Source organism: Myxocyprinus asiaticus, chromosome 46, assembly GCF_019703515.2.
Source record: "Myxocyprinus asiaticus isolate MX2 ecotype Aquarium Trade chromosome 46, UBuf_Myxa_2, whole genome shotgun sequence".
NCBI lineage: Eukaryota > Metazoa > Chordata > Actinopteri > Cypriniformes > Catostomidae > Myxocyprinus > Myxocyprinus asiaticus.
In genome coordinates, this window is record NC_059389.1 from 23,625,541 (window position 1) to 23,697,629 (window position 72,089).

A 72,089-nucleotide genomic window follows, 5' to 3' on the forward strand; every position below is an offset into this window, starting at 1 on the left:
TTCACTATCTATCTTTCATTCTTTCTAACACACATCCACACACGTAACCTTGCATTACGCAAGCGAAAAGACTAGCTGGACTGGCTGAAGTATATTGTTTTTTTTTTGTTTTTGTTTTTAAATAATTTGGCTTCACCCCATTTGGAACAGATGAAGCTTTCCATTGACAGCACTGCGCATGCGCGGCACTCATTTACAGTCGCTGAATTCTCCAGCATCTGTTGTCTGTTCGTCACTACCAACAAAAGCGTTACAATACTAAAGACATGTCCAAGTTAGTTATTAAACAGGTTAAATTGAATAAACTTGCAATGATAAAGCTTTCAGTAAATGGTAAAGTACATCTTTCCTTGACGTAGTAGCCAAATTTGTTAAGAAAAAAAAAGCATAAATAAAAATCTCTCGTGAAGCTTTCCTAACAACTTCAGGAAAGCAATCGTCGAAAAATAAACAAACAAAAAAAAAAAAAAACGAAACAGACACACTAAAATATGACACTGAATGCTTTGAGGTTCGTTACCAGTGTGTTTGTGATAAAGAAGTTTCAACTACATTACTTACAGCGACCATTGTAATGCCTATAAATCAAAAGATGAATTTGCATACCGGTCTGTAGCGCGTGATCATCATCCCGAAATTCCAGTTCTTCCCAAAACCGCCACCTCATGTGATGATCCTAAATCCACTCCAGGTACCTTGGCGTCCAAAATAAGCTTCTTCCTCACACGAAAATAGGTTCATAACCAAAAATAACTGATATTTGTCCGCGGTTTTGACAGGTTCTGAAAGGTGTTGAAATTCCCGAACATCGATCTGAAAGATGCTCGTGGAATCCAGTTCATTCAGTCGTCACGTAGACAACACACCGATCAACCATAACAATGCGACTACCTGTCTGTCAATTACACAATACGAGAATGTAATGCTATTGATTTATGCAGCGTAAAACTCCATTTAACGGGAAACAAAGAGCGTACATTGGTAATAGCATTTCAAATACATGTAGCCTAATCAGATTGGGTGAAATACAGATTTTTGATAGGTTTAGATTAATAGAACCTTAGATACTGCATTCGAATAACACAAATCCAGCAAGTGACCTACTAATCATTCTTTACTGGTCTGGTGGTACATGGACCAGATTCGACAGGTGTGGAATTGTTACTAGTGAAAACTGGCCAATCAGAATGGCAGTTGAGGATGTCGTCACAACAGCATAATACTACCTCCTACTTATGACCCAAAACCAAGGGTTTATTTGATATCAGAACCTTACAAGTACATCATGTAGACTTAAAAAACAACAACAACAACAACACATTTTTCTTATTACACTTTTATTGTTTTGAAATCAACAACAATATATAGCCTAAAGAGTTTTTCTGTGAATCACTGTGTATTTCTAAAACTCGCTTTTGCATATGCTTGGTTTATTAGGCTAAATAATTGTATTTGTTTCATAAGTAAAGTGAATCATGTGTTTTGCAAAATTATAAACACTGCTAAGGAATGTTTTTTGATTTCCATGCATGCATCTTCTATCCAGTGCAATCCTGGTCCTTAAAAGAACGTCCTATAAAAAGAGAGACAGAATTATAAAAGTCAGTATGATTGGAAGGAATCTTATATATTAAATCATACATTAAAAGATGAAGAACACATAGGAAAAGGAAAAAGAATGATACAATAAAGCAATGTATTAATTAGCAGGTTGCTATATATAAAACCTATAAACAAACATGAAACAGGAATATGGCACTGCATTGGTTCACATGTGAAAAAAACACATTAGTAACTGCTGCGACCAGCAGGCCATTACAGGTAGTGCAGAATAAAGTGCCTTCAAGCAATAATGATGCTCAAATGTACCAATCCCTCCATATACGCTTTCAAGCGCAAAGCTTTGTTTTAGTCTCAGAGTTTGAACCAGTGGCAGACCCTTTCATGAATTCAGACCAAAACTGTTTACATGCTGTAGCAGAAGGACAGATCAAAGGAGCAATAATCAATGCACAAATCATGACATGTAACAGTCCCTTTGAACAACATCAATCAGAACAACTGCACAGGCTTTTGAACACAGAATGCAATAGCACTTTTTGAGCACTACCTTTCAACAATGGAACACTGAATACTTTTTGTAACTAAAATCAAGTGGGAACCATTTCTTTTATTACAACACCAAATTCCAATTATTTTGGATGGCACAGGTAGTTCTCCACAGAGATGGGTGGGATTAACAAAGAGAGTGTCACATGTACATGATGCAAACGTTCACTGCAGAACTATACGGGAGGTTTGGGAAGTTTTCTTTGGGGGGGGGGGGGTTTACCACTGGGGTAGTCGCCGATCAGGGCGGCGGATGGGGGGACCTCATCTGTAGGACGTAGCCCTGTCTGTACACAGAGGCACTGCCCTGGAAAACCTTTTTCTTTGCAGTGGGTCTGACTGATGCTGCTTTAGGGCTGAAGGCATACAGCAGATGATAGGTTCACCATGGAGAGCCTTTAACACTATAGATTGCTTATTTCACTGAGCACAATGGAGATAGACCACATAATAGAGCTGGGTTCAAGTGAATTGACATTATTGGAGCTGTCATTGTGTGTGGTGTTTTTTACCCCCCCTTAGGGATAAAGAAAATGTAACAATACGTACACTTCATCTTCATATTCCTTCGGTGGAGAAACTGCAATCACCAGGTCGATCCAATCCTGCACACACATATAAACAGACAAAAATCAATCAATCAAGACTTTCACGTGTGGGGGTGATTGATTCTAACGAAACCTGTCAAGACCTTTTCCTGGTCCTACTCCAAAATCAAAAGAAACATAAGAAATTATATTTTGCACATTAAAAATTAAGCCTATTTTCAGAGCCTTTAAAATTGTTTAAATTGTGATATTATTTTGATAGCATTTACGCATATTGTATCCCACAATTCTCATTACCGCAATGTTAAAAAAATTGCATAGTGGTACTTCCTTGGTACTGCCCTTTATTTACACTGATTTTAATTTTAAAAAATGATTGTACAACAGCATATTTTTATTGTAATACCATACAAAAATGACGGTGTTACAGTAATGAGTAATCATCATTGAAAACAATGGGAATAGTCATAATTAATAGTATACAGTCATAATTCTAATTTTTATTTTAATATTTTATATTATTTAATATTATATTATAATATAAAATTAAAATATGTTATATAATAATATAACCATAAATATATTACCTATAAATAACTATAGTATGTGGTTATCATTATAAATATACTAATAATATAATATCATAATTTGATATAATATAATGTAATATATAATTATTATATTATAATATTTAACATTTTAATTATTATTATAATAGTTAAATGTGGTCAAATGTGCTTAAAAGTCCTGAAAATAATGTCAGAATATTTAATAAAATATTATATTTACATTTTAAAATTATATTACAACTTTATATATTAACTATAGTATGTCATTTCAATTATTATATTCATATTCTATTCTATTATAATATATAACATGTTAAATATTGTATTAATTATCATATTCACATTAGCTATAATTAATTGTAAAAATAGTCAAACTGATTGGTAAAATGTGCATTGGTGTCCTACCTGAAAATAATGTCACATATAAAAAATCTCTAAATACTAAATTTAGGCTTGATTTTCTTTAAAACTTTAAGCTGTGAACATGTTTTTAAAGATTTCCTGTTTCAGTGGCATGCCCAAAATTAAACAAAAATTAAAATTAAACGGTCAATTTTTTATATATAATTTTAAAGAAAACTTTTCACATTTATATGATATAGATTATGATAAATTATGAGACTTTCAGCCTAAGAAACTGCTGAAAAAAAATCACAAAAAAATTTGAACCAAAAATTTACTTTTTTCTTATTTTTCTGATTTGACATTATATATCTCAGGTTGTAAATAAGGCTGCTTCGAAAAGCTTTTGTTTTGTTCCCAATCATGTCACCTGTAACTGTGTAAAATGTTGTGTTGATAAAGCAATCAATAGTTATAGCATTACAGAAATGAGAAATGTCCAAAAACGTCTCTGAGTGTCCAAAAGCCTCTCCAAACAAATAAAACATTATAAATGTACATAAGAACTAATTATACATGCAAATAAAACAATGACTAAAGGTATGCTCTCTCTCTAAAGCATGCAGGCATGAGTAACGAGATCTCATTCAGTTCCATTCTTATTCATTTGAGCCATCATTAGCCGCTTTTCCACCATCGGGCCGAACGGTTCTGAGCACGGTCTGGAACGGTTACAGTAGCATCCCCATTTGTGCATGGTTCGGCACAGCATGATTATAAGCCATTCTCAGCCCGAAATTCTATGCATAGTTAGCTAACCATACTCAACCATGCTGGTGGAATGGCTTGAGTACGTGGCGACTTGTTTAGTGTATCTTCTTGATTTTATTATGATGGTTTAACTAGTATTGTAGCCTACATTTATTTTTCTACACACCTTTTTCGTCAGGGAAGTAGGTCACTAGCTCATTTAAACTCACAATACATCAATATATCCTCATATACTACTTTCACATAATATTTATCTAATATTTTGACAATAAATATCTTTTTTAGCTAGTCTGGGGATGTTTACCTTTCTGCATGTTCATGTCCAGTTGCAAACACAAGCCCTCAGTAGCAAATGATGGTAAACCTCTTGCCTTTTTCACTTTACTTTCCTTTTTGCTGGTTGTTAGCAGAGTAAATCCAGAGGGGAAAAGCAGTCCTTAAAACTGGAATATGCAATCATCCTCCATAACACACTGCACTCGCTCCACTGTTTACCTCTCACACCATCGCCAACAGACGGATCTGTTACGTACATTCTCCTGATTTCGCAGCACCACAATGGAAAAAGAAACCGGATCAGCAGTTTTGTGATGAGAACTGTTTGGCCGATGGTGGAAAAGTAGCTATTGAGTCGATGTCATGTACTTGGGCACCATGTTTATTTTTTGTGAAGTTATAAGCCAAAACACAGCTTATAAGCAAAGCCTGGTTACATGTAACATGTATGTCAAAGACATGTACTTAGCTATTACTCGCAATATATTTGTCTGTGAGTAAAAAAAAAAAAGGCTGGTTGTATTCTACTCTTTGAGAGATTTTTCAAGCACATGACATGTGGCTATTTGATCAATTTTATGTTTTTACCAATTACAATAATATGTACAGTGCAAAATCTTTAATAAATTATCAAAACGGAACCTCAGTTTTGGTCACAATTCTTACATGCATTGTAAAGTACAGCTTCTCAGCTTTAAAATTTATACCTATTTTGTGTTGGTCAAGAATGTAGTTATTCATATTTTGCTAATTACTCTTTTCTCGACAGGCCTGTATCAGAGCTTAAAGGGTTGAGCAACATATATTATTTATAATTGATTTGGGGTTAAATATTACCAGGTTTCATGAAAATCATCCACGAACACACACACACCAGCACTTACACAAAGGATGGAGGCAGTTTGTACAAATGAAAATAAATACTAGCACACAATAGAAGACGTGGTCAGCAATTTTACCTCCCGCATACTTAATATCCATTAATAAAGTGCACTTTGAATCTCATTACCCTACTAAAACTCCACCTCTAAGATCACGTAATGTGTCTCATGGACATTTCAACTTGACTTAAGAAGCACAATGCACCCTGGCACAATTTGTTGCTACAGTTTCTCTTTTGCTTCACTCTTCATCTATATTTCATGTTGCTTGCTGCTGTAATCATCACAGCATCACACTATGTGCACTCTATTTTTCTTTTTCTTCAGTTTCTGTCCATAAATGAACACAGTCCATCAAACCTACAGAACTAAACATCAACCACTGAAAGTTAGTGTCTATAATCATTTGCAATTGTTTGGGTTATTATTTCAACCAAAAGGTCAGTAAAAACTCAAAATGAATGCATAATTATAATATAGTTACACAGAATCCACACAATTTTTTCCACATGATCTGTGCTGATTGTGGGGGGAAATCTGTGGAATGGGTAAAATGTGAGCTGAGATTACAACAAACTAATTGGCAGCTGAATGATGAGCACTCGAATTCTGCAAACGTCTAAAAAAGATAATCGAGTGCAACACTGCACGCCTACTTTACAGTTTTATGAGTTATCATTAAAAATCAATTGGGAAAATGAATGGGATTTTTACCTATGGGACCCAACCGTCCATAGGTAAAACCGTCCATAGGTTTTTTTTTTGTTTTGTTTTTTAAATATGTGCATATGCAATCTGTTTGACCCAAATTAATTGTTTTTACTGGCACAAAACCAGGTCATTTGCTTTTAACTGATTGGTTGTGTTGATTGGCCGTACCCCTCCACTGTGCCAAGCCTGAGTCAGAGAGGTCTGTCCTTCAGCCAGAGTCACATCTGTCAGGATCTTTCCATTCACAGCCATGATCTCATCACCTTCCACAACCCCACCTGAGATAACAGACAAAAACATTTAAGATTAGTTATAAATTTCGTTTGACACCAAAGACAATAAAGACACAAAAAACACATTTAAACATTATAAAATGCATAAAAGTGAATGTATATACAGTATATATATATATATATATATATATATATATATATATATATATATATATATATATATATATGTGTGTGTGTGTGTGTGTGTGTATAGAATTTAAAAAAATGTAACATTTAACATAGATATAACATACATATTCATAGACTTGTAATTTGGCTTTGCTATACGCAACGCATAACTTAAATTCATTTAAACCGACTCTGTGCTGTCAGTAAAGGGTTAAACTTTTGACGTACAGAGTCATGTGACAAAACAACATGGCGGCAATCACAGCAGAGTTTGTCTTTGGGAGAAACACTAACAAAACTACATCTAGTAAGAAACTCAATTAAGTTTTTTACATTGAAACTGAAGTGAAAAGTTTAGTCTCTAGTTTCATCTGATATGCCATTTTTTAAATTTGAAAGATTTATTGCGAAACGCCATGCTGATGAACACAATGTACACTAATGTGTACTTCAGCGCCTTTTTCCTTAGAAATCCTATATTTACTGTGCATTCAATGGGTTCAACCAAAAGCTCAAATGTCGCTATCAGCGGCTTTATATGGAGTTAGGATGAAAATAAGGTGCATTTCAAACTGTTCTGAGACCAGTGCAGACAGACAGCACACTGGAGGCTAAGTCATTCACTAAATAGGGAAGGAAGTATACTATAGCTTTCTATGCAGCTAAGCACATTCACTCCTAAAATCCGACCAAATGTTCAGTTTCAGGCTGCAGATGATGTTTGGACCTCTCAATATGTTTGGCAGACATGGGACAATGGTAATCAGTACATAGATTCAGAATTTATAATGTATAATTTTATTTTAACATGGTTGGCATTGATTGGATGATGCTGGCCATTGCTTTGAATCAGAATAAAATTAAGCTAATTTCTGATGTAATGTCTGTAACGTCTCAAAAACATGAATAACCAACACTCATGGAAACATAATAAACAATTTGATTTTAAAAAATCAGACTTTCTACAGCTTGGTATTATTTAACATTTCACAACTTAGTCTCACTGTCCACATATGTGGACATCAATTTTTAGGAAAACTATTTCCTCTAGATTTTTTTTTGGCATGTTTTTAGGTGCTACTTGTTACAAATCATAAAGAGAAATGGAAAATGCACACAGCAGTCATGCTCGGGTCTCAAAAGTTTACAGAAAAGTAATTGCTCTCTACTCAACAAGCCACATGATTTGAGGTATTATTCCTGTTCGTATTCAAACCACAATTTAGCCAGTCATCCAAAATTTAGAACAAACTCCAAACCCTAAATATGAGCAATAATGAAAGTTATGCTTGCCTAGGCAAGTTTACAACATGTTCATTTTGTAAGGCTTACCATGTTTATCTGCAGCACCTCCCTCATAGATGGACGACACCACAATCTTTCCCAGAGGGGAATCTATCCCTCCCTCAATTGCCAGATCAAGCTTTCCTTCCTACAGAATATCAAATACATCAGATTGCGGTTTTCTCCAATTCAAATTTTTTATAAGACATTCATCACACATTTGTTCCTTTAAATTTTTACATTACCTTCTTAATTCTTAAAAGTCGCACGTCTTTCCCAGCCATCTGCTCAGCCGTGAACTGTTAACACAGACAAACACATAATTTGAGCACAGGTGCCAAAAAGATTCCACAGAGGACCACTGTGGTAGTGTCAGATCTGAGTTATAGAAACTACAAATGGTAAAAGGTAAGAGAAAACTGATGATACGGACCAATAACTGTTATGTTATTGTGATCATTTACAACCATGCCTATGTTAAACAAAGGCCAAATCATTTTAAAACGAGTTTTATTTATACAGTGTGTGAAACTGTGCAGCATATAATTTATGCTTATGATAAAAATAAGCACAAGGGTTACAGTACCATGGAATATGGATCAAATTCATCCACATATTTCTGAAATCCCTGCAAAACAAATTTGAAAATTGAAGATGATGTTAATAGTTTGCCAAAAGGTGAGGTAGAAATCAGATGTCTTATGTCGGGCTAAAACAACCCCACCCCCCAAAAAAGGAATAAACACAATACATCTAATTGACACATCTAATGCAATCAATGCCAGTTTCTTCTTACTCACTATTCAAGGAATAGCCAGGTCGGTGTTTAAAAAACATGCCTCATTAGTCTGACATGACCTCTAAATCAATCTTTAAAGAGCATCTTATCAATAAAGGTGCACTCAGTATTTTTTCCTCATTATAAAGTGTTGCACCTAAAGAAAGTAAAATGAATTTTCCTATTACACAGTAACCCTTATATAATTGGACATTTTCGTTCTTGGAAAAAATGTATTATGGCTGCGAGAAGTGAATTTCTACAATGGAATCAGAAACCAAAAACTGTTGCTTTAGCATGGTGCTCTATCCACACCAACAGGTGTCAGTATACAGCCCTAAACTACTGCTGTATCAGCCAGCGCAACAGAAACAAAATATTACTGAGTGCACTTCTAACCAAAAATCTGTTATTTCACTATTAACATTTTAAAAATAGTGAACATGGTTAATGCACAGCAAATTTGGGCTGAGATTTGTTTTAAATACAGACATTTAACCCTTTAAGCTCTTACGGTGTTTTTAAAGATTTCCTATTTCAGCGTCATACCCAAAATTAAAGGCTTATAAATCGACAAAAAATAAATACAAAATAAAACAGGAGGGTCAAGTGTTTGGTATCATTAAAAAAAAAAAAAAAAAAAAAAAAAACTAAGAATTTTTTTTAATGATATATACTATAAAACATTCTAAGACTCAGACTAAATCTCAGACTAAGAAAAACATTTAGCCAAATATGAATATTTTTCTTATTTGACAAGATTACAGAATCTCTTGCTGTAAATAAGGTGGCTCCGAATAACTGCTTTTGTTTTGTTCCCAGTCAGGTCAATTGTAATTTGTGTTGATACGACAAAGCAATCAAAAGTTATAACATTACAAAAATAATGTATCAGTGTCCAAAAATGTCTCCATGTGTCAAAAAGCCTCTCCAAACAAATAACAATGACTAAAGGTATGCAAAGCATGGAGACATGATTTTAGTAATGAGATTTCACAGAATGAGTGCCTTTTGACTCATAGTCTGCATCGAGTTTGTGTCATTTACTTGGCTCCATCTCCTGGTGGCCATATGTTACACTGTGCTTTGTGTGGATTATCTAATTATCTTCACATCCAATTACCTTTTGTGTGGGCTCATTTGAAAGATAATCACCACCTCTAAATAATGGTATGTGATATTTTATGTTCCATTTATTTCTCATGAAATTATAAGCGAAAACGAGGCATATAAGCAACACCAAAATAACTGTCAAAGACATATACTTCGCTATTACTCGATATATTTTGTCTGTGAGTAAAACAAATCAAAAACTTTTTTATCAGTTTAATGTTTTTACTGATTGCAATAATACTATGTACAGTGCAATTTTTTTATATAAATGATCAAAACGGAACACTTCTGATTTGTCTGCAAAATTCAAAGCACTTGTTCAGTTTTGGTAATAATGTCTGCATGCATTGGAAAGTAGAGCTTCTAAGCTTTCAAACAATACTTATTTTTTGCTGGTCAAGGCTGTAGTTATTAATATTTTGACGATTGTTTTTTCTTTCTTTCTTGCGGGCCCATCTGAGCTTAAAGGGTTAAACACTAAAATATGTTAAAAGCACAATTGTAGAATCTCATATATCTCATATATAACATCATAGCAAATGTCAATAAATGGAATGTATAACCATAATATAAGAACCAGTATACAATGCTGCATAACATAGTATTACTATATAGTGTGGTACATGTAGAAATGGTGAGAATGAATTTGTTTTGTTGGATCATTGGTAGCTTTCTAGTTAGATGGTGTCAAAAGACATTCATCAAATTCAGTCCTATTTTAATTTGCAATGATAATTAAGGTTTATATAACTAAAACATCTATACTATCACACTTAAAACCACTGGCTTTCAATCAAGACAAAAAATAATCAATCGAGGCTTCACATTATGAACAAACAAAACAGAAACACAGACTGTACACGCTCTTCCTCATACAAAATGAACATGCGCACACGCGCGCACACACACACACACCCTTATATTATATATCTTCAGTTTGAACCTTCTGTTTGTACAGTGCATATCAGATCTACTCAAGGGCTCTTTTCAAAGCAAGCAAAATAGTTGGGAATAACAGCGTGTGACTGAGCACTAAGGCAGGATTTTGTTGTATTGCAAAATAAAATTCCATAAAAGTTCATCCATAAGCCCTGTTCAATGTCATCTAAAGATTAATCTGAATGTAAATATAACCTGTCTTGCCAGAAAAATGGCTCTTTAAAATATTTGATTGTGAATCACAATCAGATCTTTTAAAGAGCCATTTACAACATACAGTGTAGATGTTAAACACGCTAGAAGTGGATACAGTACACTACAAGCATAAAATGTATTCTGTACTGCTGATTTGGGATCAGTTTCCACAACAAAAATTCAGACTTTAAAGGGGTCATATCATTCATTTATAATTTATATTTTTCTGGCATCATGATCATGTGCAAGTGACAATTTTTTGCAGCTTAGTTTCAGTAAATGCTCTTTTCGGACTGGAAATGATGCTTTGAATTCTAAAAGTTACAGTATGTTTACATAGCACACGCGGTATCTCAAAAGATCAAGGAAAAATTGATTGCACATGATATGACCCCTTTAATTATTGTCAAAGAAAACAAATAAAACTACTTTTAAATCAGCTCAGATGGATACATTTTACCAATATCCCCCAGGGAAATATTGTAAGAGAAGTAATATACACTTCACAAGCAGAATGTATACATTCAAAGAGAAAGAGACGTCATTTAGGGACTGAGTCTCAAGAGATGGGGGTGAAAAGCAAAGCAATGACAGTTACTTGTTTCTTGCCCGATCTGAAGGACGTGTTGTACGTGACCATCCGTTTGAGCATCTCTGGGGGCTGAAACACACAATCATGACTGACTCTTGAAAGCACCACACAATAACACACACAACCTGCTTGTACCATATAATTTTATGCCATAAAAGGTTTCCTCAACATTGCAAATGGGTCAATTAACTATCTATACATTCAGGTGTCCCGTGAGCTTTACAAATAGACTCATTGCTTGACCGCATTTTTTCAGAGGGAATTATGTTCAATATATGCTATTGATATGTGTGGTTATTGAGTAATAGATTATTTGAGAGAAAAGCCATCTGGTTCTTCAGATGAGAGTGAACAAATGAGACCATAGCACATAGCACATTCATGTCCATAGCACAATGATGCAGGATGAGTTGCATGCCTTAAAAATGTAGGGTTAGTGATTTGTTCAAACCACAACCCCTAAATATGAGCACTAGTAATTGTACTTGGTAATAGTGCCTTAGCAAGCACCACTAACAATAATAAATAAAGACTGAAGAGACACCTCAAAGCACCAAGGTCTTGTCTTCTCTTGCCCTTCTTGTTCCTGAAATAGCCACCAAATTGGTAAGCACCCATTCATTTAATTAAGGAGGCACAAGGACAGGGCAAAGCGATTGGCTTCCTCTGTGATCTGATAGAGCCAGACTGGTTGTCTGGTGGAGGGCCCAACAACTAAGTTTTTCAGGCTCATCAATCAAATGCATTTTTATTCTAGAAGTCTCATGTAAGTATGTACAAAGAGGGAAAATGCACCTCTCTTTTCCACTTCTTCAATCTCTCCCTATCTTTTTTCCTCACAAGGAAACTTTCATTCTAAGGAGCCTGCATTCTTAATCAGTACAATCAGGAAAAAAAACAAAACAACAACAACAGGTCCACCTGTTCCCTCTTGAGTCTCAAAAACTCAAATTATAATCAGTATGTCAAGCGCCAATTGGCACAACAATCAAACCAATGAGCAATTAAGAGGCCTTAAGGTCCAGGAGCTTATACATTAATCAGCATGACGTGTACACATGCATGCATAGTTTGTGTCTTACCATGGTCTCAGAGCGAAGTGTGGGTCTGTGAGTGGTCTGAGTCTGTAGCATGACAGGTTTAGACATGACAGGGTTGACCTGTCGCCGCTGGTTTGGAGGGCTGGGGGCTATTTGCTATGCAGAGGTCAGCAGTAAGAGACATTCACTTAAGGTCAGAGTATGATATACCTTCGTCATTACGTGATCCAAACCATACAACATGAAAAATACAAGGAACCTTTTATATAACACAAATTCAGCAAAAGAACTTGATTCTCTACAGCTATACTGTAAACCCTATCTGACTGATAGAGAAATGTTAACTCAAAAATAAAACTTCTACTGAAATTCTATCATTATTTAATCTACATTAGAGTGTATCATTGTATGACTTTCTTCCATGAAACACAAAAGGGGGACCAATTACGTTTGATTTAATTGACAAGAAATCTGGCGTGGCTTGTATAGAGCACAAAAGTGCCTGCCCACATTTTCAGCCGCCTGGGTTCCGGAAGTATTTTCCCCATTCATTTCGTCCACATATACTTTTAATAAAACCCTTCATAAAAGAGTTGTGAGCCATGAACCAAACCAACCAGATCCAAGGAGAATCACAACAACACAAACTTTGTTTTGAGGCAAAAAAGTATTTGAAAATTGGACATAAGGGCAAAAGTACAAGGCTGTGTACTTACCGTCTTTCATAAGGGCTCAAACTACAATCCCATGAAGCATTGCGAATGATGTCGTTGAATAACAAATTATGGGAATATATAAAACTATTGATTTTAGGTTGTTGATTATAAGTATAGAAACAATATATTTAACGTTTATTGCAAAGTATCACGATATGTACAAATACAGTATATAAGTAGGTTAAGGGTGAAGGGAAACCAACTCGATTACATCATTAACAGTGCATCATGGGAGCGTGGTCGCTCCGAGGCACATTTCGGCCATTTCGTTGGATGCGGTTCTATGATTGGTGGATTTTTCTCTGCTGTGCCATGGGTAATGTAGTTGTTTACCATGAATTCCGCTATCAAACACAATTTCAAAACAATTAAGTTGAGATAACACAGACGGATGGCTTCAATGGAAGCATATACCATCGATAAACAACCTCGTAGCTCATGGTAGGTCTGTCTTTAAAGGTTTTTAAAGGTGTTTTTTAAAGGATTTTTACTTCCGGAACCAGACTGTTGTGCTCTATTGAGGTGCTATATGAGATTTCAAAGCTACATCAAAGTCTAGCTATTCTGTGTTGCTTTCTGTACTGGTGTTTCAAGATGGAAAGAAAGTCATGTTTGGAACGTCATGAATGTGAGTAAGTGATGCCAGTATTTTCATTTTTGGATTAACAATTCCATTAAATTCTGATTTGTGTAAAGACGTACAAGATACAAAAGCTAATTGTTTTAAGAATACTGTGCTGTTTATGGCATGCAAAAAAATTTCTAGTAATAATAATTATTATTTTCTAATATGGCGTCTTAAATTTCATAACCTACAAAATAAATCCTATGTGTAATATAGGTATGCATACTTATGACACTGTGAAAAGAGATACAGTTTCAGGGGGAGAAAAAAAAACAACATACATATAGGATTTGTGCCAGCTACATTCAATACGAAATGCACTTCCTGTGGCATGTTGTTACATGCAGTGTGAGAAAATGGAGTAGGCTCTCCAAAAATGTGTGGAGAGCTGCTGCAAGGATAAGACATTTGCTCTGCAAAGAGCTGCCAGTTTGCATTAATCTAAAACTACATCTGTTACTCAAGCATAGCAAGTCTGATTTCCTCTAAAACTGATAAGGAAGGCCCAGTGCAGCATGTTTCGTTTACAAACTGAGGACTCACCAGTGGATTATTAGAGGTTGATATCCTGCTAGCATGAGATGTGTTTCTCATCACCTGTGCCACAAGGATAAAGTTAGCAATGGTCTAGCCACAGTAGAAATCACTGGCAAAATCACAAGACGCTATATTTTCAAATAAGTTGCTAACCTAAATGACCTTCTTCAATCTGAGGTTAAAGGGACAGTTCATCCAAGAATTACAATTGTCATCATTTAGTCACCCTCTTCCATGGAACACAAAAGGCAGAAAGGTAGCAGCCTAGAACCTCTGTCATCATTCACTTTCACTGTGTGGAAAAAAGATGCAGCCAGTCTCTACCATTCTGCCTAAGATCTCCTTTTGTGTTTGACAGATGAAGAAAAATCATACAGGTTGGAACAACATTAGAGTGGGTAAATGATGACAGAATTAAAATTTTTGGGTTAACTATCCCTTTAATAATCGCAAACTAATCTGGACAACAACATACTCAATGCATGCTTACAAATTATCCTAAGTTCAGTCATGAAACATGCCCTTTGACATGTAATCTGTTGAGCCAGCCAGCTCCCATAGTGCAGCTGATGGGTCTGTTGACATGTAATACGTAAACCAATCAACTTTTGTACTATCTCTTTGAACATTTAAATTGAACATATAAATTGCCTCAGTTGTTTGTAGGTAAGTGTGTTCACTGCAGCGCGCTGAGATTTTACTCTGAAAACCTCCTCCTCCCCAGCACCACTTGTCTAGATCTGCTTCAAAGGGATTATATGTATGTCTAATTGTGCAGCAGCACCGTGGTCTTACATACTCAACACAGCATGTATGTGTATATTCTAGCAGGAGCAAGTCTTTGTACTTGCTCTGCAGCAGCATTAGCAGAAGCGTTAACAGATTTAGTCTGCCATGACCAAATCTACACCAACTGTCATTTCCACTATAACACCGTAAATTTATTCCAAGAGATGTCATGACTGAACTTACATTATATTATAATCTCTCTCACTTATAAACACACTAGCTATGCTAACCATCAAGTCGCGGCCAATCTTCGGGCTGGGTGGGCGTGAGAGATCACTGGTGCTGGTGGGGTGGAAGCCCCCTCTCTGCCGGTAACCATTCTCCCCAAACCTACTTCCTTGTTCTAATAGGCTTGGAGAGTGGGGATAATTTGAGGACCCTCCATGGTAATTGTCCTTCATGTGTTGGGGTGGTGGAGGTGGTGGGGGAGGAGGTGGAGGTGGTGGGGGAGGGGGGGGAGGGGGCGGAGGGTGAGATGAAAATGGAGCCCTAGAGAAGAACATTGGGGCAGCAGGGGATGGCTGTGCACGACCTATTAAGGATGAAGGTACCCTAGAGGCTGGTGGAGAAGGTGGGCTTTGAGGGGGTGGTCTAGTGGGTTGTTTTGGGTGTAGTGTTCTTGGAGATGGAGGGCGGTGGTTGGATGTGTAGTGGAGGCGGGGTGAGGGTGGAGGGAGTGGTAAAGGAGGCGGGGCCTGGTTGGATGTGGGTGAAGATGGGGCTAGTCTTTTCAAAGGCTGCCTCAGACTCTGGTCCACCTCATCTAAGTTGATGTCATCCAGGTCAGTGGTGGCCAGTGTTATGCCACCGGGGAACTTCCAGTTGGTGGGGCTGGTCGATGCAGGGGAACGGGTTGGAGACATCTGGAGATACACTTTAATTGCTTAAAACTCTGAACCAACCAACTCACTCAATCTGGAATAGAAGCAAAGATCAACACACAACAGTGCTTTTCCACCATCAGGCCAAACAGTTCAGAGCATGGTGAGTAACGGTTCCAGTAGCATTTCCACTTGAGGATGGTTTGGCATGGTACAATTACAAATCGTTCCCAAACAAGATTTCTCAGCAGGTTAGCTAGCCATACTTAGAACAGAGAACCATACTGGGCTAACTGTTTTAGTGACATGGCGATGGCACGATTCCGCAACAATTACCGCTCAGCTTGATGGTGGAAAAGCACCTTTTGATAACATCAACACAATGCAGGATTCCTTGAGTGGAACTTGGTGTTTACCTCCGGAGACTCATTTTCCACTGAGGAGATCTGCTCTAGTCTGGTTTGACAGAGCCTCTCCACCCAATGCTGCACCTTCTCTGACTCTTCTAGATCTTCTCTCTCTGTCTCTGACACCTATATGAATTAGTAAAGCCACACCTTGACATGGAAGCTATTAAAAACCAATGGGAGCCTGTTGGAGCAACTTTGCACAACTGCAGCTGCCATTGGAAAGGGGACAACAGTATAGTTATGCTCTTCAATATCCACAAATGGGAACATTAGGCCAATCAAGTTTAATGAATGTTACAGTCCCAGGGAGACTGAAGCTATTACACAAATAACCCACAATCTGAGTTAGGAAACCCAACTGTAACCTCTTTGGAAGACATGGTACCTCTTGCAGAAGTCTGCTGATTTTCATCTGTTTCTCACGCTCATGAATCTCTTCCTTTTCCTTTGCAAGCTTCAACTCAAACTCCATCTCTTTTTTATTCTTTTTCTCTGCTGGGAGAGTGTCAGTCTTGGATGCCTTCTTCTTCTTTTTTGTCTCTTTTCCTTTCTAAACAATCCAAAGTGATGGTTTGAGAACAAGTGGTGGAATTTACACCCATGCCAAACCAACAACCATGCTTAAACCTAAGAAATTTCTCCAAGAAGAACGACATATCACATAGTAGTTCCATCACACCAAAACAGCACAACATGCTTGTAGCACACAATGTACCTTTTTGAGTGTAGGCAACTTCCCTTCGTAACGGTAGAACCAACCGAATGCTATGAGAGCAAAAGTGATAACATAAGTCTTACATGAACACAAAACTGTGATGTGGTGCCAATTCTGTTGATTCATCTATCAAAAAGCTACCAGGAAATGATCCAACCAAACAAAATGACAAGAAGGATGGTCTTAATGCAGTTACACATACTGCATGAAGTGTCTTGAGAAAGGGTCTTGAGAAAGTTTGTCAGAGGAAGTCTTTGTCAGTGCATATCTGTGATGACATAATCTGGATTTTTTTTTTTTTCTTACCTCTTCTTCTTCTTCATCTGAGTGTTCACTGGCCTCATCGGCTGATGGAGCCAGGAAGTGACAGACACGGCACACCAGAAAAGCAAAGAGATAGAGAAACAACGAACACAAAAAAAGAGATGATGCATTCTCAAAATAAATGCACATCTGTTCATGCAGAGGAGAAAGTAGAAACATCCTGGCTATGTGCAAAATGGTTAAGTTTTTTAGACTTGGTAACGGTTGTTTTATAATCTTTAAAGAATGGACACTTTTCACAGACTGTGATATGCATTATGCCGTAATTTAGTTTTTTTTTAATGATTTAATTTATATTTATTTCACTACACTTTATTTTGTTTAAATACTTTATTTTTATTACCCTGGCACTTTTTAAATAAATTTAATATTTTTCATTAACAAATTAATAATAATAAAAAAATGCTAGTCAGCATAGCTGTGCAACTAGTCAACACTGTGATAGTAAGGGGCCATTCACACCCAAAACATTTTTGTGTCCTTCTGCACTGTTTTTAAAATGTTTTTCCATGTGAAACAACTGACAGATTTTTTTGACCATTGTGCCACATCTGGCTGTTTTTTCAGCATCTTCAGCATTTTTTAGATGCTGTAACAATTAAAAAAAAAAACTTCAACTTTTATAAATGCATCACAAGATGTCAGAATGTTCCATTAATTGTGCTGCATCATCATGTTTCTTTCTTCCGACTGCCATAATCCCTCTCTCTTTTGTACCTCTTTTGAAGTCGCGGAAACATAATAGTGTATTTTTTCTTATGCTGTTATAACAAATGGGACCACAAAAATAATATTTGCTGTGGTTTCTCATTTACTCCTATATGCCAGAGGCAAAGTTTACCCTTCTATATACTGTACCTCAGTGTTCTAAACACAGAAATGTGAAAAGGGTCCATTGTGTAGCTCTATTGAGAGCATTGAAAGTTCATGTACTGAAGAGGTTTTATGTGCGTTTCGTGAACTTACTGGAGTTTTTGGGTTTAGGTGAAGGTGCGAGGCGTGCGGGTGGTGTAGGGGAGGGAGATGGAGAGGGGGAGGGGGAAGGAGTTTTGGATTTTTCCTTGGAGCCCCAATCTTCTTCCCACTCTTTGTGGTGCTTCCTCTCTGCAGCTTCAATTCTGCATTGACAATACACACATACAGGCTGTGAAACATTTATAACATAGACAGTCATCTATTCTGCGAGGCTTGCATAATAATATCAGAGTACATATTTATTTAGCCATAGCAACGCATACCAGTATCATGTTCAGTGTGGACAGACATCGATTTGAGTCTTTGCTTATTGTCGCTTATTGCTTATTCATTGCTTCTTATTAGGACAAGGTGTTAAATGCTTCATTTGACCAATTTCTTTCCCACAATGAGATATTTATTATCAACAGACCTTAGTCAGGGTAAAAAGCATATTTCATTTGACGAGAATGGCTTTGAGGAATTAAAATAGTTTCATCTGATGAAACATTGCAAATGCTTTATGACTTTCAACAAAGAAAAAGAAAACATGGTTTGTGAATATTAGACATGACCTAAGATGTTAAACTGTCCTTCCATCCCTCTACTAAGGTCTATTTACTCAGGAGACATTTTTGCTTTTGCTTGGTGAACAGCATTTTAAGATGATGAGAACCTCTCCATTTCTTTACGATAGCGTTCTTCTTCTTCTGCAGCCTTCTGTGATATCTCCATATTCCTCCTGCAAAATATTGTACATGTGAAACAATAAAATTAAAAACACTTCATGCAGACTGTTTCGAGATTGCAATTATGTGGATACAATTTTTCAGTTGTTAAGCTTATGTAAATTCATTTTTGCTGTTAATATACTTGTACTGAAGACAGAAAGAAACAGATGGCAGATTAATTTATCATACATATGGTTATTCAAATGAATTACGAAATAAATAAAATATTTATTCCAAGACATATCTCATGAAGGCTCTGTGGTTATATAACACTTTCTTTCAGAAGTCATTAAGATACACAGATCAAACATTCATGTACATTCAAATATGAATATTATATTTGATATAACATATCGAAGCATAATATATAATACTATGTTTAATGACATGAGTAGCCTTTTTTTTGCCTTATGTTTTATTAGCCTTATGTTTGGTAATGTCATTGATAAAAAGGTGTTTCAAAGTATTAGCAGATATTTACTTCATAAATTGAATTTATTGGTATAGTATTACCACAAAGGAATAATATCCAGAATGTTTCAAATGTTATAGTTCCAGAATATATCCAAATTGCTTTCAGAATTGCTTTCAGAGTGCTGAATCACTTAAATGTGTGTTTTTCTGTTGTTTAGCGATTGTTTTGGAGGATCTTAGATGTTTTTGTGCATTGCTATGTCTATTTTGTGTAGTGTTGGGTTGTATGTGTTTTCTTTACTAACTGTCGCTCTTTCTCCTGTTGCTCTTTGATGATTTTGTTGGACTCTAAAGCAGCTCTCTTCTGATGCATTAACTCCTGTCTATCCAGCTCACGTCGAGATTCAAGTGCAAGCTGTTCCTCATCCGTCATAAAAAATTCCCTTCCCTGAGACAGACAAATCAGCACTATTAAGCAAATGTACATACAACCACCCACATATAATCCGTTATAGAGTATACTGTACATCTATGTTATGAAACACATAAAATTAGCATAATTTATCATACATTTACCATCTAAAGTCTAGTTTTTGTATTCAGTTAGCATCACCAAAAAGAACTGCAAAATAATGACAGTTAAAAAATAATTCGCCAAAAAATATTGAGTTTTAAGGCACAATATAAACAACACATATCCACAGTTTACTACCCTTGTTTATTGCTGTCAATTAGAAAAGCTTTATTTATTTTATAGGGCTCTATATGTTCCTGTAGAAACCTCAGACATGAGTTATATGCTTGTTGGCCTGACAAGGTTATAAATTTCCCTCCCTGTCCTCAAATTAAGACTGAGCAAATGGCTTTCTTTGACACACATCCCCTATGAGAGAGATAAAAGCCTTGTGGTGAGTTTTTGAGATGTTCTAATGGCAGAGATGTGCAAAGTGTGCTCTCAGGAAACGTACAGCTCCGGTGAGAACAGTGATGGTCAGACTCCTGCTGCTCTTTAACACTCGCACTGCCTGTGAACAAACACAATAGGTTAACATTGAAATATGTGCATCATATTTATTAGTCTGGCATTTTCAGCTAAATGATGCTCACATCTTGATGGCTTAAGTTGGTGAATTCCACCCCATTGACTTCCACAATCTGGTCGCCAACCTACAGTACAAGCCGAAGACACACACATTAGTGTATTACTACAAATTATTAGACAGTACATTCTTTACTTTAGTTCAGAGGAAATTAAGAAAGTGGGTTATACAATTTGAGGTATGAAATGTTGGTCACCTGTAAGCCCACTTCTGCTGAAAGTGACCCTGGCTTCACGTTGCTCACATAGATGCCTGGTTTCTGTGTTGGTCCACTTGATATGCTACAAAACAGAGGTTAATTAAAATAAAAATTTAGGATCTTTGATGTAAATCTTTTTTTGCCACTATATGTTTTATATAACTTGTTAAGTCTTTTATTAATCTTTAAATAAATCTTTAAACAAACATGTTATGGATTAAACTATGTGTCAGCCTGAATATATTAACATCAGCAAGGACACCAACATTTGCTCCAATGTAAATAAATTAGTGCTGTCAGTTGATAAAAAATGTTTTGTAGTTAATTGCGATTACCAGTAATTGCAGATTTTGAAAGTGCTGAAATTTGACTCTAAATATATTTCTTTTCCCATTAAAATGCATTTATTTCCCTCTTAGGAAAGAAAACAAAACAATATGTAACAATATAATGCTTTATGAACATTTTCCAAACAAAGCCTTCCACAGTATAAAGATAGAAATGCACTAAAATAGCACCAATACAAGTAACATTAAACGTTTCCCAAAGTCTAAGTGGGAGTTTGACAAATGGAAAGAACTAGTCCCCACATAGGTTGCATATTCATTGAAATGGGCATTAAATCCCTCAACTCTCATCACCAACAATATTAATCATCCAGCAGATTGTGGCTATCAGCTTTGTTACAGCAATTTTGAAGCCATGTTCATGATTCGTGTCAGGGCATCAACGCCAGTGTCAAGCGTCACTTTGAACTCCACATGAAAAGCGCTTGCAGACAAAAACGTCTCATTCTGTGTTTTGTTTATAGTTAAGAATTACCATGCTTCTGTGGTAATTAAAATGTGCCTTACATAGGCTTGATTTGTACAACAAATAGTGTTAAGAGCTCCGATCCCCATCATTTGATTACTGCCCCAGCTGTTGTATGTGTTTGTGGTGTGTGTGTCAGTGTCATGACTCCGGGTGGACACATCACAAAGGTTCCGCCCTTACAACCAGTGTTTATGGTGGTTTATGCTGTGCTAATGATAAATGCGTTAATCGCGATTAAGAATAATTAACGCTTTAAACTTTTTTAATTAACCACATGCATTAGCGCGTACATTTTGACAGCTCTAAAATAAATATTAATAACTAAACACTAATTAATTTGCATACTGATTCAGGTCATAATAAAGGTGATAGTAAATAAAGAGTTCACAGCATAATAGTGAGTGTGTTATGAGACATTATAAGAAGTCTGTTCTCTTCTTCCTCAGGTGTGTAATTGCTATCAAATGACAATTTTCTTTTCTACTGACCGTGATATTTGTTTGCCTCAATTCTGATCCTGATTACACAGTCTCCACAATTACAGTGTAATTTAACAATTTCTTTGAAAAATGAAGTCAGATAAAAATACTTTGCAATGTCACTCTTCATTTCAGCCCAAGTAAGAAAAACATCCATTCAGTTTTTGAGAATATTTGGTCAAAAACCACACCATTCATGGCAATCTTTCATTCATTCCTATGGGAAGTTCTGCAAAGCCTGTCAGAGTGAGCAACGATAACCAAGGGGGGCTGAGCTTAGTGAAGGGTCAATTGTGGTGTAAGACTACAGACCATAGTAACCACAGGCAAAACAATGGATTCCTCATCATTAATTTGTTTGGATCAATGCAGCTATAGCTTCTTAAAAACAAACTATGGTACAGTAATTGTGGTGGGGAAATTGTGGCTTTAAGTATCTACAACTACAATTGCTATAGTTGTCATCAAATTAAGTTCCTTATAGATTGTTTAGAATGAATCTATAACAATGCAATAGTTACTATAGCTAGTGTTAATGTAGTAAAACCATGATAATACTTTTATATATATTATATATACTATTTTTATTGTATAATGTGTATTCTATATTGTGTATATGTGTATTCTATATTGTGTGTATTGTATACTGTACATTGTAGATTATTATTTGTATATTGTGTTGTAATTATGTGTATATTAGGTATGTAAATTGTGATGTGTAAATCTGATGTTTATTGTAAATTGGTGTATGTCTCATCACTGTCATGACTGCTATGTTGCTCGGAACTGCACCCAAGACTTTCAGAATCAGAATCAGAATCAGCTTTCACACACTATTGCACTTGTGTATATGGTTGTGTGACAATAAAAGTGATTTGATTTAATTTGATAATAGATTGTTAACCAGGGCTTAAATGGTAACCTGCAATTGCTACCTTAAGGAGCTATTTCTACAGTCTCTAGGCCTTATAATTAGTTTTATTTGGGTAACCTAGTGAATTCAGGTTGATTTCGTGATGTTAAATAATATTTTTGACTTTGATAAAATAAAAAAAAAATAAAAAAAAAATAAAAAACAGCTACTTTAGATGATACCATATGAAGCACATTTGTAAAAACATTTCCCCAGTGTAGCTTGCTGTTACTAATGTGATTAAACAAGACAATGCGAAAACCTGAAACTTTATCTTTGCTATAATAAAGATTAACATAACAGAAAGATGTATTTATATTCATAATTACAGTAAACATATTAATATTTTCTTTCCATTACCTGATTCCCATGCCTTTTGTGCCCACTAAACTCAGGAATACTTTCTTTTCCTTGATCTCTTTCCCTCCTATTGAAGCCAAACCAGCCACACTGCTCTTCCTCTCCTAAGAGGAAATCATAAAAGGAGGGCTAGTTTTACAAAACACCTACAGCTAGTTAAAAATAGGATTTCATATGCTTGTGCAAAGATGTTCTATCTTACCCTTGACTCAGACACAAACTGATCCACAAACTGCCACTTCAGAGGGTCATCAGTAGAGCTGAGTTTTATAAATAATTTAAATACCATATCATTATGGGAAAAGACAATAAGAATTATAGCAGTTAGTGTCTATAAATGCCTGAAAATGCTGTTTAATTGAAGCTTTGATACAATTACCTCTTGGCCGGAATCATTCCTACATCTGTGAAGAAATGTCACAGTGGGAATGATCAATAATCCACTCAATAAATCAATTCATAATGAATAAATAATACATTTTGACAAGGACAATCCCAAAACTATACAACCTTTAAGGAAGACATAATGCATGTTTCCTAATTACTTGCTCAACTGTTAAATCAATCACAAATTAGCTCTAATTGAATTACTTTAACTTAAAATCAATTAATGTACCCCTGTAGAATCAGGGGCAATTCACTTTTGCTCAATGTAATAAAGTTAGCTCTCTATGACGATTTAAAACTGGAAATGCAGTCTGAACTTGACAGGGGTCTTACGGCGGACTTTTAGAGACACAATCTTCTTGGTCTTGATGAGGTTGATGACCTCCTCATGAATACAGGAGGAGATGGAGTAGCCGTTAATACGCACGATCTCATCGCCAACCTGAAGATGACACAGCAAATCAGCAAACATGACATTTATATGACTTTAGCAACTCTCATTTAATATTAATAGTACTAGTAACACTTTATACTGGCTTTTGGATATAAATCTAAATCCACATATGGATTTTATTCACTTCAGGTATATCTATCTAAGGTCATTATGATTTGTTAAATATCATGCCAGCAATTTCTCTTTTTTTCTTTTTGTTAAATGAAAATTAAAGCTGACTTATAAACTTTTTACCAGACCTACATCATATTTTTGGTACTTTTTTAAACCATTATAAAAACACAAATTATCACATTTGAAACTATGATAATTCATAAAATGTTAGCTATGAAATTAGTCTTAGCAAAACAAAGGAGCTGGCCATTTTATTTCAAAAATGTTATTTCCATTGCCACAGGGAGAAACAGTACACAAAAATATGCTGTTTTATACCATAAACAAGAAGAGTGTGTCTTTGAATCAGAGGAAGTTTTTAAAAAGGCTTATTACTCCCCCCTAGTGGAGAGAACATGCATTAATTAGGACATTTTGGCTTGTCCTTGTACATACCAAATGTGGCACTATACTTGCTGAGACATAGTATATTATTTGCTGAAATATAGAGATGTTAGCTAAGTAGTTGGACTTTTATTACATGTAATACCATAGTTATAACAATGCAATTACAATATGACACTATATTAAAGCTGTTTATTCTCTTACCTGCAGGCCGACATTTCCTGCCTGTCCATCCTTGACTATCTGTGAGATAAAGAGCCCACAGCCGAACTCCAGACCCCCGCGAACACTCAAACCCAGACCCTCAGGGTGTGTACGGTCCAAACGCACTTCCTTCAACTTCCTGTGAAAATTGTAATTGAAAAATCAATATGAACTTAAGAGTTTCTTGATATTTGATATGGATGTCCCCATTTTGCTTTCATAACATGATCATGTTTTTCAGCATGATTTGAGAATGTTCCAAAGATCTTCTTGTGTGCTTCAATGGAATCAAAGAAATGGAATATAAGAAACCTATTGAGTTAAAATGGTCAGTGTCACAAATTTGCTTACATCTGATTAGTGATCTAGAAATAATGCAGAATTTTAAAGATTTCCTCTTCATTTTATGTCATTGAGTTTATTCGTTTTACATAGTTTTTTTAAATTTTATTTTTTATGTTCTGTTTATTTCAAAGTTTAAAAGAAAAAAAAAAAATCCCAGATATTCAATGTGGTCTTAAGACTTCTGTATGACTTTTTTGATAACATAATCAGCAGTAATCTGATTACACTTTTAAAGTAGTAATTATTAAATTGTTGTGGATTACTTTTTTTGAATAACTTACCCAACAATGTCTCTAAGTAATATTTTCCATGTTCCACAAATGACAACGTGTTTCAATAATAGGCTATCATAAGGGGAAGGGATTTCCTCAAAGTGGAAAGCAGCTATTTTGAATGAATTTTCAAGCTTTAAAAGACTTCATTCTGAAACAATCAACTCTCTATGACTGGTGGAACAGCGAGAGAAACAGAATCCAGTTCACAGTGCCCCTATTAGCACCATCAGACGTGGTTGAATAAACCTCCTCTCTCTGCCTGCTCATAACAACGTCCCTTTACCACGACTGACCGAGCATGAGAGAAAACAATTATTCTCTCTGGAGATGAGAGGGGTGGCTGTCACTCTACCTCATCCTCTCGCATTCTCTCTTTTCAATGTTCTTTACGTCTTTATTCCTTCCTATGTTATTCATGCACGGAAAGATTTCCAGACTTCTGAGAACCACCACACACCCATCAACTCTTCATTTACACTTCATTATTCTCTGTCTCTCTAATTCTTTCTCTCTCACCTGGATCTCTTGGGCGTGAGCTGGTCGTACTGCACCTGATGTTTGAGAGGAATCAGTGGTCTGATAGCATCGAACAGTGGAAGGCGTTTGGGCTCATTGATTACCAGCTTCAGGTCACCAACCAGGACAGGCAGGTCCATTGACCTAAAGGGCAGAGCAATTTAAAGAGGATCTGATTGAAAGCATGTCATGAGGAGGACAGAATAATTCAAAGCTGCATTAGAAGAACAGTGTTTCCATCAAGAAATCCAGACAACACGTATTATGTATAATTGCCAACACTATTGGAAGTAAAGCACTGAAACAGAAGTTTTGGTGTATGTGTGTATGTGTGATATATATATATATATATATATATATATATATATATATATATATATATATATATATATATATATATATTGTATATAACTGATATATTATGCATCCCATACTATTATACTGTACATTGCAAATATTAGTGCTGGAAACGGAATGTATGCTATAACAGAAATACGTGCATGTGCATGTGATACAATATAATGGATTTTGATTAGGTCAGAGGAACCAAAATCAAATCAAATCAGATGTTAATAAAAAAAATTATATTATTATTTTTTACATATAAATCAGTCTCTGGGACCTCAAACATAAAAATAGTGAATCTCAGTAGAATATGCAGTTAATTATACATATAAAGTCATAAAAACAGGTTATGAATTTCAAGTCAGCTGCTTTATGAATCATTGATATTCCACTCCTGACTCAGATATCACAGACAATGGTAACTGGGAGAATGGCTGCCTTTGAATGCAAAGAAGAAATTATCTGATCCAAGTCCGACTGAGAAGCACTGTGTAACTTTTCCATTGAATTAGGGCTCTTATTCCTGTTCAATGGAGCAACACTGCCCTACCTGTCCAGGCGAGCAATGACGTGTTGACCTGCACAAATAAAGACCTAATGGATTGTTTCCCTTGTATTTTGCATTTCATATTATTGCACACAGTTAAACATACACTGAATACTGTGGTTCTTTTGAATGGGTGATGTTTTTCATTTAATCAATTAATTACCACAATATAAAAAGTAGTTACCTGCAATTGTTACGTTAAGGAGCTATTTCAACCTGATATAACCCTTAAAATTGTTTTTGATGATGTAACCATATGCATTCAGGTTGATTCAGTGATGTTAAATAATATTTTTGACTTGAATATAACCAGATAATTTAGTTGTTACCACATCAAGCACATATTTGTATTTTTTATTTTATTTTATAGTGTTTGAAAAATTATGGAAAATTACTCTACATTATTTTTTCGAAATACATGCTATTGCTTAGATATTCTTCCCAGGATTTCTTTAAAATCTTAATTTAATGATGCAGTATTAACAAAGTAAATTTACACATTTTTTTGTGGAAAATTTGAGAGCAAAAGTTAAAGTAATGCCACAATGTCAGTGTTTGAGAGTGGTTGCCAGGTTGTTACTATGTGGTTGCCAAGGGGTTCCAAGTGGTTTTTAGTGTTGTTGCGTGTTGTTGAAGTCAAAGGCTGTGAATCCAATCAAAGTCTATATTATTTTGGTGCAAATTCATCAGTCACTTGGTAATATATACAGATACAGTAAGTCTATAATCAAGTTCAATGTTTAATTTCAAGGACATGTTTGTTGACAGTTTGTAAGATAAAAAAAAAAAAAAATTGTTGGTACTGTTTTGGCCCAACTGATGCATTGATGTCCAATGTAAAATCTGGGTTGTGAAGCAAAACCTGTTGAGAATCACTGCAGTAGCCTATCTTCAAAAAAATAGGAATATATTGTATTTGAGAGTGGACTCACTGATGGTACATGCGCAGAACATCATACAGATAGTCCTTTTCTGCTTCATTATCAATCAACAACTCCACCTGCACAACACAAACACAAAAATCTCAAATCAGATAATCATAATAATAGTCACAAAGTCAATGATAGTCACATTTTTACCTGGTGGTGGCTAATCTGTTGAAGAAATATTTTGAGGAAGCGTTTTGGCCAGTCAATGATGTAACACATCCCTCTCTCATTGAGCAAGAGACCAAGACGGAAGGTAGGAAGACGGTAGAGTGAGGAAGAGAGGTCAAAAGAGAGAAAAAGAGGAGGTGGAGTAACTATTGTGAGTCTTTAGGCGTCTCTCAGATTGGCTTATGCTGTCTTTGTTGGTTGGAGGGGTCAGGTGGATCTTTTCCTGTTTTGTGAGCAGCATAACTTCAGTTCTGCTCCATTGGACCTGTTAATGTACCTGGGCTCAGGTAAAGAGGTTTATCATGCTAACAGTGTCCCCTTACGAGTTGGTGCCATTACCAAAAGAATTGAAATGTTAACATGTTAAAATGAAAATCATGTTTCATTATTTAAAAGCAAATTATATTATTATTATTTTTATAATAACAATAATATAAAGTAGATAATGAATAAAATAATTCAAAGTACTCTTATAATGTATAATTAAAAAAAATATGTATATTAACTAACTGTAAATGTTAATTATTATTACTATTTTATTAAATATGTTATACGGTTTTGTTGTTTATATTTATAAATATTAAGTATTACCGTATAATATACTGTACATATACTGTATATATAAGTATATATATATATATATATATGTATGTGTGTGTGTGTGTGTGTGTGTGTGTGTGTGTGTGTGTGTCAATATGGTTATACTGTATCTCTCAATATATTTTTAATCTAACTTCAGCAGAAGCTCTCTCTCTTTCAACCTAGATAACAATATAATGCATTAATAATATTAAAATGTATTCATATTTGAACTAAAAAGACTATTTTAAGTTAAAATACTAAAAAACTGAATAGTTTCTCATTACCGAAACAATTATACAAATGTTGCGGTAATGATAAAGTGTAATGAAAAATCCATTGTCTAACAAATTTAACATCCGTTGTGGGAATGAGAATGCAAAGTGTCTGAAATCTGTATTTAAGTATCCATGTTTGAACTTCTACTCTTGCTGATGCATCGTAGCACAATAAGTCTTTACATTATTGAAATTTATTTTTTAAAATAGTTTATTTTGTTTATACTACATTTAATAGTCCTAATTGTGAAGCTGGACATGGTGTAGTAATGAGAATTTAACCAAAGAATTCTTTAAAAATCTAAAATAAAACATAATCTTTATTTCCAAAATGGAGCACATGTATATCTATTGTGTTCAGTTATCAAAATATCACTGTTGTGGTTCAAGCTCAGTTTTGTGATATATAGCGATTATTATTTTAAAAATAAATAAATAAATAAATAAATACATTATTATTAATGATACAATTGCAAAAAAAAATAAAAAAAGCATAACATGAAACTTATTGGGGCAAAAATTTCCAATTTCTACAAATGAACACAACTGCCAGTTTAATGCCAAGCACAAAATATACAGTGCATCCAGAAAGTATTCACAGCGCTTCACTTTTTCCACATTTTGTTATGTTACAGCCTTATTCCAAAATGGATTAAATTCATTATTTTCCTCAAAATTCTACAAACAATACCCCATAATGACAATGTGAAAGAAGTTTCTTTGAAATCTTTGCAAATTTATTAAAATAAAAAACAAAAAAAATCACATGTACATAAGTATTCACAGCCTTTGCCATGACACTCAAAATTGAGCTCAGGTGCATCCTGTTTCCACTGATCATCCTTGAGATGTTTCTACAATTTGATTGGAGCCCACCTGTGGTAAATTCAGTTGATTGGACATGATTTGGAAAGGCACACACCTGTCTATATAAGGTCCCACAGTTAACAGTGCATGTCAGAGCACAAACCAAGCCATGAAGTCCAAGGAATTGTCTGTAGACCTCGAGACAGGATTGTATCGAGACACAGATCTGGGGAAGGGTACAGAACAATTTCTGCAACATTGAAGGTTCAAATGAGCACAGTGGCCTCCATCATCCGTAAATGGAAGAAGTTTGGAACCACCAGGACTCTTCCTAGAGCTGGCCGCCTAGCCAAACTGAGCGATCGGGGGTGAAGGGCCTTAGTCAGGGAGGTGACCAAGAACCCGATGGTCACTCTGACAGAGCTCCAGCATTTCTCTGTGGAGAGAGGAGAACATCCAGAAGAACAACCATCTCTGCAGCACTCCACCAATCAGGCCTGTATGGTAGAGTGGCCAGGCCACTCCTCAGTAAAAGGCACATGACAGCCTGCCTGGAGTTTGCCAAAAGGCACCTGAAGGACTCTCAGACCATGAGAAACAAAGATTGAACTCTTTGGCCTGAATGGCAAGCGTCATGTCTGGAGGAAACCAGGCACCGCTCATCACCTGGCCAATACCATCCCTACAGTGAAGCATGGTGGTGGCAGCATCATGCTGTGGGGATGTTTTTCAGCGGCAGGAACTGGGAGACTAGTCAGGATCGAGGGAAAGATGAATGCAGCAATGTACAGAGACATCCTTGATGAAAACCTGCTCCAGAGCGCTCTGGACCTCAGACTGGGGCGAAGGTTCATCTTCCAACAGGACAATGACCCTAAGCACACAGCTAAGATAACAAAGGATTGGCTCTGGGACAACTCTGTGAATGTCCTTGAGTGGCCCAGCCAGAGCCCAGACTTGAACCCGATTGAACATCTCTGGAGAGATCTAAAAATGGCTGTGCACCGATGCTCCCCATCCAACCTGATGGAGCTTGAGAGGTCCTGCAAAGAAGAATGGGAGAAACTGCCCCAAAATAGGTGTGCCAAGCTTGTAGCATCATACTCAAAAAGATTTGAGGCTGAAATTGGTGCCAAAGGTGCTTCAACAAAGTACTAAGCAAAGGCTGTGAATACTTATGTACATGTAATTTGTTTCATTTTTTATTTTTAATAAATTTGCAAAGATTTCAAACAAACTTCTTTCACATTGTCATTATGGGGTATTGTCTGTAGAATTTTGAGGAAAATAATGAATTTAATCCATTTTGGAATAAGGCTGTAACATAACAAAATGTGGAAAAAGTGAAACGCTGTGAATACTTTCCGGATGCACTGTAGGCTACATGTAATAAAAATAGATGTTGCATGCTCAAAGGGCATTTATGGTGTCATAAACATTTTTTGACAAGTCCAAATGTCAGTCTACCTTTGGACTTCAACATCATAAACTTATTAAGACATCCACAACTAAAATCGGTTTCGTATTCTCTGCAGTTAATCTCTATGTGAATGGGATAAATCCAGTGGACATTGCAACAGATTTGTTGAAGAGAAGGAATAGAAAATGAAATCCAAAGATGTTTATTTTTTGTGTGGCTATGGCAAGCCTGTTTAGCTTTTAATGCATCCAGTGTTACTTGTTGTAATTTTATTTGTACTACTATTTCAATCAGAGAGATCTACAAATATTTTCTACTAGTAAGAATTCCAATTACAGAACTCTCTATTTGCATTTCTACTAGTAAGAATGACATTGCAATGGCATTTTACTAGTAAAAACTCCAATTAAAGAGATCTACAATTGATTTTTTAGTAGTAAGAATTATAATTACAAAGCTCTACAATTGCCTTTTTACTGGTAAAAATTCCAAATAAAGAGCAATTACACCGATTTCGCTTTCCAAATCCCGCCTGATGTAAGCTACATTTGAGCAATTCCAGCATTATGGATGTGACATTTGCAGTGAAAATGTCAAATGTAACTTCTCATAGAAAGTATAAATTACCATTATATGAAACCAATCACATGTATAATCCTAAAGCCCTGCTGATAGAGTCCAGACATCAGAAAAAAGTCAGTCTATACTATATTTTTTCCAGTTCAGATTGGGAAATACACTTGCGTTATGTATGTGACAAGTATGGATATGACTTTTTAAGAGACTACATACTTTGTAGGATCTCTGTGAATTGAAATTGAATTGAAACAATTCTGGAACAACAATAGCCACAGAATGTAGAAGGGCTGGCACTTCAAAAAACATGTAATATTATTATTTATTTAATTGTCGTTCTCACATTAATGAGAAAAAACTGTGTTATGGATGTGACATCTCTCTGTTATGGATGTGACAGTTCTGAAAGCAGCACTTAGCATACCCGACTATGTAAAAGCATATAAAATGCTTTGAAAACTGTAACAGAAACCTCTAGTGGGTATTTAAACCACCAAACACTGACATATGAGTCATCAGTATGGTAAGGCCGCACAATTAATCGACTTTAAACTGAAAAATTATACTTTGTGTCAAAATGGTCATACTGTTTTCAACAAGTTTGTCGCAGTTCAATGCGCATTACGTTTTGTCAAAATGATCGCAATACTATGATTTGTGTCAAAATGATCGCTAGTACTAATGATTGCAAAAGTTATGTTTTAACCAAGTCTAAAAATGGCTGGAATTTGTTTTATTTATTAAGAGGAAAACAGCAGAAGCAACACGATCTGTGTGAAACAAATGTCCAAAAAAGGTGTGGATACAGCACATACACTTGTAACAGAAAATATAATTGAATATTGTAAAACATTGAAATTATGATATGTATTAAGCAATTAAAACATCAAGTGCTGATTGTCGTTCTTATCGGAGGTTGTAAACAAACAAGGTGAATAAATATCAAATAAATATAAACATGAATATGATTAATTAGATTACATTTAATCTAGATTCCTTTCGTATTATTTTTCCTTTCTCTATTCTGCCAAGACTGTCTCTGCAAAGTGATACCTCCCCCTGTTGTCTACTTGTGGATTGAAAGTCTGAACCACTTGGTCAGGTGTCACCCAAGCTTTATCTTCCACCATTGGTAAGATGTACACAAATGCAGCATTTTCATTCTTTCTCAAGAACCGTATTTCAAATGCCTTGTGGTCTTGATTATTCACAAGTCCAACAAACTGTCTAAATGATTTGTTTACCTTGAACTGGATCAAGACACAATCTCCAGTTTTAATGTTCTTTGCAGCAGTTAACGGGGACTCAGAGGACTGGTGTTCATGAGTTTCAGTAGATGTGGCTTCTGAGAGCAAAAATGTGTGGACACCTGACTTTTCAGCATCAGAGTAGATTTTGTGACAAATTTTTCCCCAGGAAACTGGCTCAATATGATGGATGGACTGAGTGCCTGGAACAGCTGTGATAATGGCCAACCTATCATTCAGCTTGTGCTGCTCTGTAAAATCTGTGATTGCGATGGATGTAATCAATTTGATTTCAGTGTTTGGGCAACTCTTCCTTGCAGAATCTACAAATGATGCAGCATCTGTAACAAGGATTGCCTGTCTGCTGAGGACATCTGTATTAACAAATGCTTTACTGTTGCTCCCACACCATCCACAGCACCTTTATCATGACTTGTGGCAAAGAAGTGCCACTGCACCCTTATATTTGGGAACAGCTCCTTGAAAGTGGTTGACAGGAAACACCAGATTAACTTGTTTTTAAATTGAGAAGCTGCTCCATCGCTGAATGTGTGAATCTCTCTCATCTTCTTCATCATTCTTCTTTTGAATGTGCTACAAATTCTTGGTGAGGAAAATTGCCACAGACCTCTTGTCATGTTCCAAGCTGTCACTCACAATGACATATGACTCTGCATCTCCATCAGATCACACAACAGATGGAAACACTGTGATCTGTCTCTGAAGCCAGTGTGCTGACTGGATCTGATCTTGGTAGGCAGCGGTGTAGTTTTCAGCAAAATCTACCTGCAGCACCACGATTTCCTTGTCTGTCTTGTCTTGCATTTTTTTGGCCTGGAAAGATGCACTTTGTTGTCTCTTCACAAAACAGTGATGCAAAAATGTTGTAGCAGCTGTCTTGAGAACATGAAGTACATCGCCCAGTGTGCCACTCTTCTGGACCTTATTTGGCAGCCCTCCTGAGCTTCCCATGTGTACCAGGTTACCTTAATTAGCTTGCCTTCCTCTGGGATGTGACTAAAGATACACATTTCCCACAGCTTGCCATATCTGCACTCATCACACTGACTTAACATGCATTTGGGACAGTCTGGACTGCAGATCACAGCTTCAACACAATCCTGTATGCTCTGAAATGCTTGGCTTGTGATAACACGTTGCGCACAGTCCAGAGCTAGTTTTATATTTTTAAGGTATCGGCAAAGGCACACATTTCTTGGAGTGTCTGAACACCGGAATACATGAGATGGTCAGAGCTTACTGCCTTGCCTAGAGACTGTCTTGATTTAAATCGTGATCTCTTTGATGACTCCTGGAGTAAAACAGGAACCTGTGACTTCTTGAGCAAATGCCTTTTCTTCTGCCTTTGTCTTGCATCTCTGCCTCTAGTTTTGATCGTGTTTCCTTCTTTCATAGTCTCTCCGCTTGTTCTCTCTCTCTTTCCTTTTTCTTGAAATTGTCATCATTCCTCTTCCTCTCTCTCAATGCCTTTTGTCTTTCAGCATTAGTTTTTGCCATCGCACTATAAGATGTATATATCTTTGTATAAATAAATGTTATTGTTCCTTTATTTGTGATATTATTTGCGATTGTACATAGTTTTGTTGTTTGTTTTATTAAACTGATTATTATTGTTGTTGTTGTTAGCATTGATATTTGGTAATAAATTTGTTTAATAAATAAAACTGACGAGATTGATCCTTTCATAGTGGCAATTCACTTCATGGCTACAGTGTATTTCTATGGTTTTTAAATTATACTGTAATTTATCCACTTTTCTCAAAATTAAAATGTACATATATGTAAATGATAAAATAACTTACGAATTAGTGCAAATAAAGTGGAGATTCCATCTGAAAATTGAAGATTTATAATCACCTCAGAAATGACTCTTCTTTTAGGGTACGTTTACACGACAACGATGTACTGAAAACGGAAATGTTTTTCATTTGCATTTTTGAAAAGTTTTGTGTACAGACGTCAATGTTGTCAAAACGATCCCCGTTCACACGGATCTGCGAAAACGACTAAAAATGCTGTATTATGCATGCCAGGCCAGTAGTTGGCGATGTCACTTCATAAAGAAATACTACGCGCCTGCGCACATAAGCATTCTTCCACAGAGCGGTGAATACAAACAATGAAGATGGCGAAAGCATCGAGCAATTTTGTCTGGACGGACGATGAGTTTGCATAATTACTACAATTACTTTGCTGGAGAAGTGTCAATAAACTCAAAATCTTGAGCAGCACAAACACAGTCCTGTAGTCCACCATTGTAGTTTTGAATGTCTCACGCGTTGTTTTGAAGTACTCGCACGCATGCCTATAGACTGAACTCTCAAGATTGTTCAATAAACTATGCTCATTTTTACCATCACTTCATCTCCTGCCTTCTTCTGTATTCCCCTTGCTGACTCTTGGGCTGGTAAGAGAGTAAGTTAACATAAAAAGCTGTTGATGTTGACTGGTTTTGGATATCAGACAGAACTCTGATTTGCACAGACACCAGTATTCATATTATACATCTCAAATTGATGCCTATCAATCCATCATTCTTTATATAACACGTAAAACGTGTGTGCATGACGTCATCATTTTCACAAATTTGCACTTTCAAACCCGTTTTCAAAAGTTTGCGTTTTCAGGCCCCAAAACGCTGTTGTTGTGTAAACAAACAGCCAAAACGCATAAAAAGTTTTCCGTTTTTAGTTGAAAATGTTGTCGTGTAAACGGCCCCTTAACCACCAGAGGGCACGCGCGAGAGAGAGGGAAAAACACGTCATCTAGAGGTGTGTCCTTTAAGGTAAGATAAGGTAAACAGTCGGCTGAGTGAACATTTGCATTGCAAATGTCATTCCAGTATTGGTGCACACTTCATATGTGGTGGATGAACAAGGCCATTTCATTTAGGCAACAAGGCAACAGCACTTTAATACAGTAAAATACAGACCTATGGACAACTTAAAAAGGGTTTTGTTCTTTTGGTAAAAACTTTCTTTTTTCATGGTAAGGCATAAATTAGATCACAGTGGGACAAGTCATTTTGTTTACACAATGGCAAACAAATCCTTGTCGGAGCTCGGAGATCTGTGACTCTCCCATTGATATAATGATTTGACTTGAAGCATCCGTAACTGTAACGGAATTTTTTTTTTTGGTCATATAAAGTAAAGAAGGGAGACCATTTGTTCATCATACTTAACATCAACATAAATTTGCTTTGCACAGCAAGATTCAGCTTATTTGTATTAATTTTGTATTAATATTGTTTGAATGATTTAAACTTAACCTCTAAAACGTTACAGACGTGACACAGCTCTGCAATGCAGTGACCTCATAAATGTGGCTCTTAAAATAAGAAATAAAAAAAACACTGTGATGACGAATTGAGTGTTTATGTTTCTCAGACATTTCCTTTTCTTTCTGGAAAATTATTATTTTTAACATAGAGTGAAAATACTGTGTTCTTTGATCCCTCTTTTGCAACTATGAAATATGGCTAGATGAAAATGTTGTTTTAGAAATGGTGCACACCTCATGTGAGGTGGATGAACAATGCAATTTCCTCAAAAAATCTATTATAGGACTATAATACGGTAAAATATAGACCTAAATGAACAATTTAAAAGGGGTTTTGTTCCTTTGCTTGAAACTAAATTTTTTCATGGTATGGTTGACATTTCCGTGGAATTGCTCATTTCAAAATAAAGGCCATGTGTGACATGGTAAGATATTAGCATGAAATATTTTTACAAGCTTATTTAGCAAACATATTGACTGAATTCACGTAGTGTCAGAATTATAGAGAATATCGAGATGAAAACACAAATATGTTTTGTTATTGAATGATAATATTTTATATTAATTAACTATATTAATTCACCAATGTATACTCTTGAAAAAAGGTTCAAAACGTTTTTCAAATGTCAGAAACGTATACGGCCCACTGTGGTCTGCAGCATCTACAGTATAGTTTTTAGAAACCTGGCAGTCAGACACTTATGGATTTTGTCCCGAAAATGATATAAAAAATCTTTTTTTTAATCAAAAAGTTTTGAATGTGTAGATTGTGTGAAAGTTTGCAAAGTGTACAGAGGTGTACATGCAAAACAGTAGAAAGACAAGTAGTTTTAATGTTTTTTTGTTTTTTTTTACATTTTTTATTAATCATAAATGAGGATAGCAATTTTTTTTATTTTTAAAGAAAATTGAATAAAACGTTTGTCTGTGTATTATTTTTTAATTTACCCTTGCATTGTTTTTCCTTCATTCACAAGTTGTGTCTTATGTATGAAAAACTGGACCTTAATATTTTTTTTAACAGAATTTTTTATGATTTTAATATTTTTATATATATATATATATATATGTATAATAATATATGATATAATATAATAAATACATATTTATATATATCTTCCCACCTGCCAATTTATACAAGCCAGATGAATATGAATGTGCATGAGGCTCCATTACCATAATGAGATGGCACTGAATAGAGAGCTATATTATGCATTTCTTACTAGTAAGAATCACTATTGTAGAGCTCTAAAATTACATTCATACTAGTAAACAATCCATTACGCAGCTCTACAATTACATTCATACTAGTAAACAATCCATTACGCAGCTCTACAATTACATTCATACTAGTAAACAATCCATTACGCAGCTCTACAATTACATTCATACTAGTAGGAATTCCAATTACAGAGCTCTGCAATTAAACATATTTTTAATGCTAGTTTTTATTAGTAGAAATTCAATTAAAGAGCTCTCTTATTAGAATTCTTACTGATAATAATTCAATTGTAGAGCTCTGTAATTAAAAATGAATGGGAGTCAATGGAAACATATCATAAGTAAATATTCAATTGTGGAGCTCTTTAATTGAAATTCTCACTAGTAAAAAAATAAAAATAAAAATAAATAATCAGTTAGAGAGCTCTGTAATTGAAATTCGTACTAGTAAGAAAATAGATTAGAGTGCTCTCTAATTGGAAATCTTATTAGTAAATATTCAATTAGAGAGCTCTGTCATTTGAATTCTTGCTAGTAAAAATGCAACTATGACAAGTAACGCTGGGAACATTAAAGGATAATTTGGCCTTCCATAGTGTGGCACAGCCACCCCCATCTACAGGCAATAAGAGATGCCCAGCAATAAATTTTGCAATCCATTCTGCCTGACTACACATCTCTGTCACTGCATCTAACACAGTGGAAAAACTGTCCATTGTGTCTCTCACACAACAGATGGCACAATTCTAATATTACACATTTGGGAATCCTCTGTATCTCTGTATGGCGCTTCAAAATATTAAGAGCACAGACATAGGAATGACAAATCAATATATATGTATAGTATAAAGTCACAAAAGGACAGCCGTTTAGTGAGGTAAAATCGAATGAACACCTTTTGCCGAACTAGCCCATTTCCAGCAGTACGCCTGTCACCTGTTCAGCGAATCATAAGCACGTCCATGCGGTGACGTCATTCCTCCCTTTCTACCTGAAACTGTACCTTTAACCTCATCTTTGTCTTACGTAAAGCAATGAAATTGGACTAAATTCCTCATTCAAGCTAAATATGAAACTAGTTACATGTTCCAGGTGTTCACTATATTGATAAAAAAAAAGAAAAAAAAAAAAAAAGTCAAAATAAGCACAAAGGTTGGGACTTTAGGAAGCGTTTTCAGCGCAAAACGGACGTTATCAACCGAATAATGACGGTTTATGTGTAAACAATAACTGTCGGAAGCTTTACGAATGTTAATGTTACACTTTCCGAAACATTTCATACCGTAAAGAGGGGGCGCGTGCTCTTCCGGTATATCTTCCGAAAAATAGACCAGTAACAATAGTCTACTAATAATACAGTAAACCGGTCCTTTAAATTAAAATAGCAGTTTAAAAGTTCACCTTATGTCGAAATTCCCTCGCCACTTTGCGCTCCATTCTGTACAGCGGTAGTTTTCAGCGGTGACGGTAGGTTTGTTTGAGTCTCTCAGCCCCGTTAAACACACGACGATCTCTGAACGGATGGTGGAGTATCGTCGCCGGTCAGAGGTCGATACTTGCTGCTGTTGGGTTTATTACACATGCTGTCATAAAATTTGGCCATGCCAAATGAAATTATACAAGCATCTACCCATCCTCATAACATTAAAATAGTATGTTATTGTTAATTTGAGATTATTTCCATTATTGTAATTGAGGCTTGTAATGCCTTTAGGGGAAAAAAAAAAGGTTCAACCCTTGATATCTCTTTGTAATGTACCATTTACAAAGTGCATTAACAGTTATTGGGTAGACAAAACAGGACACCAAGTGCTTACAGCTTCTATAATTTCCTATATTGCTCCTTTTATTTCACAGTTTGTTTTTGTGCCGTGTGATTGTAAGTCACAGTATTTTACCCAGATTCTGTGTGTGTTCTACATCCCTGCTGTTTAGGGGGGCTTAGTAATTATCATTATTTATCACCATGACAAAACATTAGGTCTAAGACCACACACACTCATAGGATAATGTGTATGCTTGTATGCGTCCTTTGGTTAGTGATGGCATGTTCTTTTGTGTGAGCGAGTGTGTGTGTGTGTGTTGCAGAGAGATTGCATATGGGTGTGTGTATATATATATACGTGTATGTGTCTGTGTCTGTGCATGTGAGTGTGTGTGGAGTGCTCATTTTCAGGGGAAGCAACTAGGTTGGCCCCTGCTGGTTCAGCTGTTGGCAGGGTGGTGCTCTTGGGGGGCTCGAGTCCCTGCACTGACCCAAATGCTTACAGAGAGGGATTACAGCCTGTAATACTATCTCATCACCCACCATCAAAACACACAAAGTACAAAACTTTAGAGGGACAGATCAGATTTGTGATTCCAAGACTCAATTATGCACAAAAATCAAGATTTTAAACATACAAATTAATGCGAGAGTTACATAGAAGAATGTTAAACCTTGCTTTGATGTTCTGAGAAAATCGACTACATTTGAACTACATTTCTTAAAATATATTAAATTGAACAGGAAATATTTAAGATGCTGCACTAATCTAGTCACTAATCAAATGAAAGCCAATTTGTGACATTGACCACGTTAACTTAAAAGGTCAGATTTCCTTGTTTCCTTTAAAGCACACAAGACCAAGATCCTCTTTGGAACATTTTTAAAATCATGCTGGGTAACATGGATCTTCAGGTTTTGCATAAACTGGAGAGTCCTAATCAGCTCAAGTGCATGCTTTCAATAAAACAAATGGGGGTCATAACAATACTGAGAAATTCTCAAATTTGTAAAAAATTTTAAATTAAGCTTTTCACTCAAATTGTTATGCTGATAATATAATTTGTAATGGAAAAAAATAGAAAGAAAGAAAAAAAGCATTTTCACTTATGGTTACAGATTTGGATCCCACTGTATCTATATAGACTATGAATTTGATCATAATGTCTCTACACTACAAAGTTTATTCAAGTGGTAATATGGTCATTAACCTTTAGGTGGCAGTATGGGAAAGCAGGTCTTGCTGACCCAGGCATGCCTTAGTCCACCTGTCCAGTAAGCTTTCACACCCATGCATCATAGATAGTAATGACAAGACAGATTTGTACAGAGTAACGTCTGCATATTCTGTTTAATTTCCACCTTTTATTATCAATTAATGGAATATTGTTCACCACAAAATGAAAATTCTGTCATTATTAACTCACTCACATGTTGTTTCAAACCCGTCAGCTGCTATTTTTCCATACAACACAAAAGGAGAATTAGAATCTTTACACATCTCTTACCATTAGGTTTTCCATCTTTTGAGCATTTTTAAGCATTTCTAAATGGAATAGGGTCCCCCACAAGCACTGCGTTGTCCGACGGCGGGGTTGGGGAAGGGGGAGGGGTGACAATGATGAGAGATTTATAATTTTTTGGTTTACTATTCCTTTAGGACTTCAGAAAACTTGGAATACCACACAAGTACTTTCATAATAGTTCACCTTTTTTGGATGAACTATTCCTTTAAATGGTGCTTGTATGGCGTTTGTCTTTGTCTTGTTTGGCAAGAGCTGTGTGTTCTTCAAAAAATTTATACTTTTGTGTTTTATCTAAAAACTAGATAGGTAAAGTTTGCCAAGAGAAACTTTGATGTTGACTTGACAAAGACTTGTCTGAAAGCTTAAACTAGTTTTAAAAGTTTGATGGTTACACTGACATTTCATTTAGGCAAACAGCTAGATAGGTAGTCAAACAGATAGATAGATAGATAGATAGATAGATAGAGAGAGAGAGAGAGAGAGAGAGAGAGAGAGAGAGAGAGAGAGAGAGAGAGAGAGATTACATTTGAATTTTCTGACAGTTTTAAGCCAACAAAATAACAGCATACATGTTTAGATCAACATATGGGAAAGTAAACACTATTTTCATTTTTTGGGTAAACTGCTCCTTTAAGATTATCACAGACATTTTTTTAAGTTGCATAAAGAACAATTACATTTTAGGCCTTTTAAATGTTAAGCTATTTACTTTTGTTCTTTTTAAACTCTGCTTCAAATTTCCTGTCAGCTACCACCCGAGCCCTAGCGCTCCAAACTCACAGGAAGAGCCAGATTGTGAAAGTGCTGAAAGGAAACAGGCAAATGTGTTATTCTAGCACTTATACTAAATGCTCTTGCATCTCAAAGAATGTGTGTGGCTCAAGGTGTGTCTCTGCCAACTAAACATGTGGCCTACACTGTGATTTGGTATGACATACTAATAAGAAAAATAACTTCCATGGATTTTTACACTTTATAAAGAAAATCTGAGTGCGGTTTTCCTGTGCAAAAACTGCAACAATACTAGGTTGCTATTTACCGTAGTTGTTTAGAGCTGTGATGCACTATGCACTTGCAGAATATACTATGCACTCAGTCATGTAGTGTATACATTTTCAAAGCGTAGTATTGTCCCAAATGGAACACTTAACGTTTTTTAATACACGGAAGCATTCGTTGTTTAACAGCTGATGGAAGTGACATTTCAAGCGCACGTAATGTGTTGCCACTCATTTTAACACTAATATCTCAAATAACTTACATATACACACAGCTTGGGGGGATGGTAAAGCATTCAACTCACATTCTCCATTATTTACTATTCAGTAGTTCGCAAATTAATGTAATTCTGCAGTGAGGATAGTGTAAATGACTCAAGACTTGACCCGAGCTCGAATACTACCCGCCCCCCACATATTGATGAATAGACAGGATGAGTTGGGGTGGTGGTGGGATGCCAGAAGAATCGTCGCAACATCGAGGTAAGCAGCTGTTTATATACGCTTACTCTGGCAATGTGGTATGCTTATATTTGTTGCATTTTCAGTGTAAACAAACCACTCACACTACATACACTACAAAATGGAGTAGAATAGTGCAGAAGTGTGCGGTTTGGAACACACCTAAGGTGTTCTGAGTGGTTTTTAGCATTAGTTGCTATGCAGTTGCTTGGAGCTTACAGGCCCACGTCAAAAGAACGCACCTTCAAATTATATTCTGGTCCCTAAATATGAATCTGGTCTCTCCCTCACTATCAGTGTATGGTATTTTTTCACCCATTGTATCGTCGACCAGATGAAAATATTTAAAAAGCAATAACATACCTCTCTTCATCAAGTTGCAGGATTTGAGGTAGCATTAATGTCAATGACACAAATAGTGCAGGACACATTATATTTAATACATAAGGTAAGTTTTCTTTTTTTCAAATGTATGAGCAATAGCAAGAATCACTAATTAATATTTCCTATGTTAACTTAGCTGTTAAAAATATATATTTTTCCGTATGTGTAATTATTTTTAGATGAACGATGCATAATTTTCTAATTCCATGATGTGTTGAAATTCTGGTTGGTAGTTAGGGAACGAATGTCCTGGAAGTTCGTTAAAGAGACGTGCAGTACAGTATTCTGTGACACACCGACAGGAAGTCATGGTGGCCTGGATATCAGATTCCCATACAGAGCAATCCAAAACCAATTCCTTCATCCATCTTGCTGTGTGACAAATTACGAGCTTCCTCTGCTAAACAGCAAAAACATAAAGGAATACAGCCATGTTCTGTGATAAACAAGTTGTGTTTGTGTAGCTATGTCAGAGTGGCATGTTCAAAAAAGCCTTGAAGTCTTCTTAATCTCATATGTTATATCACTCCGAGATCAAAGTGACTGGTAAGATCTTTGAGAAGTTCAAATTATGAATTTAAACATGGCCATTTGTGATTTTTAAAGGTGTAAATTTTGCACTTGCCGAAAGGGCAATCTTCTTGAACTTGAATTGATACCTTGTGGTGTGGATGTAGCATAACATGAAAACAGTAGTTTATAGTCCCTAATGCCATTGTAGAAATGTGCTATTAGCAGTCAGCCATGATTAGTTTATTCCATGAGAGAAAGTGGCCGATAATGGGGGGTTACCGATTTAAAACTAGTTATATTTTACTGCTCATGTGATCCCAACATGGCGGCCCCCAATGAGACAGCCCAGCACCATGTACAATTAAACAGTTTTTATTGGGCTACTCTCTCATTTTGTGCAAGATGTTCACCGTTTATGTTAATTTGTTCATGCCCATTGAAAACAGATATTATGATACAGAAAGGACTCTGTTCCAAGTTTGAACCAACTCAAAAGTAAAGACCATTTCTAGGGCTATTTGTCGATGTAAAAAAGTGATGTATTTGTTCCTTGAACATTTCTGGCTACAATTCATAGTGACTGTAACACGATAAACATTAATAATGTTAATATGATTGTAATAGAATGTCATTGTTAAAATGTGGACCATGTTGTTTGGTGTCTGGATGCTCCTTGGATACCTGGAACTAACGGAAATTAAAGTGATTCGATTTTCGAAATGCAACCACAAATGGACGCATGAACTGTTGCAGTGAAGTGAGACGGCTGGATGGATACATGCAGAACTAACAACTGTAGCACACTAGTAGGTGAACAATATTTTTGCCAACTAATAGTAAGTTTGATAGGTAGAGTTTAGCTGTCTAATTAAGTCAGAGTGTTTCTTTATGGGCTCTAAAAGTGACTCTAGATCGCTGTCATTATAATGCATGAAGCTGCGCAAGTCATTTACATTTACACACTGTTGCCAATTTGTCGCTAGATTTAGTGACTTTCTGACCCCCATTAGCAAGTAAAAGACCAATCTAGCCACTAGCGACAATTTTAGCGACCTTTGTAGTCAGCTTTAGCAACATCTTCCCCATCACATCAGGCCACAGAAAAAATAAAATAAAAAACATTAGCTCAATCATGAATGAGGTATCATGAATTTTCTCTGTGTTCTAGCGCCCCCTGCGTTTCAAGTAATATGATTGACTTGCATGCCATCAGCAATTGGACTTAGGTGCAAAGGGATGTTCTATAAATCGAATGACTGAAGAGCTTTCTTTTGTTGGTATTTGTCACGACATTCTCAACCTAAATACACGTGCATGCTCTCCATTTAGAGGAGAAAAGTCAGCCTACAGTGATAGAAGAGCATTGAGAATTTATCTAGCAGGGCCAGAGAGAAAAAGAGAGAGGATTTGAACCCCTGATCTGTAATAAAGCGTAGAGATAAGTGATATGAACAGATGAGGTGTCACTGTCAAAAATGATTGTGACACAGTAACACTGGCACAAGTAATACACACTGATGGTTCACCATCACACAACAGATATGTAAAAAAAAAAAAAAAGAAAAGAAGTTATATTACATATTATCTCCAAAACAGCTCCATGTGAGGCATTATTAGGCATATATATCTATGTAAAAAAAAAACAAAAAAACATCCCTGACACTACACCTGCCTACAGCTGGTTGCTATTGCTAGGATAATTTTGGCCAGCTTGTCGTTGTTCAATAATGCAGTTCATTTACAAAACAAAATCATTACAATAAAAATAAAAAAAAATATAGAAATCCCCCATTGTCTTCCCCTGCTTGCTAGGCAGAGTTTGATAGGCTAATTTTGGACAGCTTGTTCATGAATGTTCATTAAAATAGTTTTATTAAAAAATATGAAAAAACAAACAAACAAACAAACAAACAAAAAACAACAACAACAAAAACAACAACAACAAAACATCTATCCCACTGCCCACCACAACTTGCTGAATGTTTGATAAGTTCAATTAGTAATAGCTAAATTATTAGTAGTTAAATGCTAATATTTACATTATTAGTTCAATAATAATAATAATAATAATAATAATAATAATAATAATAATAATAATAATAATAATATATATATATATATATATATATATATATATATATATATATATAGATAGTTCTTCAAAACTACACCTTTAAGGAATTGCCGTAGCTCTTTATGTCAATTCCTTTACATATGTAAATTTGATGTCTTACATAATACATGACGTCATCACGTTATTAAGCTAATTTTTGCAACATTTCAGCAAGCCATTAGCGACTTCCCATGACAAAGACTTACAAATGAGGAACCTAACAAGCAATTTGTCATGCAGTCCACAATATCTGCAGTATTGCACTGTCAAGTTCTCAGAGTAGCTGGAGTAGTATAGAAGCTAGCACAGAAGAAAGAGACACATGAGGAAAGTTTTTTTTATAATTAAAAAGAAAACCCTAACTTGTCTGCAAGTCACGCTTGCAGCGTTACTGGCTTCATTCATTATAACAGGAGCGATTCAATATTTACCGCTGTGGAAATAATTGTGAGCATCAAAACTACGATACACTGTCATCGCCTCTCTCGCGTAGACGCTCTGTTTCAACAACTTGTCTTATTTAAAGGATCTGGTAATGACACCTAATTGTTTATTTTCAGTTTTTGCACATATCTCGTTTGTTCTTTTTTAGTTAGACTCTAAAAGTATTGTTTAAGTCCTTTAAATGGTCTATAAAATATATCACAAACAATGTTTCATTGCAAAATATAGGTTGAATTGTTGTTATTCTCTGAAAAAGCATTTTCGGCATTAATACATCTCCCATTAGACATGTTTGCATCAAACCAATTGTGTTTACCTTTCCCTCTGGCTCTACTGATAGCGTGTAAGGCAAATAAACTGCAAGAAACAGGTTCTAGCCCCATGGAATCCAGGAAGTAATTGCGTTCTTACACAGTAAATTAAACAATGGTGAGTTGCATTTGGAGGTTTGCATTTTCACTCTAAAATTACATTTTTACTCCACTGACAGTTAGATTTAGGTTTGGGGTTTGGGTTAGGGGGTTTGTGTTAATAAAAATATGCATTCCTGTTGACAGTATTACATAATTTACAACTAAAATTCAACTCGCTTTTGGTGCCCCTCTGTGGACATTTGAAACGCAAACTGGAGCTCACATGTGCCCATACGTATACTTCCAGCTTCAGCCACTGGGGGCAGTAATTTGAATTGCGGTAAGCACAGACCAATTTCAGCTGAAGAAATTTCGACCAGTAGTTCTTAGAGATGTATTGTTTTGCTTTCAGAACTTTTGTGGGAACTCTCAATTTTAAGGCACATCACATTTGCTTAGCATATGAAATTTATATTATATTACACCTTCTGAATTATTCTATTGATGTCCATGATCATTGGCCATGGTTGGGTCAGTCTGAGGGAACAAAGGCTGGGTTGACGCAACACAGGCTCTGCAGGGCTCAGGTCCACCAGTCGCACGCCGGCCCTCCACTGGGGTTGCACTAATGGGCAGGCGGCAGGGCTGGTGTTAGAGGCTTGAGCCCTGCAGCTGTCAGCTGGCACACTCCGACTTCGCAGAGAAATGACAGCTTTTGTCAATGCCAAATGCCTGCTGGGGGATGAGAGGGCCTTTAATCACAGAGAAGCTAAGATGGAGGAAGCACATCAATGCAGAGCTGTTATTTTACCAACTCTAATGTGAACCAGTATGTTTTGAGTGCATTCTCAGGAGCTGTTTTGTTGCATTTTGCTAATATTAGATAAGACTATAGTGATTTGTTATCATTTGTTATCAATTAGCGAAGTCATGCTGATGTCACATTAGCTATACACCTAACAGGAACTATGGCTGCCTTTATATGGCTGAATTCCAGTGTGCATACTTCTACTAAGTACATAAAGTACATGCTGTTCTGGGGATGATTAAGTATGGAATTTTTAAAGGGGTAGTTCACTCAAAAAATTTAAATTCTGTCTTCATTTACCCTGCATCTGAAATAGCATACTGTATTTAAAGTATGTACGGTATTTGATGAAGGACACTCTTCTCGGCCTGTAAAACAATATGTTCTTTAAGGTATGCATGTGAGTAGTAGGAATAAATTCTGGATATACTTCAACCAGGGCAGTGGGTATTGACCAGTGACCTGAATACTGTATATGATGTGATAACAAACAACATGAAAACAATCTACTCTGGACTTGTTTAACAAACACCATTTAAGCACAAGGAACAGCTTTCATGTTACATCTTATATATAAACAGCTTTCATGTTATATCACTTACATTTGGAAAGAGATGTCTGATTCGCGGTTCACCGCCATTCTTTTAAATCCAGCATTTGGAATGAGACTTCTCCTCAGCTCCCGAGGGATTATGGGATCGTAAAGTGTCCAGTCAATTCACATTTCAGATTCTCGCCAGAAATAGTAGGTCATCAGGGTATTTCTATCAGGAAGACTCATAGACTTGAGTAAAGTTTTAGATTACATTTATTTGGTGAATGTAAAGCAGGAATGTAATGTCTCTCATTGGCGTAAGCCCCATCTGGTGGTCCGAAGAAGTTGTACTTGGAACCGTCAGATCCTGCCAGAGATAGGAGGCAGGGGTGAGGAGCCTACCCCATGCAGGACGGGACTCAACTGGTGGCGGTGGGGTGGTGGAGGTTGCCGTGTTGGCACACTGAAACAGCAATATGATAGATTGTAAGCAGACTTATAAAGCGATGGCTGACTCATGATTGGCTAGGAGTTACCTAGCTAATGGGGCGATGATGTACAGCTGCGAGTCTTCCCGCTAGAACTACACTGAGCTTACATTTCTTGCGTACTGGACATACTAATACATTGGCATACTGTTTTTGGCATTCTATATAGTAGGGAAGTATGGATATTTGGGTGCTGCGTTAGTCTCCCTTATGTTGTTCCATCAAAAGGAAGTTAGGCAGAATGTTTCCATACAATGAAAATGAATGGTGACTGAGGCTAACATTGAGGCTGACAACTTGAGGCTGAGTAAATGATGACTTTGATTCATTTTTTTGGTGAATTAGCACTTTAAGGATAAAGTAAGCTAGGATAAAAATCATGAAATTACATACTGCATCAATAATAAAAAAAAGAAGTTGAAAACCAATCCACTTGCATAATACTGGGGGTTGTTAGCCAAAATGCACGCACAGATGCATACTTCCAAAGTCCACTAGAAGTACTACACCATACTGGCCACATTTGACTTTTTCAGCATAATGTGATTTGGGACACACTAATCCTTATACATGGCATACTACAGTATGTAGGACAATTTGTAGTATACACATTAAGATTCAGCCCTGGGCTAGATCATTCAGAACTATTATATATATATATATATATATAAAATATAATATATATATATATATATATATATATATATATATATATATATATATAAGCACAATATATATATCTAAGATATATTGCTCATATATAGTACTTATAAGTGATCTGACCTACGAATTTTGCATGGTGGGGCGCTAAAAGGGGCACAAATACACACACACACACACACACACACACACACACACACACACACACACACACATATTATTTTGCCCCTTTTATCGGCCCACCATGCAAAATTCGTAGGTCAGATCACTTATAAGTACTATAAATTAGCAATATTAGTAAGCACCACTAATAATTACACATGGCACAATGTTGTTAGATATAGTTCTCTTTTTACTTGCCCAAGTGCACTTAATAAACAAGATTATGTTAAAATACAAGTTACAACCATGAATTCACAGCAGATCTAATTTAAAATGCCTTTCTCTTTATCTATACTGTCATCCAATCCAGATTTCGCTCGATTGGTCCAAGTGGAAAAATCACACCTGTAAGTATAAACCCACATCACAGAGCTGTAAGCGTCTCTCTTGCTCATGTTCATAGTCATAACCTGAGTTCATGTTACAGTGTGGGGGGTTGTGGCAGTGGGGGTTTGGGGTGTATCTTTGCTTCTTTCAAGAGCCTGGATGCTGAGACAGGGCAATTACTGAAGCTAAAAATATGGCTGCATTTGTTTTAGTTAATGGCAAAGTTACACCCAAGGCCAAACTCCTATGGCAAAAAGCAGATCGAGTTTCCATGCTGACCATGCTGGATGCCAGGCATATCAGTGGAAGGAGATGGTATTGGGGGGACTCAGATGGGGGTGAGAACAGTCAAGAGAGGCATGGGGCTGGTGTACTAAACTCTCAGATGTGTGGAGTTGAGTTACCTGTGTTATGAGATGACTGTGACAAATTCAGAGTTAAAAGCACAGACTTTCTGTGGGATGCATCAAATATATTAGTATGGAACTCATCTAAAAACAATTCAACGTTTATGACACGTAACAGCTTTCACCACAGTAGAAATGTGACACAGCCATGTCAAGACAACATGATTATACGGGAGATCGATATGATGCTTCCGAATGTTCATGTACCCTGATATCAACCCCAGTCTGCTGAGCTATTGACATCAAACATTTCTGCATCAATTCAAACGTGTTCACCTTTCCCTGTGGCGTTACTGATCGCACTTTGCGTAAGCAGTTTTTGAGACACAGGTTCTGACCTAGTGGAAACCAAGAAGTAATTGTGTTCACTCCAAGACAGGGGTTTGAGTCCCATGGAAACTAGGAAGTAATAGCGTTCCCATAAATAATAGTAAGCACGAATCGGGGTTAGCATTTTCTCTCTAAGATTACATTATTACACCATTGATGGTTAGGTTTAGGGTTGGGGTTTGGGTTAGGGGCTTTGGTTAACAAAATATGCATTCCTGTTTACTGAAACAAAAAATCCTCTCAACAACTCTTCCAGCTTCAGCCACTGGGGGCAGTGATTAGGACTTCAAAAAGCAAAGACAGATTTCAGCGGAAGAATTTTGAGCTCCTGTAGCTGAATTCACAGGGTGCACTCCATTCAGAAGTGATCATCCATATGTCCTATTCTCTTTGAAGACTTTAACATCCACTTTGAGAACTTTGGAGGGCTGAAAGTTGTGGGGCTTAAAAATAGGGGTCATTCGGAACTCACCTGTTAAGTCATTTTTATTGGAAATTCTGGTTGAAGCGATCTTACAGCATGGCTATCATGATTGTCTCCCTTTGAAGTGCTCTTTGGAATCTGATTTATACCGTTTGGAATGCAGGGATAGTGTGAAAAATTCTGGTCAAGAACATGGTCATTTCATTTTAACTGATGATTTCATTCCATAATCAAAAGAAATCATAAAAAATTGAATAGACATCGATTTTGTACCTTTAATATTTTTTTTTGTATTGTGATGTTATTTTCATGACAATAAAACTATGGATTGTTGGAAATGAGTGTTAATAAAACTGTTGGTCAGGATTGTGTTATTAGAAGTTAACAGATGAATTGTCTCAATACCTTTGTTGCCTTTGAAGGGGCTACACGCACACACACACACACACACACACACACACACACACACACACACACACACACACACACAAACATATGTGTCTTTGAGGAGTGTGCCACCAATACAGCTCCATTAACCTAAACACATTTGCTTTGCCAATGATTTACTGATCCTAGCGTGCATTACATCAGCAAATGCACTATCAAGTTTCTCAAAAGTTGAAATATTCATTGCAACATCTGTTTAATTAAAGCCTTGGACATAATCTCTCGTGACAAAATTTTTAGATTTAGAGCTCGGCCACAAGTTATGCATTTACTGCGCTTCCCCCTCCTCTTGCTTTTTTTCTTGAATAGAAGTTTTTATCTAACAGTTGTTTTATTATTTATCCTCCTGGCATTAGGCTAACAGTTGCTGCTGGTCCCGTGTCAGCACCTGCAGCTGTCATTTCTGCAGTCCCAACGGCTACTGCGGCCCTCTCACTGGCACACTCCACCCCCTCCACCAATGTGCCTCTTTTTAGGGCCCCTATCTGAAGAGACTGAGCCCGCTGTAACAGCAGGTCAAGTATTCATGGATACAGTTATTAATTTCCTCACAGAGATTCAGTTGATTCTGACTGACAGAATGAATGAAATGCAGCCTTAACATGAAGAATGACACTTGCTCAAAGCTTTAGAATTCAAAATGAGAATGTATATTTTTATTTGTTATACTGTTTTATACTACATTTCTAGGATTTTTTAATTAATATATTATATTTGATCATATATATATATATATATACCGATCAGCCACAACATTAAAACCACCTGCCTAATATTGTGTAGGTCCTCCTCGTACTTTTTATATGAGAAATTTAAAATATTTATTAGACTATCTTATAGTAAAATATTAATGCACACCTACAACAGCCTTTAAGATCCACGTCTCTCTCTCTCTCTTTTTTTTTTTTTTTTTTTTTCTAGTGTTGGGTAAAATTTTTGTTTAGTTATCATGTCACAATGTAATTAAACATGTAACTACTGAGTAATAGCAATGGACAACATGCACTTAATATATAAGCAGGGTTGAGAGGGTTACTTTTGAAATGTATTCCACTACAGATTACAGAATACATGCTGTACAATGTAATTTGTAACGTATTCCGTTAGATTACTCAAGATCAGTAACGTATTCTAAATACTTTGGATTACTTCTTCAGCACTGGTAGATTTTTTCACTTGTTTTGACTATAAAAACTCTGCCAGTACAGTAAGACAAAATACACATGTTAAAAATACATTCTCTGAAAAACCTAAATATCTTATGCAGTGTTGTTTCTAAAACAAGATAACTCAAATTGATCTTGTTTTAAGGATTTTTAGATATTTTTACAGGAAAACAATACTAAAATCATCATCAAGAATATGATTTTTGCCCTAATATCAAAGGTCTTACTAGAAAAAAAGAAATTATGATCCAACGTGAATTTTCTTGATAAAAAAATATGATCGTGCCTGGTAACGTGCGTGTACAATGGCTAGAAATAGTATTTTAGCTTAGCGTAAAGCTGACAATTTACACAATGTTTATTTCTATTTCTTCTGCTCCAAACTTACTTCAAACTTACTTCTCTGGCTGCTCGTATGAATGTAACACATCATAAGAAAGTGTTTCACCGCTGTTCAAATGCACTTTGTTTCGCATCATTTATATGTATAAATGTTCTCCATCTGAAAGGACTAAATATTAAATGAAACAAATGACAATAAAATGAAAAGTAATCTCTTCAGTAATCAAAATACTTTTTGAATGTAACTGTATTCTAAATACCAATGATTTAAACTGTAACTGTAGTGGAATACAGTTACTTATATTTTGTATTTTAAATACGTATTCCCATTACATGTATTCCATTACTCCCCAACCCTGTATATAAGTATTCTTTGCACTCTTAGAAAACAAGGTTCTTTGGGGTTCTATATAGAACCCTAGGGTTCTTTACTCAGCTCCAAAGAACTCTTTATGCCAAAAAGGTTCTATTTACAAAAATTTACAGAAATCAGAACCCTTTTTGCACAAAAGTGTTCTTTGGGTTGACAGTTGCTCAATGTGAGTATGTACAGGTATGTATGTGTATGCATAAATTACATTATTGAAAGTTTACTACATTACACTACATTACTTTTGAATTTGCATTTCATACTGCAGAAAAAATAAAATTTTACAATCTACTTCTACAGCTTTGGGTTTGATTAGAAAAGGATAAATGACAGATGATCAGATCCAATATCCTTTCTCTTTTAGGTGACAGGTTTATCTTAGTATTAATATACAGTCTATGGTATAGTCTCTTCTTGACTCATAATTCAACAAAATATGTAAAAACTTGTGTTTATCATAAACAGCAAACAACTTAAGCATGTAGCGCTGTTTTTCCCTCTCCTATATAGTTTTTATGATACTAAATAATGGTTCATTTCTGTTTGCAGTGGCTCTGGTGTACAGCATTACTAGTTTGACCATGTTCATACAGATAAAACACAACACTCCTATTCATGTAAGTTTTAAGATGTAATTTAGAAAGATGCCAATTTCTTTGTTTTTAATTACACTACATACTGACAGCAGGTCTATGAAATGTTTCACATACTTACAGGGATCAGCACATCCATCCTCAACCTGATCTTTCATATGGTGTCCAGACCCCTCAGAGAGTGCAGAGACTCGTCATCACACTGATGACATGGAGATGGCTGAAGTGAAGTGAAGTTGTATCCAAAAGACCTCACTCAGTTTGTCAGACCAGTGGCAACAAAATGATTCTGTATCTGCCCCGGTGCTAAAATTGTTTAACAGTTTTCATAGGTCATTAGTTTTTATTTATTTTTACTTAGTTTTTACTTGTTTATTAATCTGACTTATGGTTATGTTAACTTATAGTTAATGTTATATTGAATGTTTATGATTTTTATAAAAAATAATATTACTACTAATGAATTTTTAGCTTATTATTACAAACCTAAGAATTTATTAAGTCAATTCGCATAACTATTGCATTATGAATTGTGTTAATTATTGCTTGTGTTGTTGTAAATACAAATTATTAAAAATGCTTTACTTAATAATACTTTAAATATCATTTATTTGGTTATTTCACTTAGTTACATTTAGTGATAAAGTACATATATAACCTATTCAATTTGCATATCCTTTACGCATTTTTTCTGGTAATAAAACAAAAAAATACTTTGAGATTTTAAGCTCAACCTTAACTGTTCACCACAGTGGCAACCCCCAAAACTCCAACATTACAGAAACTCTTCTAAATCTTAACAAAACAGAACATTCAATATTTTATATGTATTCATATTTAATAAAAAAGCTCTTATATGGCAAAATCATATTTTAAATCTAAAAACATATTATTATTTCTTACAATATTTTACTGTAATTACATGTATTGTCTTGTTAAATATATTATCGTGTTTTTTACTGTATATGTTAAGGTAACATGTTAACCCCTGTATAACCAATTAAGGTTTATTTATTTATTTACATTCTTTTTATGTTAAATTATGGACATTATTTACAGTTATAGAAATCCTCCACCCAGTTTCAGTTATGCAAAATAGAAAAAAAATATTTAATTTGCCTCAACACAAATGGATTATGTAAACTTACATTTGAAATTTATTCACTAAGTGAAATAGTGTTGTTTTCATTTTAATGAAGTAAACTGAACAAGCAGCAAAAGTAGATTTTACTTTGGCGTTTACTAAACTCCAGATTAATTTTGACACTCAAAATTATTTGTTGAGTTTCTTCATTATTATGAGTACAGTATAAACTCAATATCTTGTAAAGTTATCTAAGTAAAGTTAAAAACATAACTTTATAAGTAAAATCTGTTTATTACAAAGAGCAATATTTGCTGAAAACTGTAAATTTAGTGTAAATAAATGTATTTTTAAGGAAATGTAACATTTATTGCAAAATGTGGAATGAATGTTAAATTATACTCTATTTTTCTCTGTAAATGTTTTTTTTTTTTTTTTTTTTTTTAACACCGGAAGAAAGTTATTTTATGAGCATATTTTTATAGACATAATGGAAATGACATTTTCATGAAAATCATGACGTTTACCTTTATTTAAAGGAGAATGCATGTTTTTTCAGTAACATAGTCAGTTAAATAACAAGCTAAATGTAAAGTTTTTGGGAATACATTTATTTTAGGGGAATTTAACACTTTTATTGAAAAATGTGGAATGAATATTATATTATACTGTATTTTCTCTGTAAAAATAATTTTCTTTTTACAGTGATGGGTATCCAAATTTTTGCTATATTGTACACATGAAGTGACCTTTTAGAATGGGATTTCAGGAATTCCTTAATTAAGTTGCCTCAATTAATGTGAACTAATTGGTTTCACATTTATATAAATTATTATATTATATTAATAGTTAGTATTAATACCCCTTGTTTACATATGTGGGTTAAAATTTCCATTTCCATTTTCCATCTGTTGTCTATACAGGCAATTCCATTTAGAAAATGTTAAATATCACGTGTTCATGTTTAAGATTAAAGGCTAACTCTCTCTCTTGGGCCGTACTCTAGTACATCCGCAGGTATGGGGCTCTTATTTCCGCAGCTGCTACTAGAGCTGTATTCCCCAGTGGAAATACTTTGCTAGGAAATGTTTGGTTTTCCAGTGCTGCTGTGTCTCCATTAGATCTCTCTATAGACCTATCAGCAGAGATCAATGGCAATGTCTTTGAGCAGAAGACATCACAATGCAGCATTGCGCAGTGATTTGGAACTGTGAAATTGCGGCCTCCCAAACAAAATTTAGGTGCAATATTTCTATCTACTGTGTGGTATCTCTGCTATGCTAGTCTAGCGTAGTAAGTCCTTGGACTAAAACAATAAAAGGTCAGCAGATTTAACATCAGTGATGCCAAATTCCATTGGTTCTTGCATGTCTGTATATTTTGGTAGCATTTTGTGAAAAATCTCAACAGTTTCATTGCATGAACGACAAAAAGATTATTATTATTATTATTATTAATAAAAATGAATTATCTTTTGTCAGAGGGGAGCACCAGGTTTGGATGTCCGAATGAGATTTACTATGGCAGAGGGGAAATTTTATGGTGCCGTTTTCTTTTTTCTCAGTTTGAAAAGTTTATATTTTCACTGTATGGAAAAGAGCAGCGATTAACATTCTTCTCTTGTGTTCCATGGAAAAAGAAAGTTATAGGCAGGGTCGTTTCTTGCTATAAGCGGTATAAGCAGCCGCTTAGGGCCCCCAAGCCACCAGGGGGCCCCGCAAAGCAAGGTAGTTTTTGTTTTTTAATTATGTTTAAATATTCTAAAAGCTGCAAGTAAAGCCAAAAGCATACTCTGGATTTGACGCGAACGCTTAGCGTCTGCGTACAGTCGAACTCGAGCCTGTCGATGTATACTCCATTTGACTGTGCGCATACACAGGCGGTTGGCACACACACACGCTACGGCTGCTATGAGATTCTGGACTATATCTCCTCAGGAGTTTAGACACATAAAGAAGTCTTTATATTTTTTTCAGACTCTAGTCATACAAATGCAGGTATCTCCTGACCTCCTCACACATGTGCTCTTGAAATGCACATCCACTGTAGTTGTTTCCACATTCGTCTCCTGTTGTTTATCTTCTTCTAGCACTTCTTCGGCACTTCAACAGATCACCGTGTGGACCCACTAATTAGTGCAAATAATTCCAGGTACATGCGCATTCTGCATGTTCAGAGATGTGCTGTTAGAGAAATCGGGCTGCACGCATTCAGTTTGCATCATGCGTCCTGTCGTCTGACCGAAGTATACGTTGGGCTTAAGACTCAGTTGTTATGATTTAATTATAGGGGGCCCCCTTGTGGCCCGAGAGGGAAGGGAGAATGTAACTGCAATTCATGGTTGGGCCTGGATCCCGGGGGTCACAGGAAGGCCTCCAAGTAGGATTTCTCATAGAAATTGGCCCTGGTCATAGGGGTTTGGAATGTTTGGAGGGTGAGTAAATAATGACAGAATTTTAATTTTTGGATGAAAAATTGGATGTGTTAACTTTGGCAACCCTACTAGAAACACTTGTGTCCTATAGACTAACTCAATTTCGAAATGAGCATCTGAGGTAAGGTGCAGTCAGAGCGAAACCTTGGCATTCACCTGCTGCAGCTGTTGGGAGAACATTCATCATGTTATCTCATGGCCCAACATCAGTTGTAGGATAATAACTAAAAAAAGGACCACACGATCGCCATGGTTTACAGATTTCAAGAGCGAAGGGCGCAACAAATGCACACAAAAGTCCTTTAGTGCAGCAGAAATCCCTTCACTCTGCTGCGAAGTGTTGAGTTACCTAGACAATTTTCAAGGGGGTTTAATGTCTTCCTGTGAAAATCAATATATTCTCTGTGCTAAAATGTTTCACGTCCAGGATAGAAGTAGAGAGAATGTTGAGCCCCATGCCATGCTTGTTGCCACTGCTGAAAGGCAGTACTTCAAAGTCCTCATCAAAACATGAAAAGCACAGTTTTACTGAAATGGACTAGATTTTACAGACGGGGTCCAAAATAAAGCAATAATAAAAGCAATATTGCTTTTGAGAAAACTGTGGCAACAGCACTATGATAAAATGTGACAGTTTTCAATAAAAACATAGCAACATAGACACACATAGACATTAAAATAGAATGTGTGGTCACACACTGAAAAAGAATTGTGGTTTAACTTAATTCAATTGTGGACATTAGTTTCACACAATGAAAATGAGTTACTTTGATATTAAATTAAAATGATCACAATCAGACAAACTTCTGTTGTACAAGTTGGAAATGCCCAACTAGTGTGGCACGATCTCATCAGCTTGCATCATTGCTGCTGTTTTACTGGAGAAGCACAGTGATGACAAGATGAAGAGGAGTGCTGCCCAGTAGACCATTTTACATTGCTGGGTGAAGAGGGACTAGAAAACAGTTATAAAACCTGTCCTCATAAGCAGGTAGGAGAGTAATCTAGGTAATGACAAGCCAGTCATACTATAACTAGTTAGCTACATTGCAATTCAGTCCCACAACTATCAATGAAACAGGTTAGCGAAAACACAACTTTACTTTTTCCACTTTATGTTAACTAAATAGCTTCCATTATAATCAACAAGGTTGTTCACACTAGAAGCGTCCTTCGTGTCACGTCACACCAGATCGCTCCTTCAGATGACGGATGCCCAGATTCTACTGTACCATTGTTGATGTCTGGCTCGTGGCTTCTGAGCGTTCTGAGGTGATATGAAGCTTTCAATGTAAACATCCTCAAGTTGATACGACGCCGTATGCTCCCACTTTTACTTTTAAATTTTACTCTATAGAATTACAGTAAAAAGCAATAATCGGGCTTTCCCATAATTCCCTGCGTGACCCAACATATTTCATTATATTTTATGGGAATAGTTATGTTTCTTCTTATTTTTAATATCAGTTACATACATTGGGGTGTTCTGTTTTATATTTAATGTAGTTTAGTTCATGTTTACTGCATGATTTAAATGTCACATGTGTTACCCTGATGGTGTTTAGTGTTTGTGTGTGACACTGAGCACTGTCTCTACATGTTTATTGGTCATTGCTCCAGGAAGAGCCACTATTGGTGAACTTCATGTTCTTCTGTAATTTTTATGGTGACTAACAATACCTTATAAATTAAAAAGCAGATTTTTACAATTTCAGAAGGTTAATATCATGTTGTTTTTTTTTTTACTGTAAATTTAACAGATTTTTTTTTTCTTTTTTTTTTTTTTTTTTACAGTGCCAGCATGGTCATGTAAATTACAACAGTTTTAACTGTAAAATTTACAGGTTGTTCTGTGAAGTTGTTTAAATTTTTACTGTATTTTCTACATAATTATTCTGGCAACCACAGCTGCCAGTTTTTTTTGTTTTTTTACAGTGTATATACCAACCATTCACACTCGGAAACCCCCAGTGTTCAAAGCAAATCTAAGCCCTAGGACAAATTGAACAGGTTATTTGTGTCAGTTATTTTAGTGAGATAAAATTGCTTACCACCCTTATCTGTGTAAAATTATATTCAATATTACAACTATGTTGTACAATGACATAACTCCGGAAAAACACTGTAATCTATTGAATGCTGTAACGCTGTTAAATCTCTGATTGGATCACACTCATTCACACTAAATGAATGTTAACACATATGTATGTTTACATCTTGTGGCTATACTTTTAAAACTGTGTATTTTACGTTTATGGACTGACCCAGTTCAATTCCATTGTAAGTCCATCACTTTACCTACAATTTTTGCTTCTTTTTTTTATAAATAAACAAGAGACGACTTGAAATTACTTTTTGTGGTAATCACAATTATGCCACAAATGTTGTTGATTGAGCTTAACTTGTCTTGATCCTGGAACATTACTCTACACTCCCACTGATATGCAAGATACAAACTGTAGATTTTGAGAGGCATGTACAGTCTACAAAAGACTTTTGTTTTTCTTGCTTTATTAGTTGTATTTAGTGCAAATTTATGTGTTCAATTCATTGTTGTCACCCTAATTGAGACACTAATTGTTTTTGTGCCAGAATTTTTTTAAAATTATCTGAGACTAAATTATGAATGCCCCTGTAAGTAGCGCTAAAGTAGTTAGCTCCTTTTTAACTTAGCAGCTAACTAATAATTTAAGGGATTCACTGTTTTCACTCCCAAAACTTTGCAGTGTATATGTGAAAAATAAAATTCCACTGGACGAAAAGATGATATGATGTAATTTCCTGCTAATAGTACCCCTCATTTGCGTAATGTAAACAACCAACATCCTTTGTTTTTATGAATGTTCCTTCAAACAACAGACCAGTTAGCCTCTCGAAAACTCTCCTAATGGTCTTAATGGTCAGTCCGTGACTTATGACCATCTTTTAAGTCCATGTCAAAGGAACGTACCAGGGGTGCGTGAGGACTTTTGGTTGTGTAGGGTTAATATTACCCATGGGGGAGCCTGAACCCCCTTCTTCCACTCCACACACACTGTACCACCCTAATCCTCCCAAAGCAAATGGATTAAGTATAATTTGCACCACAGCTGTCTGCCCCTGGAAGAATCAAGAAATTGTGGCGCACATGTTCAGCTGCAAGGACAAATGTCACGGAGCAAATGAAAAAACAAGATGCCCCCAGAAAATCCCATGCAGAAGGCCCCCGCATACAAGGCGCTGTGGCCTGAGTGTGCGCCTCGTCCATTTGAACATGTGTAAGTGGGTGTCATGATTTTAACTTTGGGGGTGTTCCTGGCGGATGCAGGCATGCATTGTCCGAGTTGAAGCATTAACTTGAAGGATTATTGTGGAGAGTGAGGGGTCGGCGGGTTGTGGCGTCTGCTGAGTGGGTTCACAATTTCACACACAGAACTTTGTCGTTCTCCCCAGAGACGTATGATTAAACAGCTTTCAAAATTGTGTCTTTAGTCAAAGACAGCTTATTGCTTTAGGTGCCAGAGGTTGAGGGGATCTAATGTAGGCTGCTGGCACACACATGGTCTGCTCATGCATCATGGGAAAGGGGGCAATATCGAAAGATCGAACCCACTTTATATTAAGTGTCTTTAATTACTATGTACTAAAGCATTTATTACAATGTACTTATTATGTATAAACGTATTGTTGCATTGAACTTACGTTTAAGCATTTAATAACATCTGTAGTTACACTGTTTACCATACCCTAATCCTAACCTAACCCTGACCCCTTACCCTAACTGCTACCCCTAACTCTACCCCTACTACTAAACCTACTCATACCTCAATCTCAGTTTGAGAATTTTGCAGGACAATATGCACAGTAGTTACACAATAAATACATTATATTGTATGTTTTTTAATGTTAATACATAGTACTTAAAGACACCTAATATAAAGTGCACTCAAAAAAATAGCTCTTTGGCTGAACTTGATTCAATCATGGACAGTGGTTCCACGTGTTTGAAAGGAGTTTTTCTAACTTAAAATTACTATGTAATCTCAATACAAACACTTTGCGTAGAAAAAACCTAGTTGAATTGGGTAAACGCAACCAAATTAGACAATTCAATGTAACTCAAATCTCTTTTATTCCTTTATGTACTAACTAGCAAAAGTGAATGTTAGTATGCCTGATACATGCTGGTTGGAATCACTACAGAGTGTAGTTTAGTACCTATGCTATGGTTTGCACAGCACTTGCTCAGTGAAGTAAGCAATCAATTTAATGTGCGACATCTACCTGTCCTCATGTGCACCCCAAATAATGCACTTAAAAGTAATTCAAGTAATTGGACATCAGTAACTGTAATCTGATTACAATAATTTAAAATGTAATGTTACACTGCATTTTGTAATTATCAATTAGAATATTAGAATACAATTAGAATTGAAATACTTATTGTGATAAGTAATTAGATTACAGTAATTAATTGCTTTGTAACCCGATTACACCCAACACTGATTCTGATAATAACATCTGGAATATTTTTTTTATTTTTTATTAAATAATAATAATAATAATAAAAAAGTAAAACAGAAACATTTTTAGTAGTGATCTCAGACTCTTGGACCCCACTGTATGTTCACTTTGTTCATCTTGCTCTCCATATTCATCAACTCCGTCAGGCAGCTGCAGCAACTACACTAGTCATTGCACAGATCTGCTGCTGGTTTTTTTCCCCCTCTTTTGAGTGTGGGTCTAATGCTGAATTTAGCTACTTGGCGTGGGCACAGAGCACAAGAAAGTGAGAAGAGTAAACCATGAAGATCCAGACGCTCTGAAATTTTATGGCAGGCAAAAAGCATGAAGGCATAGGTATTGGGGCTCGGAGTGGGGCCAAATCCAAGTGCTGACAGGCAATGTTGCATTACCAGTGGCCACATGAGAGGTATGGTCCATCTGGACATAAACTGAACATGTGACAAGTATGATGATCAACTAAACATTTTTTTTTTTTTTTTTTTTATGAATGAAGAATTTAAAGGATTAGTTCACCCAAAAATGTACATTCTCTCATCATTAACTCACACTCATGATATCCCAGATGTGTATGACCTTCTATCTTCTGCTGAAAACAAAGAAGATTTTTAGAAGACCATCTCAGCTCTGTGGGCCCTTATAATCCAAGTGAATGATGACCAGAACTTTGAAGGGCCAAAAAGCACATAAAGGCAGCATAAAAATAATCCACATGACTCCAATGGTTAAATCCATGTCTTCAGAAGTGATATGGTTGTTGAGGGTGAGAAACAGATCAATATTTAAGTCCTTTTTCACTATAAATTCTCCTTCCTGCCCAGTAGGTGATGATATGCACAAAGAATGTGAATCGCCAAAAACAAAAGAAGAAGAATGTGAAAGTGAAAGTGGAGATTGGTAGTAAAAAAGGACATAATTATTGATCTGTTTATCCACTGGAGTAGTGTGGATTACTTTTTTGCTGCCTTTATCTTCTTTTGGAGCTAAATCATTTTGGTTCCCATTCATTTGCATTTTAAGGACCTACAGAGCTGAAATATTTTTCTAAAAATCTTTGTTTGTTTTCAGCAGAAGAAAGAAAGTCATACACATCTGCGATGGCATGAGGGTGAGTAAATGATGAGAGAATTTTCATTTATGAATGAACTATCCCTTTAAGATCTAAAAGTTAATCTAAGATCACAGCAAACTAACAACAGTCATATATCAGACACTGGAAGATTACATTGCCTGTCCATGGTATTTACCCATGAATGCCAGGAATGGCTTTGGTCTCAGTGGGCATTATCAGGCTTTGAGACATTCAGTACCAGCCCACAGCAGGACACAACATCATGCCATCTGCACGCACGTGTCTGCAGGGAGATAACCTTTGACCTGTTCTTCCCCAACATGCTTGATATAGCACAGTCATTTAAAAAAAAAATTTTTTTTAGATATAATACATGGGATGGTGGAGAGGTTCAAGAATGTTCTACACTGTTCCTAGATCGTTCCTGAAGTCAAATTGGTAGAGCAGGGTGCTTGCAATGGATTCCCAAGAAACACATACTAATAAAATATATACCTTTAAGTTAATATAAACATTAGGTATATATTTTTAGGCATAAACTTTAAAGTGTCTACCAAATAAAACAACATATATATATATATATATATATATATATATATATATATATATATATATATATATATATATATGTGCATGTAGCTTAAGCAACACAACAATGATTGCTTTCAAGACAAATACTGTACATTTCATTCACATGTAAAAAAAAACATCAATTGTGTTTAACAGTTTCATAACACTGAATGAAAAAACTGTCTATTCACCTACAAGTCATAATAGATAATAATATAATACTAGATAGTGAAGATCTCAAATACTCCCAGGTTAATTCAAATTAATCTCTCTTTAATTTGGGTCAAGTGAAGCAATTTTATAATACATTTGAAATGGGAAAAATAATTCATGGCAGAATGCCCTCTTGTGGCCAGTGCCTCTGTAGATCATTACAAGACTAGCCAATCTCAAGGTTCCCAAATAATCATATTAATGTTCAATCATATCTTTAAGGGTACCTTTTCTCATTAAGGGCCCAACTTTTTAATATTAACCTATTTATTAACCGTTATTTATTATTGGATGTTGTGTGGGTTTGTTTATGCTACAAAAATGCTTATTTTAACAGTGTAACTTTTAGCATTTACCTGAATAAAGACAAAACAACATATTGAATTAGTGAAATCAAACTGGGGGAAATTATGATATTACCTTGCGGCAACTTGTAAATATGGGTTTTATAGTTCCTATGAGTTGCCAAGTTACTTGATCTGAATTTATGAAGCAATCATCTTACATCATCCTGAGAAAAGAAATAAGGTGAATGTGACAGAGGGGGCAGAGATAGAGAGAGAGAGGTCACTTAAAATGGTTGTGGTTGGCTGTTGTTGGCTAGTGTCACACTGAAGCTGCAGACAAGAATAGAGTCATTATGATATCCATCATACAAGTAGGCAAAAGGTAAATGTCTTGTAGTAGTGTTGGTCTCTTGCTATATGACATAGAACACAAGGGTGTAGCAGCCGCGGGGACGTGGGGGATGCGTCCTCCACACTCTTTAAAAAAGGTGTGTTAATTTTGTAGTCCTTTGTATTTTCTTTTCATGATTGGTTTTCCCCTAATTGTTTTCCCAAGGTATTCCTCGTTTCTTTGTTTGCCCATTTGTATTTAAGCCCTTGTTTCCCCTGGTTTTTTTTGTCAGTCTTCACATGTGTTGTCATGTTCTGTGCCTGGTTTCCCGTGTTTTGTTTAGTTTTATTCTGAGTACTTTGTTTATCTTTGGTTTCCATTAAAAGCTGCATTTAGATCCTCATTCCTCGCCTGCCTCCTCACATAAAGACTGACCAAGGAATGGATCTTGCGGCTGTCAGAATTCTACTCCTTCAACAAGGGGACCATCCAGTTGCGGATCATGTCCATGAGTTTTTAGAGCTGGCAAATGAAGTGCACTATCCCGACCGCTCTCTGGTGGTTTTCTTCTGGACTAGTCTGAATAGTGCACTGAGGGAACTGATGCCTCCGGCTGATTCTCACTGGACGCTCAGCGAATATGTGGAGAAGGCTCTGGAACTTTGCAGTTCCCATTATACAGTAGATTATGGCGGGAACCCCGGGCCAAAACCTTCATCTTCGGCTCCCTGTCTCAAAGCCTTCCACGGCCCCTGTCTCCAAGTTGTATGATCTGCCACTGATGTACCGTAGGTCCATGAAAACCCTACCTCAAAAATTGTCTGTGCCCATGCCTGCAATGGTCAACGAGCCAGCGCCCACGCCTGCCACTGCCAATGAGTTGCCAGCCTCGCTCATCCCAGAGCCAACGTTGCCAGCCTCGCCCGTCCCAGAGCCAGCATTGCCAGCCTCGCCCGTCCCAGAGCCAGCGTTGCCAACTTCGGCCATCCAGAGGAGGAGGAAGAGAAGAAAAGTTTCTGTTCCCAAGTCTCCGCCTGTGCCCATGACCACGGAGGTCGTTCCCGAGTCTCCGCCCGTGCCCACAACCACGGAGGTCGTTCCCGAGTCTCCGCCCGTGCCCACGACCACAGAGGTCGTTCCCGAGTCTCCGCCCGTGCCCATGACCACGGAGGTCGTTCCCAAGTCTCCGCCCATGCCCACGACCACGGAGATCGTTCCCGAGTCTCCTCCCATGTTCACGACCATGGAGGTCATTTCCCATTCATCCAGGACTCTTTGTCTCAAGTCTTCCTTGGCTCCACCCCCAGAGTCTTCTTCCCCAGCGGCTCCGCCCGTTCCCCCAGAGATTATTTCCCCAGCAGCTCCCCCCGCTCCCCCAGCGACTATTTCCCCAGCGGCTCCGCCCACTCCCCCAGAAACTATTTCCCCAGCGGCTCCACCTGCTCCCCCAGAGACTATTTCCCCAGTGGTTCTGCCTGCTCCCCCAGAGACTCCTCCTACAGTGGCTCCGCCTCCTGACCCTGTCTCAGCCCTGCAGCCACCTTCCAGACCTCCTGACCCTGTCTCGGCCCTGCGGCCGCCTCCCAGGACTCCTGACCTTGTCTCGGCCCTGTGGCCGCCTCCCAGACCTCCTGACCCTGTCTCGGCCCTGCGGCCACCTCCCAGGACTCCTGACCCGGTCCCCACCTTGAGGTCATCTCCTTGGTCGCCTAGCCATCCGCCTGATCTGCTCTGGTCTCCTTGGTCTCCTGGCCGTCCGCCTGATCTGCTCTGGTTTCCTTGGTCTCCTGGCCACCTGCCTGATCTGCTCTGGTCTACTTGGTCCTCTGAGCCTGCAGCGTCACCCTGGCTCTCCATCCCTCCGGCTCCGCTTTGGTTTCAAGCCTCCCTGACTTTGCCTTGTTCCTCTGCTCCCCTTGCCCCTTGTGCCCCCCTGAACTACCTGTTTTCCCCCACACCCCATGGACAATTTGGTTTTTTGTTTTGTTTTTTGGAGCGTCTGGAATCCGCTCCTTAAAAGGGGGGCTCTGTCACATATTCCCTGTGTTTTTGCTTAGACTTTTATTTTGAAATTTTTATTTAGTTCCCTGTTCCTGTTTCCTGTTAATTTTGTAGTCCTTTTGTAGTTTCTTTTCATGATTGGTTTTCCCCTGATTGTTTTCCCCAGGTGTTCCTCATTTCCTTGTTTGCCCATTTGTATTTAAGCCCTTGTTTCCCCTGGTTTCTTTGTCAGTTTTCACATGTGTTGTCATGTTCTGTGCTAAAAAATTCACACATTTTGTACTTAATTTGCATTACTTGAATCTAGAATCCTACAAATACTACAAGTATATAATACTTGTATATTAATATATACTGTAATATATAAATACTGCACTGTAAATGTTGGGTCTGTGCGAGCCACCTACTGATAGCTGAGTTTTATCTGAAAAGAACAGCACCTATCAATGTTGGTAATATTCTTTTACAGTAGACATACAGCAAACCCTTCATTTTTGAATAAAAGATGATAATTAAAATATTTACAAATTGTATCTGTTTGAAACAAATACAGAATCATGCTTTATATATATAATGTACAAAATTTAAAAAAAGGAAAAATATGTGAAAAATCACAGAGACTTGAGGCTGGCCACTTTTAACTAAGGCCAGTAAGCAACCATTTCTTGCAACCATTTATTAGTAGTAATGGCCTTGTAACCACCTAGCAAAACTCTAGCAACGCCAAAAAACCTGACATTGCATAAATACAAAAAAGTCTCATAAAAATGCAATACAGTTATTTTTTTTTATTCATTGTTGTGGAGAATCCAAAGGCATTTTGACCCAATACAAGATTAAGATCCAGTTTTTCCAGTTTGTAACTCTTAAATGGGTCAAAAATGACCTGAACATAACAGGAGGGTTAAGCCTAATGGACACCAAGTAAATGCTGCTCTGATAACATTACAGACAGTATAACTTCATTAAAATATAAAAAATATATAAAATATATTAAACAAAATAAATGAAAATGTATGTTCTTGTGTGTTCTTTAAGTGGCATTACAGTTTCTTATTTGGTCTACAGGGTAAGTACCAGTCATAAGTTTGGACACACCTACTTATTATTTATTATATATATTTTCCACATTTTACAATAATAGTGCAGTCATCAAAGCTATGAAATAACACAAATGGAAGTATAGGAATTGTGTAATGATCAAAAATACACAGATGAGCCAAAACATTACGACCACCTGCATAATATGCTGTTGGTCCTCCGAGTGCCGCCAAAACAGCGCCGATCCACCGAGGCATGGCCTCTACAAGACCCCTGAACAGGGCTGGACTGGGACAAAAAATAGGCCCTGGAACTATTCAGCCCAACCGACCCTTTTATTATAACTTTACTATCTTTAAAAAATCGCTTCCTGCCAGCAGTTGACGCATCAATGACATAAGCGCAATGGCGTGTTCACGCGAGAAGTCGGAAGCGCGCACTTTGTATACAACAGAGGAACAAACATTGTGCGAGAGTTAGGTCACTTAAAACAGCAAGTGCTGCGGTGGGCGGAAGCAACGATTTAAAGTTAAAAGCCTCTTAATTATCGATTTGTTTCTTACACCAGCCTATCGATTTGCTTCAGAAGACATTAATTGATCAACTGGAATCATGTGGATTCCTTTTATGTTGCCTAAATATGCCTTTTAGACTGTCAAATTGCCAGCAGTCTTATGGCACCCATTCACTTGCATTGTATGGACAAAAAGAGCTGAAATGTTTTCACTTTGGTTCTGCTGAAGAAGGAAAGTCATACACATTTAGGATGGCTTAAAGGTGAGTAAATCATGAGAGAATTTTAATTTCTATCAGGAAGACTTGCAGACTTGTGTGAAATTCAAGATGACATTTATTTGATGAATATAAAACAGAAAATGTAATGTCTCTCTTTGGCGTAAGCCCCGTCTGGCGGTCCGAAGAAGTTGTACTCGGAACTGTCATATACTGCTGGAGATAGGAGGCAGGGGGGAGGAGCCTACCCCTGTGCCGGACGGGACTCGACTGGTGGTGGGGTGGTGGAGGTTGCCGTGTTAGCACACTGAAACAGCAATGTGATAATGTGAGCAGACTTATAAAGCAATGGCTTACATGTGATTGGCTAGGAGTTAACTAGCTAATGGTGCAATGATGTACAGCTGCTAGTCTTCCCACTAGAACTACGCTGCACTTACATTTCTGGGTGAACTAACCCTTTAAGTTCATTAAACTCAAAACAATAAAACAATCCAGGTTACTTAAAAGGTGTAAGTTTTGTGAAGGCAAAAGAAAGATAAAGTTCTATATACTCATCAAGTTTAATTTATTTAAATTAATCTGTATGATTTAATTTTGCCCTACTCAAAAAAATTAATTATTTTGAGCATGAGGATTTACAGTGATATAGAGATTTCAAACTACATCCATGAAATCTGGTACATATTTTCAGACTCTTCAGGAATAGTGTGCTATATCTTTTCTAATTGATCAGAGTTACGTTTTTTGCACAGTGGACAATTCAAATTCTGGAATATCCCATAGACTTACATTGACGGAATGTTCAAACAGGTCAGTGTAATGCTTGCTGAATTCAAACTCCAGCTGACAAAAAACGATTTAAACAAATCCACAAAAGGCCTTTGATCTGCTTTAAATCTCTCTCTCTCTCTCTCTCTCTCTCTCTCTCTCTCTCTCTCTCTCTCTCTCTCTCTCTCTTTGACTGTTTTTTATTTTATCTATCTGACCATCTAGCTAGCTAGCTAGCGATTTAACTTACTGTAATGTCTGCACCATCAATCTTTAAACTTTTATACAGTATCTAGTTTAAACTTTCAGGCTTTGTCAAGCCAACATCAAAGTTTGGCTTGACAAACTTTACATATAGTTATTTCTGTATTTCAAATTACAGTATATATATGTAATAATTATTATACTTAAAATCTGAAAATGTTTATATCACTCAAGTGACTGATATTACTATTGCTACTATTGTACTACTGAGTATTTGGCATGAGCCAAATTTGATGTTGATTTGATAAGATTAATAAAATCAAGATAAGGGATTCACAGAGAAATCTGCTCTATTCTACTGTGTAGTGTGAGAAACCTACTCAAGTTTAATATCTCTAATCCTTCCTAAAACAGAGACACAGAGTGCAGGGCTGTTGCCTTTCTTTCAGCTTAAAGAGTCTGGACTGAATGTCCCTCAAAGACACCTCTACATTTCCTTCCAGATCTACCACACATGAATGAAAGCAAAACAAATCAGTGCTCCCATTCATATTCTATTCATAAAGAATAACAAACCAATTAAGACTGATGATCAACTATAAATATCAAACAATTGCTGGCCCCAGATGCATGGGATTATCTGCTTTAAAGTCATTACGTTCACATCCTTTGCTTAATCTCTAAATTCCCATTGTTATTCCAGACTAGGATCACTTTTCCATATTAGATTCCCTGTTTGCCAACAGGATTTATTAATGCTTTTGTTTCAGGGGCCCAAAACAAAGGGCCTCACCATGAGATAAAATGCAAAACGTGATTCATTCGATAAAATGCTTCTGACAAAAAAGCAGTCCGATATCGAATAGGTGGAACGGAGAATTTCGGAGGAGGTGCGGACCTCTGATGCACACTTTAAAATCAGAACATTGTATGATCCAAACTCCAACTGCTTTGGAGAAGCAGAAAATCCCAGGACTTGTAGAACGCGTGACACTCGAGAGCTAGTGCAGGGCTTTGCTTCTTAGTGTGTTTTTTTTAATAAAGTTTTGATATCGATTAAATTTGCATCCAACAAATACTAGTGGGATAACATCTGCAGGGAACAATGGGGGAGTGTGGTGATGACATGGGCATCTGCTCCTTCTGTCCTGCTGTGCATGAAAGACTCAGAGCTGTCAAATGCTGCACTCATCCTAGTAGAACAGGGTTGCTAAACTCTAATGGCATGTACACACTTAACCATAAAATGCATGAAAAATAGATGCTTAAATCTGAAGTGTGTAACTTTTTTATTTTAAAATACTTTCTCCTATTCCAGCTTAATATGCAGAGACAATTTAAGTAACCATTTGTAGGTTGATTTTCTTGAAAAATGTAAACACTGAGTCTCTGTGGTCCCATAAAATCTCATCACACTGGAAATTGTCATGTTGTTTCTGAAGGGTAAAGGTGCTGTCATGAAATATCGATATATCGATTTTTGATTGGCAAGGCATTGATATATTGAAATTAGCTGGCATTTAAATTAGAAGCCCAGTTTGTGTGCTTTCCAATTCATTCAGTTGGCCTTCTGTTAAACAGTCTGGCGTAATAGCATTGAGAGACCAGAAGAGGGTGATATAACATTTACTGAAGCCGGTCGTGGTCACGATCGATCATACACACACACACACACACACACTCACAGGTGCAGCAGATGGCAGTCCAAAGTTATGAAGGTTTTTGCACTTCTTCAAGAACGAACAAAGTGACGTTGATGAGGTTGCAGGTTAGTGTATGAAACTGGCGTAACTGAGCAAACTGAACGATTAGAATTGGTGACATTTATTATGCAGTTTCTCTGTATGTAGCCATACTTGAAACTGAAAATACATTGTGAAAGCTATGTGAAAGATAAATGTACACAATACACTGATGAACCAAAACATTATTACCACCTGCCTAATATACTGTTGGTCCTCCGTGTGCCAACAAAACAGCGCTGACCCGCCGAGGCATGGACTCTACAAGACCCCTGAAGGTGTCCTGTGGTGTCTGGCTCCAAGACTTTAGCAGCAGATCCTTCAAGTCCTGTAAGTTGCGAGGTGGAGCTGCTATGGACAGGGTTGGGAGGGTTACTTTTGAAATGTATTCCACTACAGATTACAGAATACATGCTGTAAAATGTAATTTGTAACGTATTCCGCTAGATTACTCAAGGTCAGTAACGTATTCTAAATACTTTGGATTACTTCTTCAGCACTGGTAGATTTTTTCACTTGTTTTGACTATAAAAACTCTGCCAGTACAGTAAGACAAAATACACATGTTAAAAATACATTCTCTGAAAAACCTAAATATCTTATGCAGTGTTGTTTCTAAAACAAGATAAATCAAATTGATCTTATTTTAGATATTTTTACAGGAAAACAATACAAAAATTATTATCAAGAATACGATTTTTGCCCTAACATCAAAGGTCTTACTAGAAAAGAAGAAATTATGATCCAACGTGAATTTTCTTGATAAAAAAATATGACTGTGTCTGGTAACATTTTAGCTTAGCATAAAGCTGACAATTTACACAAGGTTTATTTCTATTTCTTCTGCTCCAAACATACTTCAAACTTACTTCTCTGTCTGCTCGTATGAATGTAACACATCATAAGAAAGTGTTTCACCGCTGTTCAAATGCACTTTGGATCGCATCATTCATATGTTTAAATGTTTTCCATCTGAAAGGACTAAATATTAAATGAAACAAATGACAATAAAATGCAAAGTAATCTCTTCAGTAATCAAAATACTTTTTGAATGTAACTGTATTGCAATTACCAATGATTTAAACTGTAACTGTAGTGGAATACAGTTCCTTATATTTTGTATTATAAATACGTATTCCCGTTACATGTATTCCGTTACTCCCCAACCCTGGCCATGGATCGGACTTGCTGGTCCAGCACACCCAACAGATGCTCAATCTGATTGAGATCTGGGGAATTTGGATGCCAGGGCATCTCCTTGAACACTTCATCATGTTCCACAAACCATTCCCGAACAATGAGTGCAGTGTGCATTATCCTGTTGAAAGAGGCCACCATAAATTCAATGTCAAGTAAAGAGCACAGACAAATATGTTTCTCTTTGGTATGAAATGTTCAACGTTATGCAACGCTAAACATTTCAAACAGTAGTATGCTACATTGTGGTCACATGATCCTTATTACAATGCATGTTTAATTCAGAGAGGGCAGTAAACTAAAAAATAAATGTTACAACAATTTTGTGTAATTATGTCTTAAAGCTGATGAGTAATGTTTTTGTAAAAAAAAATGTTCAATTATATCTTGTATCCCAGTTTATTATGCAGAACAGCTTTAACCTTCTGAGACCAGAGCGTGACTTCTGTGTGCAACAGGAGCACCCCACAAGCCTTGCCATTTCAGAGATGCTCTGACCCAGTCGTCTGGCCATAACAATTTGGCCCTTGTCAAAGTTGCTCAGGTCTTTACTCCTGCCCATTTCTCCTGCATTCAACATGTTGACAATGAGAACTGATTGTTCACTTACCATCTAATCTACCCAGACCTTGACATGTGGCCTTGTCAGGAGATGATCAACATTATTCACTTCACCTGTGAGTAGTCATAATGTTTGGGATCATCGGTGTATATCATCCAGTGTTGCCTAGAGTAAATA

General features: G+C 36.3%; 2 protein-coding genes across 4 annotated transcripts; both read right to left on the reverse strand.

Moving 5' to 3' along the window:
- Nucleotides 1-1,326: 1,326 nt before the first annotated feature.
- On the reverse strand, nt 1,327-39,092 carry LOC127436189 (harmonin-like). 3 transcript variants are annotated; one of them, XM_051690194.1, is made up of 22 exons: nt 38,953-39,092; nt 27,956-28,023; nt 26,132-26,275; nt 24,996-25,134; nt 24,173-24,281; nt 23,832-23,856; nt 23,655-23,712; nt 23,453-23,556; nt 20,882-20,966; nt 20,693-20,752; nt 20,554-20,610; nt 19,891-20,033; nt 19,117-19,182; nt 18,453-18,604; nt 17,469-17,509; nt 8,479-8,520; nt 8,138-8,191; nt 7,941-8,040; nt 6,376-6,485; nt 2,659-2,714; nt 2,333-2,465; nt 1,327-1,573 (listed from the first exon to the last, which is right to left on the reverse strand). In XM_051690194.1, exons 1-21 carry the CDS (start codon nt 38,986-38,988, stop codon nt 2,351-2,353), a joined length of 1,764 nt encoding a protein of 587 aa, XP_051546154.1. In that variant the 5' UTR covers nt 38,989-39,092; the 3' UTR covers nt 1,327-1,573; nt 2,333-2,350. The 3 variants fall into 3 exon arrangements, with proteins under 3 accessions (XP_051546154.1, XP_051546153.1, XP_051546155.1); XM_051690193.1 differs by lacking the exon at nt 38,953-39,092 and adding an exon at nt 28,103-28,229; XM_051690195.1 differs by lacking the exons at nt 2,333-2,465; nt 38,953-39,092 and adding an exon at nt 28,103-28,229.
- On the reverse strand, nt 16,088-17,422 carry LOC127436206 (harmonin-like). Its single transcript, XM_051690225.1, has 3 exons — nt 17,163-17,422; nt 16,833-16,997; nt 16,088-16,570 (listed from the first exon to the last, which is right to left on the reverse strand). Exons 1-3 carry the CDS (start codon nt 17,286-17,288, stop codon nt 16,412-16,414), a joined length of 450 nt encoding a protein of 149 aa, XP_051546185.1. The 5' UTR covers nt 17,289-17,422; the 3' UTR covers nt 16,088-16,411.
- Nucleotides 39,093-72,089: the final 32,997 nt, after the last annotated feature.

Bases quoted from the DNA above. Each gene is read 5' to 3' on its own strand.
- LOC127436206 (XM_051690225.1), bottom strand. From the start codon at position 17,288: ATGAATCAACAGAATTGGCACCACATCACAGTTTTGTGTTCATGTAAG. The intron at 16,998-17,162 runs GTACATTGTGTG...TGGATTGTTTAG, and splicing joins AGTTGCCTACACTCAAAAAG to AAAGGAAAAGAGACAAAAAA. The intron at 16,571-16,832 runs GTACCATGTCTT...TAATTCATATAG, and splicing joins TCAGCAGACTTCTGCAAGAG to GTGTCAGAGACAGAGAGAGA.
- LOC127436189 (XM_051690193.1), bottom strand. From the start codon at position 28,171: ATGTGTTACATCATTGACTGGCCAAAACGCTTCCTCAAAATATTTCTT. The intron at 8,041-8,137 runs GTAATGTAAAAA...GATATTCTGTAG, and splicing joins GACTTTTAAGAATTAAGAAG to GAAGGAAAGCTTGATCTGGC. The intron at 2,466-2,658 runs GTACGTATTGTT...GTATGCCTTCAG, and splicing joins AAGGAATATGAAGATGAAGT to CCCTAAAGCAGCATCAGTCA.